Source organism: Podarcis raffonei, chromosome 13, assembly GCF_027172205.1.
Source record: "Podarcis raffonei isolate rPodRaf1 chromosome 13, rPodRaf1.pri, whole genome shotgun sequence".
NCBI classification, from domain to species: Eukaryota; Metazoa; Chordata; class Lepidosauria; order Squamata; family Lacertidae; genus Podarcis; species Podarcis raffonei.
In genome coordinates this window covers 21795490-21867578 of record NC_070614.1, presented here as the reverse complement: position 1 = coordinate 21867578, position 72089 = coordinate 21795490, and the positions used below count along the sequence as shown (strand labels likewise).

At 43.6% G+C, this 72089-nt stretch overlaps 1 protein-coding gene across 3 annotated transcripts; it reads right to left on the bottom strand.

Moving 5' to 3' along the window:
* Window positions 1-34268: 34268 nt before the first annotated feature.
* Window positions 34269-71276, bottom strand: TTLL6 (tubulin tyrosine ligase like 6). 3 transcript variants are annotated; one of them, XM_053360504.1, is made up of 17 exons: window positions 71158-71276; window positions 65672-65770; window positions 61646-61882; window positions 59674-59714; window positions 58510-58676; window positions 58260-58390; window positions 56059-56215; window positions 54190-54333; window positions 52815-52900; window positions 50731-50956; window positions 48438-48619; window positions 46359-46547; window positions 43151-43307; window positions 41243-41542; window positions 38475-38841; window positions 36147-36348; window positions 34269-34896 (listed from the first exon to the last, which is right to left on the bottom strand). In XM_053360504.1, exons 5-17 carry the CDS (start codon window positions 58612-58614, stop codon window positions 34890-34892), a joined length of 2253 nt encoding a protein of 750 aa, XP_053216479.1. In that variant the 5' UTR covers window positions 58615-58676; window positions 59674-59714; window positions 61646-61882; window positions 65672-65770; window positions 71158-71276; the 3' UTR covers window positions 34269-34889. The 3 variants fall into 3 exon arrangements, with proteins under 3 accessions (XP_053216479.1, XP_053216478.1, XP_053216480.1); XM_053360503.1 differs by having other exon boundaries at window positions 58510-58628; XM_053360505.1 differs by lacking the exon at window positions 59674-59714 and having other exon boundaries at window positions 58510-58628.
* Between the last annotated feature and the right edge of the window lie 813 nt (window positions 71277-72089).

Genomic DNA, 72089 nt, shown 5'->3' with positions numbered 1-72089 from the left:
ATTTCAATACCCAGTGCTGCCTCAATACAGCTGTGAGCTTCTGTTTCTGGGCTCCATTGAAAACGGCTTCTCCATGCAAACCAGGAAGTGACCTCTCTAGGCAATGGAGCAACTTTTCCGATCTCCATGGCTGCAATCAACTGGGTGACGCGGACGCTGTTAGGCTGTTGATTACACATGCATGCTCCCTCTGTCTCCCTCTTTCACCCCCACGTGGCCCTGGGCACTGGCAACCCACGCTATGCCACTGCACACCATGGGTGCCCTGAAAACAAATACTTCAGAGTGCAGCACATGGATGCCCCAAACCCAGGGCTTTTTTTCAGTCAAAACTTGCTGGAACTCAGTTCTGGCATCTCTCAGGTGGGCACCATTGCCATTATAAGAGAACAAGGGAGGCGTTCGTGGTGAGTCCCGGCACCGCTTTTTCTAGAAAAATAGTACTGGCCAAACCATTCCTACTGCATATAAGAATGCCTTTTATGACCATTAACTGCATTTCTTGTGGTCTCCCACCACAAAGCCAAAGAGGCCACAGTTGAGGCAACTGTACATAGGCACTAGGAAGTGGATAGCTTCTACAATAAGAGGTGTCAAGCATAGGCTGGTCAAGAGGAAGTCACACCCTCTGACCTGGAAATTCTTTGCTCTCAGTAAATAGGCTCTTAGTGATTATTTATTGCTGAAGAAAGGCACTCGCTCTGCACATAAGGAGGCCTGCTCCGACCTAAATTTTACTGGCCAGGCTGGAATTTTACCCTCTTGGCCTCTCGCCGAAAAAGGGAAATGTAAAGCATTCAGGGTGTGGTGGGATGCAGGTGATGGGAGTCCCCTCCCCCCTGTTAGCACACTTGTTGATGCACAAAAGGTTCCAGTATAATTTGCACATACACAGATGACAGCGCATGCATAGAAGACAGCTTCAGGAATTGGGGTGGGTGGGGCGGTGTGCAGGGCCAGAGGAACCAAAAGGGCCATGTGCCTTGGGTTAAGGCAGGGGTGAGCAAACTTTTTCCACTGTCCCTCAGACCTTGTGGGGGCCCAGACTATATTTTTTGGGGGGAAATGAACGAATTCCTATGCCCCACAAATAACCCAGAGATGCATTTTAAATAAAAGGACACATTCTACTCATGTAAAAACTCGCTGATCCCTGGACAGTCTGCGGGCCATATTTAGAAGGCGATTGGGCCAAATCCAGCCCCCGGGCCTTAGTTTGCCTACCCATGGGTTAAGGCATCCCTGCCCCCTCTCTGATGTGTACAGCACTGTGCAAAGGCAACTTGAAACGCTGTGGGAGAAATGACCTTGTTGCTTTTTAAGCCACTCATGTGTACATACCCAGCATTCCCCTGAGGACGGGAAAAGCAACGCAGAGTATGCACAGCACATAAGGAGGAAGACACGGTCAAGTGAGTCATGTACTGAGCCTTGGACTTTGGATTGTATATTTTTAAAGTCTCCAGTCTGGGCACGTCACATCACTGTGACCTTGTACAGCTCCCATTCATTTTGATGGGGCTTACATAAAAGAACACGCCACCACCAAAATGCGCTCCTAATTAAGGCAGGTGGACATTAGATAATTTAGGGATTACCTATTGGTATGTTTTGGGTGGTGCTGTGGGTTAAACCACAGAGCCTAGGACTTGCCGATCAGAAGATCGGCAGTTCAAATCCCCGCGACGTGGTGAGCTCCCGTTGCTCGGTCCCTGCTCCTGCCAACCTAGCAGTTCGAAAGCACGTCAAAGTGCAAGTAGATAAATAGGTACCACTCTGGCAGGAAGGCAAACGCCGTTTCCGTGTGCTGCTCTGGTTTGCCAGAAGCAGCTTAGTCATGCTGGCTACTTGACCCGGAAGCTGTACACTGGCTGCCTCGGCCAATAAAGCGAGATGAGCACCGCAACCCCAGAGTCGGCCACAACTGGACCTAATGCTCAGGGGTCCCTTTACCTTTACCTATTGGAATGTTTAGAGCTGCTTACATGGGGTTTTCTAGTTAATGTATGTTAAGGCACCGATTAAGCCCAAACTGCCTCAGCTTCACCAGTGCTCTAGGACTGGGGCTTCCAGTCCAGTTTCTGGGGCTAAACTGTGGCAAAGTCCCATTGCAGTCAAGTGTCCCTTTAGATTACCTGCAGGGCATTTTTGTACGCTTTCCTGTGCACAACAATTCTCTGCAAACAGAAAGCTAGCTCACCAGTAAGAATGGCACTATTACAAAAGTTTCCTATTTTCAGGAAGAGTTTGAGGGGGTTAGGGAACCAGAATGGTTCTCTTTTGCAGTATGAAGTGGTTCAGCCCATTCCACGTAGTCAGGATTCTACCCCTCATTCTACAGCAAATGAAGATCGACCTGTTTTACACACTGGTGGTGAACTGCAGCAGCAGAATTCTGTATTGTATGGCTTCAGGTTGTAAGTGTGCAAATTGTGGGGTGAGTCACTGAATGCTGCACCACCTATAAAACAAAAACAAAATCTTCTTGTAGGTAGAAAACTAATACAGCACGAAAAACTTCTGTGCTAAACCTTTCTCCTTGAAGAACTACTTTACTACATGCATGGAGTTGTTTTTTAATGGAAAAGCATTCCAAAATATGGCATCCCCTCCTGCAGTCTGAAGTCATGCAGCTCAGAATTCTGCCACCTCAATCTGCTACCTTGTTTTGTCTAATGAGTGAACCACCCCTCAGACTTTATATATGCAGAAGATAAAAGTGGTCAACTGAATAGTACCATTTAATACTTCAGATGTGAGGAATTACATACCCTCCAACATTTCTCTGATGAAAATAGGGGCATCCCATTCCATAATGATAATTTTACTATTTATACCCCACACATCTTACTGGGTCACCCCAGCCACTCTGGGCAGCTTCCAACATATATAAAAAACATAATAAGACATTAAACAAACTTCCCTATACAGGATTGCTTTCAGACAGCTTGGGGGTTGGGTAACTCCATACCCTCCAACATTTCTCCAGTGAAAATAGGGACATCCTAGGGAAAAGTGGGACATTCCGGGATCAAATCAGAAATGGGGACGGCTTCTCTAAATCAGGAAAATAGGGACACTTGGAGGGTCTGGAATTACATTTTGAGTGCTTTCATATGTAAGAAAACAAAAACTTCCTGCCAGAAAACCAACAACCTGGAACAAAGCAACTTAGTACTTTTGAAGAGAATATTTTAGACCCATCAACTTCCTGCTGCCCTAGCTTTCTACTTGCAGGGAATGTGGCGTGTTGTTTATTTTAGAAGAACATTCAAAATTATGATTCCTCTCCCCACACTATGAAACAGTGCAGTCCATTCGACCATCCCCTTTTGTTGCATGTGGAGATCAGGCTTCCCTCCACCTTCTTTATTGCCGTTCTTTTTCCACCTGAATTTATCCTCACCCTCCATTCAATATAGTTCACAGTTAATTAACCAAACTGCCCCAGTTGCACAAAATGATCATAACTTTGCCTGGACGCCTGGATGCCCTTTATGATGTGTGCACAAATCATGCTATTATAAAAGTGGCTTTATAAAAGTCTTCTTGACAGAGGAGACAGAAGAAGTGAACAGAAATGGTGTCGGCTGTTGTTTTTAATTAGTCGCCTCGCAAGCAGTTTTTTTTTTTAAGCAACAGCAGGTAATTTAAACCCCAATGACTTAAACCCCAATGCTCTGAAAGTGCCTTTTCAACAGCTTTAACAAGAGTTTCACCCTCATTGTACTTTGCTTCCTAGGTAAACGGATCCTTAAACCTTGTAGGGCAGATGTCATGTGCATTCTAATGAAGGAATCAAAAGGCTAGAGATGTAATCTATCCATTCTCCAGAACAGCATGTCCTTCAGGTGGGTGCAGATGCCCTTGAGGTGTCCACAGGTGGAGGCAGTGCCTTGGTGAGAAGCAGAAATTCAGCTAGTAGAGACTCTTCTGGTAGTGAGATAGAACAAAGAGGATTTTTGCTGTTAGATTTGTGTCTAACCTTGAATTCCATGAGACTGGTCTATTAGGGCAAGTGGGCCAGGGCCCCACCAAGTTCCATTATCAGTCAATCCCACTTGCCTGCCTCCTTACATACAACCACTCCAGGGGTTGGAACTGCCTGTCAGCTTCCTCCAGCTTAAGTCTCAGTGTTGCCTTTGTAGAACTCAGAAAGGAGAGGGTCAAAACCAGGATTAGTTGGCTCTAATCTCTCATTGGCTCTGGCTCCCCCTACTGTTGGGCTCCCTGCATTCCACCCTACCAGTAACAATGGGCAACAGTCAACAATCCTTAGTCCATCCATGTTAGTATTGTCTTCCTCAGCACCCCCCAGTTTGGTGCCTTCCAGATATTTTGGACCACAATTCTCAATAACCCCAGTCAGCATGGGAAAGATGGGAATGGTATACCTGAAGGAGTGTCTCCATCCCCGTCGTTCAGCCCAGACACTGAGGTCCAGCTCCGAGGGCCTTCTGGTGGTTTCCTCACTGTGAGAAGTGAGGTTATAGGGAACCAGGCAGAGGGCCTTCTTGGTAGTGGCCCCGACCTTGTGGAACGCCCTCCCATCAGATGTCAAGGAGATAAACATCCATCTGACTTTTAGAAAACATCTGAAGGCAGCCCTGTACAGAAAAGTTTTTCATGTTTATCATGTTTTTAATAATTTGTTGGGAGCCGCCCAGAGTGGGTGAGGCAACCCAGTCAGATGGGCAGCATATAAATAATAATATAATATTATTATTAGTCTAAGTAGGAAAAGCTGGTCTACAATGGCTGGCAGCAGCAGCTGCAGGATTTCAGACAGGAGTGCATCCTTCCCAGCCCTAACCTGGAGATTCCAGGTATTGAATGTAGGTCCTGAACCATGGCCTTTCCCCACATACAAGAGTGTAGGAAGGTGCTTTATACTGATTCTGGGCAGTGGTCTCTCTCGCTCAGTATTGGCTACACCATGTGTGGGGAACTTTTGACCCTCCAGAGCTTGCTGAACTATATCTCCCATCATCCCTGGCTGGTGGCCATGCTTTCTGGGGCTGATGGGAGTTGTTGTCCAGCAACATCTGGAGGCTGAATGGCTCCTCACACTTGATCTACACAGGCTGGTAGTGACTCTCCATCACCAGGAGGTCTTTACCAGCCTGGCCAGGAATTGAATCTGCCATTGAGCAGACACCCTGTTAACCCTTACAACACCCTATTTTTATTTCATTATAAGGATCGCTGATTGAGTGCCTCCATACTCCTACTACTACTAATGTTATTTTTTTATATACCACCCATCTGGGTGGGTTACCCCAGCCAGTCTGGGCGGCTTCAACAAATTAAAACACAGTACGACATCGAACATTTTTCAAAAAATAATAATTTCTACAGTGATACCTTGGGTCCGGCTGTAAACCAAAACAGGTTGTAACCCAAGGCGCGCTTTCGCCAATGGGGCCTCCAAGAAAAAAATGGGTTGTAATCCAAAAAAATTGGGTTGTAATCCAAAAAAAAATGGGCTGTAATCTAAAAAAAGGGACACACACTTCAGGGTTTGACGTGGTTGTAATCCAAAACAGTTGCAAACCAAGGTACCACTGTATTCGTTTTCTATTACAATCCAATAATAGCCTCATTATAACAATACCGATTTATAATACAATTATTAATACCAATCGTTCAAATACTGAATTATATAATTTAGATAAAGTGCCCGCCTCCCGCACGCTAGAATTGATTATTTGATTTTTTGCTTTATTTCTGTGTTCCAAAATCCTATTAATTTCCATTACATTCCAGTCATAATAATAATCCCTTATACAACATCTGCAGTATTAATAACTTCTATTGTGTTGACACATTAAACGATTTATAAAACTACAAGTGAGAAACTCAAACGATATCCTTGTTCTTCCTGTGTTGGCAATTATTCTGTCTGTGGTGTTTCTTCATGTCCTTGTAAGATGTTATGTCTTTCTTTCCCCCTGGTTGTTGCTGTTATCCATCATGCCTTGGGCAGAGCTGATATCCCATTGTTGTCAAACATTAAAAACTTCACTATACAGGGCTGCCTTCAGATTTCCTCTAAAGGTTGTATAGTTACTTATCTCCTTGACATCTGATGGGAGGGCGTTCCACAAGGCAGGCACCACTCAGCGGTGGAGCAAGCCGATTGGGCGCCTGGGACGGCACGCATTACCTGCGCCCAGGGGTGGGGCCAGCCAGGGCAGGACTCTCTGCAGGGCCTTCAAGGAGTCTGCCTGCCTCCTCCCACTCAGCTGCCCTACAGCTGAGGGGGGACTGTTTGGGGCAGCGTGGAGCCTGCGAACGCCAAAGCCACCACGTCACTCCCAGGAGAGACGCGTGGCTCGGATGCACTGCAGGCCCTGCAGTGAGTGGTGCCCGGCATTTTGTCACCCCCCTCTGTGGTGACACCCGGGGCGACCCACACCCACCTTACCCCTCTTCCTCCGCCCCGGCACCACTACTGAGAAGGTCCTCTGCCAGCTTCCCTGTAATCTCAGTGTGCCAGTGTGGTGTAGTGGTTAAGAGTGGTAGACTCGTAATCTGGTGAACCGGGTTCGCGTCTCTGCTCCTCCACATGCAGCTGCTGGGTGACCTTGGGCCAGTCACACTTCTCTGAAGTCTCTCAGCCCCACTCACCTCACAGAGTGTTTGTTGTGAGGGAGGAAGGGAAAGGAGAATGTTAGCCGCTTTGAGACTCTTTCGGGTAGTGATAAAGCGGGATATCAAATCCAAACTCTTCTTCTTCTTCTTCTCCTCGCAATGAGGGAACTGTCAGAAGGCCCTCAGAGCACCTACAGTACTTTTCCTGCTGTAGCCATTGACTTCGCAATAGTCCCTATTTTCTGGTACCTGTCAATGGTAAACAACTGTCTCTATTTTTTTTTCCTTTTAGGGATGCCTTTAAATTTTTTTGCTAGAGATACTCCAGGTATCATTCTCCAGGATGTTTCAGCTGCCTCCCCAGGTTCCTTAGAACCGCGTAGGTGGGGTGGACTCATCTGATCTCTAGGGCATAAATAATCTCAAGTAGCTGCACAATTAGGATGCTTCAGGTAGAAGGTTTTTTATTTATATAGAATTCCTGCTACTCATGGTCAAAGGCTTTTCACATCGTCCACATGATGTCATCATCAAAATGCCAGATTGCACTTTTTCTTCATTTAATTCAGATTTCCCCAGTCATCAGAAAATCCAAATGGCAAAAAATACCCACTATGCATCCTGTTGTTGGCACCTTCTATCATATGTGGTAGAAATGTAAGGTAGTAAAATAATTTTGGGAAATGAGATATAATGAGTTGGGAGGAAAATGTTTAAAATAACATTTTCTTTAAAAACCCTCGAAGCCTTCCTCTTAGGAATTCTAGATGTCAAAATCCCAAGGAAGCAGAAAAGACTGTTTATGTATGCAACGACGGCTTTGTAGATGTTATTGGATCAGAGATGGAAAGAAGATAAAATCCCTACCAGAGAAGAATGGCAGATCAAGTTGATGGATTATGCCGAAATGGCTAAAATGACCGGAAGAATCAGAAATCAGGAACACCAAAATTTTAATAAGGAATGGGGGAAATTCATAACTTATCTTAAAGACAGTTAAAATCGTTAGTAGGATTGGAATATCACTTGTAGTTTAATGGTGAATTTTGGACACAATGGAGAGGTAAAAGATTTGGATTATCATAAAAGATGCAGGAGGAAATGATTAACAATAGAACCCACAAAGGGGAGGAGAGAAGTCCAGGAGATTATTTGGAAACTTATTTTTATGTTGTGTGTTGGATACCTGACTGCATAATTTTAATCTGAAAATCCAAATAAATAAATTTTATAAAAAACATTGTGCATCCTGTTGCTACTGGCGAGGAGGCTCATCAGCATGGGGTGGGTTGTTGTTATGTGGCATTTTAGTGGATCACCTCTGATGCCACACCCCTAGCTCTCTATGCGCCTCACCTGAGCACCAGCTACATGTTTTCTTTCTGGCAGCCCAAACAATGCAAGCATGCCTACTCCCACCAGTTGCTGGATGCTGAAGGCACACCTGAATCTCAGTAACCTGGCTCAGAGGACCTGCTCTCTTGGCAGACAGTGTGGGATTGCCTTGGAAACTGTGGGGACTTCCAGAGTGTCTCAATATTTGGGTGGGATTCAAACACAAACCAACAAATTCAGGTGGCTTAATTATGGTTGATTGGGAGGTATTGTGCAATGGTACCACTTCCTCAAAATAGCAGACATTTTGCAATGAAGAAGAGTTTGGATTTGATATCCCGCTTTATCACTACCCTAAGGAGTCTCAAAGCGGCTAACATTCTCCTTTCCCTTCCTCCCCCACAACAAACACTCTGTGAGGTGAGTGAGGCTGAGAGACTTCAGAGAAGTGTGACTAGCCCAAGGTCACCCAGCAGCTGCATATGGAGGAGCGGGGAAGCGAACCCGGTTCACCAGATTACGAGTCTACTGCTCTTAACCACTACACCACACTGGCTCACTCAATGAGGAAAATGACCAGGGAAATGCACTGGAAACCATGGGATAAAAATTGCTTTGACACAACAGCATGTAACCTCCCTGCAAACAACTTAGGAGCAATGCTCAGGTCCTCTGGATACACCCTCTCTAGACTGCTCTTTCATTGTGGGTGTACTCTGCAACCAGTTCTTGACCCAAGAATATTGCATTTGTGGTGGCCTTATATTGCTTTAATTAGTTCCGTGATGCTACCCCAATGCTTCAACCCTATCGCTGCCCGGCAGCACAACAAAAGCGGAACAAAATAAACCAGAACATTTGCGGTATTAAAAGTTAAGCGGAATTTCAGCGGGAAGTTATGGAAATGAAGTCATGTGACCTCCCTAGAACTTTCGCAGGTACAAATAGTATTGAAAGCGGAATCATGCGTGATCACCGCAATAGCATTGTGAGTACAACTCATCGTGAACACACAATAAAGTATGATGTATGGAGGAGCACCCTGGAGAGAGAGAGAGAAAGAGAGAAGAGAGATTTTGCGCAAGACCTCTTGATCAAAATTCCAGTATATCATTGCATACCAGTATATCATTGCTGCTGCATTCTTTAGGGTAGGTGAAGGGAAGCAGCAGACTGGTATAGCTAAATATCACTCTTGTGCAAAACTCAGTTTTTAATAAAGAGAGAAATAAATGGCTATACCCCACCTGCAAAGCACAAGCCTCCATGTTGCCTATTGTGACACGTGATCTAAACAAAGGATGGTAGAACGTGCTATTTGTGCACTTCTGATAGCTCAGATGGTTGGAGCATGGTGCTTGCAGGTTCGATCGGCCACACATTTCTGCATTGCAGGAGTTGGACTGGGTAACTCTCAGGGTCCCTTCTGACTCTATGATTCTGTGATAGGGGAGGGAAAGTTTTGTGCAGAAATACCTGTGGGCATGTCCTGAACAGAAAAAGGCTAGTGGAAGATGGTGGTGGTACGGGGGAGTGATTGAGGGGCTGTGACAAAACACTGCAGCGCCGACGCATCATTCCATCAAGCTCTGTCTCCTGGTGTGGATGGCAAATGTCTGCACAGCAATGAATGTGGAATGCATGGAAGCTTGTGGGCCAGACTGGCATGCACAAAAAGCAGAACTAAGAGACCCATTTGCATTGCTGTATAAATAGCCCCCATCTGGAAGCACCCTAAGGTGCCATGATAACAACAACAACCACAATACCTACAGTACATTGTCTCCCAGTAGTTTCCGAGCACAATTCAAAGTGTTAGTGCTGACATTTAAAGCCCTAAATAGCCTCGGCCCAGTATACCTGAAGGAGTGTCTTCACTCCCATTGTTGAGCCCGGACACGGAGGTCCAGCTCTGAGGGCCTTCTGGCGGTTCCCTCACTGCAAGAAGTGAGGTTACAGGGAACCAGGCAGAGGGCCTTCTCGGTAGTGGCACCTGCCCTGTGGAACGCCCTCCCATCAGATGTCAAGGAAATAAACAACTATCTGACTTTTAGAAGACATCTGAAGGCAGCCCTGTATAGGGAAGTTCTTAATGTTTGATGTTTTACTGTTTCATTATTATTATCATCAATAATTATGCTGGGAGCCACCCAGAGTGGCTGGGGAAACCCAGCCAGATGGGCGGGGTATAAATAATACATTATTATTAGTAGTAGTAGTAGTAGTAGTACTCTGCCCATCTGACTGGGCTGTCCTTGCCACTCTGGGTGGCTTCCAACACACATAAAAACATGGTAGTGACAGCCTGCCACCCCTGTCTGCCTGGAGAGCTATGTTTCAGAGGTATACTGCACTCTGCAGAACACACTGAGAGCACGATGGCGCGTCCCCCGCCCCCAGGATCTCTTTAACCCAGACAGCAAACTCCATCTTGCCTTTTAAACCAGTGGGAAGGGCCACTGCAGAGTCACTCAGCCCTGGCCCAGCAGGGCCTTCAGCAAGCTGTATTAATAGGAAGGGAGTGGTGCGCGTCTCAGCTGCAGCGATGCTGGTCAGCGAAATCATATGGGTGCCACAAACGCCGCCCCCGCCCCTGTTTTCCCGGGTGAGGTGTGGGCGGACAGGCGATGCCTTTGGCCCGCACAAAGTTTGGGACTGGCAAGGAGCACCGATGGGCTTCAGAGCGCTTCCTGTTACTGTAGTTGTCGAAGGCTGACCCTGAAACAAGCTTAGCTTTTTGGACAGCCGTAATTCCCCCAGGACAGCATTCTTTTCATGAATTTATAGAGTTTTTCTAAGATTTTGAAACGGGTTGCTTTTTCCGGAGAGATCATTCTCATTCTCTCTCTCTTCCTCCTCCTTCCCCCCCTGTAGCAAATTTCCCAACCCGTGGAATTTTCTAGGCTGAGAAATAGGTGGCGGGGGGCATATTTTTCAGAACAGTTCCCAGGAATCTGTGCAAAAGGCACAGGGAAAGAGAGGGGGACGTTCTCCTGCGCAAGCAGTACACGAGCCCTGAGGTTACTGTTTAAAGAGCTCTTGCGCAGTTCCCATCAATTCTGCAATGGGGTTTGCGCAGGAGAATTCCCCTCTGGATTCCGAACACAGCTTGCTAATTATATCGATAAATGAGAAGGGAGAAAACAGTTATTATTTAGGCAAAATGCTGGGGAGGAGGAGAGTAATTAATTTTAATTTTCCCGAACAGAGAAAAGAACCTTCCCACTTACTACAGCAGAAAATCCCCAAAATAGCTGTTGAAAACATTTATTTTAAATAAAGAGAAAAACCAAAACCACACCTAGGAGCTTCCTCATAGATGCATTTAATTTAACGTCTATTATTTTCTTAAGTTGCAACATGGCTCTTCCTTTTCAGGGAGCAGAGGCAGGCTTTTCTTGGTGCAGAAAAAAAACCATTTTAGGGTGTTGGCGTGGTGTTCCGCTTAACCCAGCCAGATGACCAAGATAATGTCACAAAAAACTCACCTCTGCAAAATGAATCTTTAAAGTAAAGCGTTGGTTGTAAAGAGGATTAATGTAGGCGAGGGAGGTAACCCTGTTATATTTAAAGATGCTGACGTTCTTAGAAATCGTGTCAGTCTCTTATTGCAAGCTGCATATTATATAGCAAATAAATAAAGCTTCGGCCCTTCTTTTTTAAACAACAACAACGATCGTTGCTGTCTACTACAATGCATTCCCCTCGCTTCTCTAGACGAGCGTATTAAACAGCTTAGCAACAATTAACTTCATTTTGTACTAATCGCGACTTCAAATAACAGGAGCGGTCAATAAACAAATAAAAATCCACATTTTAAACTGCTGCTAATCTTGCAGTCAATACCTGCCACGGACGCTTCCAACCCACCGCGAAGGCTCTTTCTTTCTTTCTACCTTTAAACGAATTGTTAACCAAGAAAGCAAACTTCTTGATCTCCATTTTTGTTTCCTTTTATTAAATGAACGCGAGGTTCTCTTTTAAATGCCTGTCCGTCTCTCTGCGTTTTTACAATGCACAGTTTTCAGCCAGAGGGAGAGAGAAATGAAGAGAAGTCGAGCGGAATCTTTCCCTGCGACAGCATTGCTGACCTTTTTAAAAAGTTCGCATAAGATTTTCCTGATTTATTTTTGTTTAATGTAGCACAGGTCTGTCCTGGAGGTCCACATTTCCTTACAGAACACGGCCGGTACCTTTTCCTCCCATGACATAAGGTGTTTTATTTATTAAAGAAACACCCCCCAAAAAAACACCCCTGGTTACAACTATTTCATCGCAACTGAAATGATTGCTACTGAGTTGCAATCATTTAATTCTAACTGGCCTTAATTATGGGCTGCATATCTCCCATAATAATATCCTCTAACATGGTATTCCCCCCCAACACATCTTAATTCTTACGCTTTGAGTTACTGTGTTGTCGGTTTAAACGTCCCTTATGTCGCTTGCTACGCACTAGCGACTATTACTTATTAAAACTTTTAGCACTCTCTGTTTTCCGTTCTTGGGGCAAGTTATTTTCCTACGTCCCAAAAGATGATGATGATGATGATGATGATAATGATCATGATGTTGATAATGATAATAACCATCTCGAAGATCTATTAGGTAAGCCACCTTGAAATGAACCAGATGCGGAAGAACAGGAACCTCTTGCAAAAGCTTTATATTAAACACGTGATTGCCTCTCTTTTATGTTTAATCCAGTTTTTTAAATTCCGCTTCCACCTCTCTCTCCCACCAAAACCAAGTATTTTCTTTTACACTTGCCTGTATTGTCTGCAATTTTTTTCAGGCCGGTACAGAAACAACCCGACCTGGAACTTACTTCAGTAAACTTACTTAACTGCAAGCGATTCTTAGAAATGAATAAGGGAGCTATTTTCTTTCTAATGCCGCGTTATGCAACCGCATCTACCTATAACTAATTTGTATCTATACCCACAGCTACTGTATCATTTTGTTTACAGGCGTTTATTCCTTGTATACTGTGTCACCCGGACCTGCTGTGGTGCCAAGTCCCATTTCCACTGTATCTCCGTGGGGTGTTCAGGATCAGGGCTTAACACTCATAATTATTGACTCAGCCCAGCTTGGCCTCAGTAGAGGTGCATAATTTTTTGAATGGAAAGTCGTGTGTTAATTAAATTGTTGATTTTGAAACGCAGGCATGCAAAACTCGCAATGGGAAGCGATGAGTGGCGTGTTTCATTCAGAAACAACTACGGACTGATTGTGTCCATTGTGTGCACTCGGCTTTATTTATTCATTCGTTTTTGAAACTGCCGTAAGCCGCCTCGACCGCTGCTTCTAGGGCGGAATACAGTAATCCTCTGAAATAAAGACATAAATAAAATCGGCGTTGTAAATGGCAGTCGTTCCGCAGCTCTTTCAAAACCTTCGATCATCAAAGGCGAGGTGCGAGTTGTGGCCCTTGCAGTCTGGGTCCTTCTCGCTTAAAATATCCCCCAGATATTTTATAACAGGGCAGGCATCAGAAGGACGCCAACTCTTGCACGCGTTTATTTAACAAAAAACATAGAAGTAAAATACAAATACCTGGGAATTCAGGCTGCTGTTCTGTGCGCACTTACTTGGGACTGAGGAAGCCCAATTGAATTCAGTGGAGCGTCTCCACCCCCATCGTTCTGCCCGGACACTGAGGTCCAGCTCCGAAGGCCTTCTGGCGGTTCCCTTGCTGCAAGAAGCCAAGTTACAGGGAACCAGGCAGAGGGCCTTCTCGGTAGTGGCGCCCGCCCTGTGGAACGCCCTCCCACCAGATGTCAAAGAGAAAAATAACTACCAAACTTTTAGAAGACATCTAAAGGCAGCCCTGTTTAGGGAAGCTTTTAATGTTTAATAGGTTATTGTATTTTAGTGTTTTGTTGGAAGCCGCCCAGAGTGGCTGGGGGGACCCAGCCAGATGGGTGGGGTATAAATAATAATAATAATAATAATAATAATAATAATAATAATAATAGTAATATTCAATGGGCTTCTTTCCAAGGAAACATGGGATCAAAGTGGCCTGGTGTTGCAAGATCTCATCCTTGTTCCTTTATTTGACCTGAGACATTATCCGACCTTGGACTGTGTAAAAACCAAGAACGATCAACAGGAGTCCTATCGAAAAAGAGCGAGATAGGTGCTGGGGCTCAGAGTTGCCATTCCACGCATGGAAACTGTCCACACACACCCCACCTGATCCCAGATGTGTGAAAAGGAACTAAGTGTATGTAGCTAACTCCGCGGGGAAAGAAAAGCACTCTGCACATGCTTAGTCATTTCTTCCTTTTGATAAGAGTTTCTTACATTCTCAGTGGTGCCCTCAGGGCAGGACTTAGGGGGCAGAGGTCCAGGGTCCCCAACTCGGTAGAATGAACAGGAGGAGCCCCCCAAAAAAAACACACACCCGGCAGGGCTAGCTTAATTCATTTTGATGGAAGTGAGCACATTCCCATCTAAACGGAGCATGTGGGAGAGATCCCTTACCTAACTAAGCCGCTGTACAATCGGGGGCAAAACTTCAGCTCTGAAAGCCGCTTCCAGGGCTAACAGCTGATCTTCTACAGGTCCCTCCATGGTCCCGAAATAAATATTAAAAGGAGATCCTAGTTTTAATATTTTAAATATTAAAAGGAGATACTCCTTTTTACCTCCTGTGCCGCCTCCACTTCTAACAAGAGAATCCACCCTTTTCCATGTAAACTGCTGCCACCAATACAGTAATTCAAAATAATTTCAAGACTCGGTAAATAAAGCATCCGGTGGGAGTTTTTTTTTGGGGGGGGGGGATTTGGCCGATATTTTGTTTTGTCTTGGCTGCTTGCTGTAAGCAAACCTGCCTTTCGACGTGTAAACACTTGCACACGTTTTTCAAACGTATACAAAGCGCGTTGCTCTCTCCCGATGCTGAATTTCTGTTGCTGTTGTGGAGAGATCCAGGCACGCCTGGGCCCATAGTGGCCTATCTATCTTCATATCCCTGTTGTACATTTCATTTTCTCTCTCCCGCAATTGCCCTCTTCCGCTTTCGACCAGGGATTAAAGGGGGTGGGGTGATTGACACGCGTCGCTCAAAGGGCTACGTGCGAACGTTCCGGAGATGGAAGAGAAGCCAGTGTACATTGGAGACAAGGTAGGTTTGTAGACTCACATGGTAGGTTTTAGGCTAAACAGACCCAACTCCCAAGTGATGCATTGCAGGGGGTCTTAGGGTGCGGGGAATAAAACAAGAACCTGCTAAGGCGAGCAATAAACATTTGCACCTCTCTTTTCCTTCCTTTCTTTGCTCTACCGAATGCCATAATGAGGATCGCTCTTACAAATTCCTACCAATGGCCTCCTTTCTATAGGAACTAATAGTGCACCACTGTGCATGTTTACTCAGAAGGAAATCGCGTTGCTTTTAAGGTGCTTGCTCCCATGTATGCATGCAATATTATTATTATTATCATTATTATTATTATTATTATTATTATTATTATTATTAATTTATTTATCTCCCGCCCATCTGGCTGGGTTTCCCCAGCCATGTATGCATGCATTTATCTGGTGTTGTAAATAAAAATATGCCCTTTTCCCTTATGGGGTATCCAAGAGCCCATTTAGAGTCCTTACATAGGTTCCCTATTGGTAGGAGAAAATAACAGAGGTCAACCAGAGAATATTGAGAAGCAAAGCAGCTAGTAAGCTTGATCTTTATTGATCTGTTGCAACAGGGTGCTCCCCTCACACGCAGGAGAGGAAGAGGACCCCCAAAAATGCTGTGCAAGGGCTTATAAAGACTTTTGAAATTCCCATCCTCTAGATCCAGACCACCCCCAGAAACATTATGCATTCATCGCAGAAGGGGTGTAACCAAAGACCACCCCCCCAGATAAGGCGGTCTAAAACAGAACATTTGCATGTTGTTTTCTCCTGTCGCTTTGTTTATTTCCTGTCTGGCAGGTTACTTGATTGGATTTCTTGGGGAGCCTGGGCAGTCTTTTGTAATGATAAGGCTCACACCCTTATTCAAACACAGATTAAGACAGGATTTGTGAAGGAAGAGACAATGGGGAGGCTTTTCCATTTTGACCATGCAGAGAAACATTTGCTCAGTTTAGGAATCAAAATGGTTCCAGGTTGGCTTTCCTGTGCTGTTCTATGTACGTGTGGTTATGAACATTGCCATATATCTAAGACCATAAAATTCCTATCACACTGGATAATTTAAAAAACCAGCCCTTTCTCAATAGGGACAAGTGGGTATAGGGCTGCAGCCTGTGAAAGACCACGTTATTCATAGGTCACCGAGGGTGGGCTGTGTTCTGCATCGTGGAGCCAGAAGCTCGCCTAAGTCAACTATCGATATTTATGCCAGACTGTATCCTCGCCTGCTGGGGAACCTCTCCCATTTTCTTGCAGTGGAGCTTTCCTCCGGGTAAACAGGCATCCGGGTCGAGTCTTAAGCAGCCCGCATTTGAAAGCATATTCTCCCCTCCCTTTCCTCTCCAAATAATTCTGGGCACTATGGTTTATGAAGGGTTGCTGTGAACTGTAACTCCGCAAGGAGTAAACTACAATGCCCAGAATTCTTTGAGCGTGAAAATGCGCTTCGAATGTGCTCTATAATTCTATTAGTTGGGATTCCAGCACCGCAGGGGGTTGGACTAGATGGGGGGGGGTGTCCCCTGGGTTTTTGTTGTTGTTAATGGTATAGTGTGTAAGTAAACTAAGTTGGCTTCTTGCAACTGAAAGCAAGCTTCACTAAATTGAATGGGACTGATTTCAAAGTAATTACGTCTGATAATGCAGCCAGAGGAAATATTTAAACCGGGTGGTCTCTCCCCCCCCTATATATTTTTCCTTTGAACTCACCCACAAAGGCTGTGATAGGAGGTGAGCAATCCTATTCGTGTCTACTCAGAACTAAGGCCCACATCGTTGAATGGGACTTACTCCCAGGTAAGTGTGCATTAGGCTGTATGAACATTTTAAAAAAATGTTTTTATTTAAAGATTTTAATGTATAACCATCTCTGTTTTCAGTTCTCAGAGTCCTTTCTACAGGTCAGTTAGCATGAAGGAGGACTTCGCTGTGATGGCATGGGAACTACCCAATTAGCCCCTCACATTCCACACCCCACTGCAAGAGACTGTTTTATCTGCCACCTTTTCCAGTGACACTCTTATTGTGAAAACAGAGGAAAATGTTACAGGCTGCGAGAGAGGTGCTTGTCTTAAAGATGCTTGGATGCTCTGTGATGAATAAGGCAATTCTACGTAAATACGGTAACAGTAGTGGCATTCTTTTTGCACCTGGCTCTGGTTGGCTTCAAGCAAAAAACAAATACAGTGGTACCTTGGCTCTCAAACTTAATCCGTTCCGGAAGTCCGTTCCAAAACCAAAGCGTTCCAAAAGCAAGGTGTACTTTCCCATAATGCAAAACAGATTAATCCATTCCAGACTCTTAAAAACAACCCCTAAAACAGCAATTTAACATGAATTTTACTATCTGACAAGCGCATTGATCCATAAAATGAAAGCAATAATCAATGTTCTGTACTATAAAATAAATGAGACAGTATTGTAGATGATAAAAATTAAATTAATTTTTTTCCCTTACCTGCACTGATGATAGTGCAGTGGTACCTTGGGTTAAGAACTTAATTCGTTCTGGAGGTCCGTTCTTAACCTGAAACTGTTCTTAACCTCAGGTACCACTTTAGCCAATGGGGCCTCTCGCTGCCGCCGCGCCGCTGCCACATGATTTCTGTTCTCATCCTGAAGCAAAGTTCTTAACCTGAGGTACTATTTCTGGGTTTGTGGAGTCTGTAACCTGAAGCGTCTGTAACCCGAGGTACCACTGTAATTGTTTGGATGGGGGGCTTTTATTCATTTCTGCAGTCACACAATCAATCAATCAATCAATCAATAATCAATCAATCAATCATACAATGAAAAACAAGCCAGGCAGCCACAGAAATTAAAAAGCCACACAAACAAAAATGCAAAAAAATATATAGCAAAAACAAAAGCACCAAATATCACCTCAGAACGCTGCAATCAGAAATAGAAGGCCTTAATTACGATGGGGGGGGGACTTAAATGAGCTCTGCAAGGGTAAAAGTGGAAGGAAGGAAGCCTTAATTACTATGCGGGGGACTCAAATTAACTGTGCAACAGTGAAAACGGAAGCTCAGGAGCACGTTCGGCTTCCAAGGCAAAGTTCAAAAATCGGAACATGTACTGTAATTCTGGGTTTGCAGCGTTCAAGTTCTGAGTTGTTCAGGAACTAAGCTCTTCAAAAACTGAGGTACCACTGTAATGTAAATCCTACAAGCCTACTGACTGCTGCATGACATCATTAGGTGAGATGTTGTCTTGCCTATGGCCCATGGAAATGAATGGAAACTTGTAAGAGGACAATTGCAACCAAAAGACAATATTCCAGTGGTGGGGTTGGTCAGTTTCCACTTTGGCCTACCTACTCGATGTCAAGGAACCACCACCAACCAAGAGTTGCTTCTTATAAGTGGCTCCATTTGAGGCCACCTTCTTTGATGGCTCCATCAGATAATACACTTCCAAGGGCAACATCTAACGCATTGAAAGTTCAGATGCTATGCAGTGTGCCCAACAATGAGACCAATAACAGCACATTCCTGACCAAACCATCATTTTTATCACTTTGGAAATAGACACGAGAAGATTGTGCAGAAGAGGAAGCTGAAAATTGCTGGGGAAACTCCTGTGTCTTTTCAGGGCCGGGTTGCAGCCATTCAAGCTTCTCCTGGAACTGTGGTTTAGGGTGGTTTACTGTGGGGCACAGCTCCAGGGACCAGGACACCTGCTGATTAATTGTCCCAGATCTCAACTCCGAGGCAGATTGGGCCAACCTGAGGGCCTTCTCTGTAGTGGCACCCACCCTCCCATCAGATGTCAAAGAAATAAACAACTATCTGGCGTTAAGAAGACATCTGAAGGCAGCCCTCTTTAGGGAAGTTTCTAATGTGTGGTTTTTAATGTATTTTTAATCTCTTGTTGGAAGCCGCCCAGGGTGGCTAGGGAAACCCAGCCAGATGGGCAGGGTATAAGTAATAAATTGTTGTTGTTGTCACTGCAGATTGGCACAGGACTGCACTAAAGGAGTGTTAAATGCAAACCCCAAAGTCTGATATACCCTCAAAACCCCACCCAAAGGTATTTTTTCCTACAATAAATTTTTAATCATTTTATTTAACAAAAAACAAGTTGCAATCAAAGAAAGGATAATGCAAACTTATTAATCATATATCACGAAAGAGGGGGGAAAAACCTAACTCACAAACTTAAAGAGTAGTCTATCTTCTTTGTTAAATTACTTGTATCAGGAGGAGATAAAAACCACCCATTTTTCTATACATTTGTTTTTGAAAAGAAAAGCACATTTTCTCTTAGCTGGACATAATATGTAAGTGTCTCTATTGTGGATACATCCTATATTCCATAAAGCAACTCAGAGAAGGAATCTTCTCTGATAGGCCAAAGTTTGGGGCTAGTTTTGAATTGCTTTGTGCAACAAATTCTGAGTCTTGTGCTGCCATCGAAAAAAGTATGCCCCCCCATGACCAGTCCCAAGCCCCCACCTTGCTGAAACAAGTCTGGGTCAGGTCAGTGCCTGGATGAACAACTACCTGGGAACCACATGGATCCTGCCTTGGCGTCTATGATGGAAGAAAGTTGGAATACAAATGTAGGGAAATTAAAAAATAAAACCTTGGTCAAAGTTTTGTGCTGCTTTGTGCCTCAAACCCTGAGGTCTGTGTTGCCATCCACACATGAGTTTCTGAGGTATCCAGTCAACGGTCTCATGCAATACCTCAAAGCAACATGGGCTATGTACACATTAGCCAGTGGCGGATTTATGTATAAGCTAAACAAGCTATAGCTTAGGGCCAAACTCTCTTGGGGCCCCCAAAAAAAATTAAAGGAAAAAACAACCTGGATGTACATTTCCAAAATATAAAATAAAAAACAAATAAAATAAAACCTACATACAGCAACAGTGTTTTGTGTTGTGTAGGCTCCTATGATGTAAGTAATGGGCCCCACCTGCTCCCTAAAATATCACTGGTTTGCTCCTTTCTATATATAGGGTGCCTACATTCTGCATGGACTGGCTGAATGGCAACATGTGCAAATGGCTTTAGATACCTATTAGGTCCATAAATTACCATATAGCATATATTCAACACAAAAAAACAGCGACAATATGTTGTTGGCAAAAGGACAGCTGGACATATAAAGGGCCCCATTACCTTCAGTAGCTTAGGGCCTCATCAAACCTAAATCCGGACCTGACATTAGCAGCTTAAAATAGAGCAAGGCTGTTCCTCACCTGCTGTGTTTCCAGTCACATCCTTATGTTGCTGTACACCCCAGAGAAGGGTGGGTGGGTTTATCTTCACCCAATGCCCATTAACTGATTTGTTTTCCCACGCCAAACCCCAAATTCACTAAAGCTGTTTGTCCACACATGTGCAATGGCTGGCTGAACTGTACACACATCAGCTTAGCTGTGGCTTCTGTTTTCTAATCAGCTGGTAACTGATTTGCAGGAAAGTGCATCAAGCAGGAGTCTATCTCAAGAAACTACAGGAGAGGTGTGGATTGTGGTTCATGCCATGTATACACATCTTCAGACTCCAGCTGTGCAAATGATAATGCGTACACAGCCTGCCTGTGTGGAGACTTTGATGGAATATCTTCTCTGAATCAGGATGCAGAAGTTCAGGCATGCCTTCAGCATGTAGCAAATGGCAGAAATTGGTGTTGTTCTTCTCGTATTGGGATCCGCTGGAAGCAGAATGAATAGGCTGTGCTCAGAGGAGGAGCAAATTGAAGGAAGGGTGTGGCGATAGAGATCACCCACCCAAAAATCACTACACACGATAAACCACCCATTTTAAAAATGCACTAATGAGCTTCCACTCCAACAGTGAATGTATGTGGATGCATAATGGGTTGTTTTTACTTACTGAAATTTTCTGGGAAAGGGGAAATTCAGATCAAACATAAAATTAAAAAGAAAAAGAAGAGCTGGCTGGCATTTTGATGAAAACAACGTCATGAGGATGCTGCGAAAATTTGTGTGCATGAGCTCTGATTCCACAATAAACTCCTGCCTGGAAGCACCCCAGGGTAGTAAACTATCCCAAAACAAATCCATGTGTATCCTGTCAAAAGAAGGGCATTCATGTCTCCTCTGCATGATCAATTTTTGTTTGAAAAATCCCGTAAGACTTTTTTATTTTTGATTTTTACCCTATTCCTTCCATTGGCTGAAATATAAAAATGTCATGTTCGATTTGGCCTCAGTGGCATGTGCCTCAGTTGCATCCAGTTTGGATTACTGTAACACGCACTACGTGGGGCTGGCTTTGGAAAGTGCTCAGAAACTTCGGCTGGCTCAAAAGGTAAAGGTAAAGGGACCCCTGACCATTAGGTCCAGTCGTGGCAGACTCTGGGGTTGCAGCGCTCATCTCGCTTTACTGGCCAAGGGAGCCGGCGTACAGCTTCCGGGTCATGTGGCCAGCATGACTAAGCCGCTTCTGGCGAACCAGAGCAGCGCACGGAAACGCCGTTTACCTTCCCGCTGGAGCGCTACCTATTTATCTACTTGCACTTTGACATGCTTTCGAACTGCTAGGTTGGCAGGAGCAGGGACCAGAAGCTACTGTAGACTGGCTCCCTCTGGCAGGTGATGACCTTCTTGTTGCAAAAGGCTTAGGGAACCGACTGCTTTTTATTAAAGGGCTAGTGCTGTGCTGTTTATATTGTAATTATTTGTATGTTTTAAACAGTTTTTATATATGTACAGTGGTACCTCGGGTTAAGTACTTAATTCGTTCCGGAGGTCCGTTCTTAACCTGAAACTGTTCTTAACCTGAAGCACCACTTTAGCTAATGGGGCCTCCTGCTGCTGCTGCGTGGCTGGAGCATGATTTCTGTTCTCATCCTGAAGCAAAGTTCTTAACCCGAGGTACTATTTCTCGGTTAGCGGAGTCTGTAACCTGAAGCCTATGTAACCCAAGGTACCACTGTATACCGTTTTAATGCTATCACTGTTTATTTTTAATTAACGTTTTCCCTATGTTTTTAGCAATTCTTTTTATCCATAAGCCACCTTGGGTCCTGTCAGGGGGAAAAGGCAGGGTATAAAGAAACAACAACAACACCACCACCACACCAAAGGCAACCCCCCCAAATATATTTCTTGGAATATATTATGTTCCAGGCTTTTTTGGATCTGCTTTTGTCTGAAAAATGTCATGTTACATCCCCTTGCCCTCATAGCCACTGGACATTTTTTTCCATTGGCTAGGGGAAAAAACCTGCTGGAGAGCTCATTGTGGTGTTGTTGTTGTTGTTATATTTTATTTGTACCCCGCCCATTTACTGGGGTGCCTCAGCCACTCTGGGCAGCTGACAACATATATAAAAGTGCAATAAAACATTACAAATTAAAAGGCACCCCTATACAGGGCTGCCTTCAGACAGTGGCGGAGCTTCATTGCTCCGGCACTGGGGGTGGGGGGGCGGAGAGCAGGTGGGGGCGGGGCTGGTGTGCTTCCTGGGGGCGGGGCATGCCGCCTGCAGGGGCGTGGCACCCAGAGTGGCCAGGGAGCAGCAGCAATGGCATCCTACTGGGATTGTGCTGCCAGGGGCGGTGCACTCCTCCCGCACTCCTCTTCCTTCACCAGTGCCTTCAGATATCTCCTAAAGATTATATAGTTACTCATCTCCTTCGGATCTGGTGGGAAGGCTTTCCACAGGGCGGGTGCCACTACTGAGAAGGCCCTGTGCCTGGTTCCCTGTAGCTTCACTTCTCAGAGTGAGGGTACTGCCAGAAGGCTTTCAGAGCTGGATCTCATCCCATTGATCCTTTTCAGGGAGTGGCTTCATCCTTGGTCGAGATGGGGAACTTCAGACCCTTAGGAGTTGTTGGACTTCAACTTCCATCAGCCCCAACTGGCATGGCCAATGAACAGAGACGATGGAAGCTGTACTCCCAACATCTGAAATGCCACAAGTTTCCCAACCTTGCTCTGAGTTAGGCTCATAAAACAGATAACAAAATAAGATACACACGAAGTCTAACTTTTGTGATTTGACCACCATTATGCAATTTATAATTTGTGTGCAAAGAGGATTCAGGCTCCTCATGGTTTGTGAGGCTCTTCAGGAAAAGTGTGTGTAAGGGTGAACAAGGAAAGACCTGCAGAGGTTTCTATAAAAAGCACACTGATCAATCCATTTGCTCTTCATAGCACCACACCCTCTGGATTGCTGTTCCTTCTCTCAGAACACCCACCATCTTGGTTGCAGCAAGGCAGAGGGACAAAAAGAGACAGTTCAGATTGCATTGCATCAGTCTTTGGTTGTGTACACACTGCCAGCTTAAAAAACAGGTGAGGTTGTGTAAGCACTATACCTTTAAAGTACACTCCAAGCACATTTCCCCCTCAAAGAATTCTGGGCACTGTAGTTTGTTAAGGGTTGCCAGCAATTGTAACTCTGTGAGGGGTAAACTACGGCACCCGGAATTCTTGCAGGGAAAGAATGTACCTTAAATGTATAGTGTGTACACAGCCTAGTTCATTTTCTTCTTCCATTCAGATTGAAGCTGGTTGTGGGTGGGTGGGGGGGAGAACAGCAAAATACAGCATTTCCTAAGAAATGACAGGATACAGTACAGTGGTACCTTGGGTTACATACGCTTCAGGTTACAGACTCCACTAACCCAGAAATAGTACCTCGGGTTAAGAACTTTGCTTCAGGATGAGAACAGAAATCATGCTCCGGCAGCGCGGCAGCAGCAGCAGGAGGCCCCATTAGCTAAAGTGGTGCTTCAGATTAAGAACAGTTACAGGTTAAGAACGGACCTCTGGAATGAATTAAGTACTTAACCCGAGATACCACTGTATAGATACGGATTGTGGCTAACACAGAATGTGTATGTTTGCTTCCTAAATCAGCAGTGGAAGGGCACTGGGTGTAAAGAAAACAGGTGTGTAGAGAGATAATATCCAGCCAGTTGTTACTGTAGCAACTAAACCAGGTAGGAGTGTTGGTTTGGAAGGTTCTCTGGCTGGATCAGAAGCATCCAAGGCTTACAGTTCTGTGATGGATTACAGGGAGAAACATTCAGATGGCTCTATTCCCTCCTTCGGCATACAGCTGATTTGCCCCAGGTAAAAAAAAATCCTACCAATGTGTTTGAAACAACGCCGCCGAGCCCAAACGACAAAAATAATGGGAATAAAGCCCAATAAAACCTTTATCTATAGGCAGGATGAGGCTGTGGTCATATGAGGTAAGCCTTCAGGGCAGAGAACTTTATAGGAAAGGTTTCTAAAATACACACATCAAAGACGGACGGACAATGGTTGTTCGGTTTATCTCAGCAGGGAGTCTTTTATACAAGGAGGAGGAGGAGAAAAGCCCAAGACAATAATAATGCCTTCACAACATGGGAAGGTAGGCCCACCCTGGCCATTCAGCGCTGCCTCCATCTTGTGGCTCAGTGGCGCCAGAGGAAGAACACAGAAGTCTCTGGCCTTTAAAAGATGCAACAGCAGCCTTCTTTTTCCTGGAACACACTCTTCCTCGGCGCGTCGCTTGTTATTGGTCTCCCAGCCCCCACCATCTTTGCTGACTCAGAGCTTGCTGGAGATTATTCAGACTGGAAGTCGCATCATTTTTCTCCCGGCTCCGTCATTAAACGTTAATCACTGGAAAGGGGAATTAACTCTTTTGTTCGCCCTTCGGGATGCATAGGAAGCAAGCGGCCCGACAGTCTGGCCCTCCAACAGGGTTGCTGTTGCGGCAGCCGATAAAACTATCAAGATAGGTCACGGCGTGACAGCATGGGTTGTGCTGCAATCATGAGATGGCCCAGAAAAATTAGAATGCTATGGAGCCAGGGGCCCATTTCATACCTTCCAGCATTTCTCCAATGAAAATAGGGACATCCTATTCCACATTAGGAAACTTCTCCCGTCCTATAAACATCTACATGGTCACACAGAGCCAATTGCAGCCTCTCCGCCTAACCTACCTCACAGGATCGTTGTAAAGAAAAAAATGTGCAAGGGAAGGGATTGTGTACAACAGCTTCCACAGACAAATGGAATGAAATAGAATTTTAGCTGTAAGCTGCTTTGAGTCCCTGTCAGGGGAAAAGGTCGAAAAATAATAGTAATAGAAACCGTGAGAAAGATCAGGAACATACTAGAGTAAATCCTATTGAACTCAGTGGGGCTTAATTCTGAATAAAATTGTTTAGCATTGCAATGTCTTTACCCGGGAGTAAGCACCATTGAATACAGTGTGACTTACTTTTGAAAAGACAGTGTAAGGCTCCATTTACAATAAAGGAATCGACGCTCCATGCATTTCCTTAAAAATTGCTGGCTGCTGATGCATTGCAATTAAATAATTTAAAGTGGATTGGTGACATTTTCCTTCAAAATTATAGGAAGGGCTTTGTATGTCAGATTCACCATTTCCCTCATGTGGTGCAGGAATTTTACTGTCAGTAGAAACAGGACTCTGTTTTTGCACCTACACACACTTAATTGTTCTCCGAGACGTTGAGGGGAAGAAAAAGGAAAACCCGGGACATTCTGGGATGAAATCAGAAACTGTGACAGCTTCTTTAATTCCAGGACTGTCCCTGTAAAATCAGGACACTTGGAGGGTATGCCATTTATACAACATGTTAACCTAACTGCTCTTGACGAACTCATTCCAGTCTCTTAACTAGAGGGCATTAAAAGACAGAGCCACAATTTCCTACACCTTTGGATATGCCCACCTCACCCTGTCTTCACTCTGGGATTGGGGATTAAGTAAATTACAGTGGTGGACATCTCCGCTATGCACAGTAACATTCCCTAGCATGTTGCACGACTTGTGATTCCACAGAGCCAAGTGCAGCCCACGTATTGTGGCTTGCCAGCTGCTTGAAAATCCCCTCCTTCCATTTTGCAATCCCAGAGACGTAGCAGGAACAGCAGTGATATTTTTCTACAAAAAAGAGGTGCCGGAGCTTACCGTGAACTTCTTCCTTGTTCTCTTAGAACGGCAATGGCACCTACCTGAGATCCTGATCTTTTATCAGGATCAACTAAAATGTCACAACCATTGCAGTACAGTCGAACCTTGGAAGTCGAACTGAATCCGTTCCGGAAGTCCGTTCGACTTCCAAAGCATTTGACTTCCAAATCATGGCTTCCAACTGGCTGCAGGAGCTTCCAAAAGAACTTGTTGGACATTCAGCTTCCAAAAGAACATTTGGAAACGAGAACAGTCACGTCCGGGTTTTGATCATTCAGGAGCCAAAACGTCCGAGTTCCACAGCGTTCAACAACCAAGTTACGAATGTAGTCCTTTCAACAATCTATAGAGCAATGGAGGCAAATTGTGCCCTTGACATTGGGTGGGTGACCTTGACTAAGGAAGATTTGCTCTGCCTGTAGGAACACCTTTTTAGTCACACATCACCCCATCAAGGTCACGATGATGGGTATTTTGCTAGTTAATAATAACAGAGGAGAAAGGGGACAAAGTCTTTTTATTTGCAAACATGGGGGTACAAACTTGCTTTTAAGATGAGGTTTTCAGGGTGCTACATCCAACAAGGATGTTCTGCATTTGGGTAGCTACCTCACAGATGCTTGGTGAACTTGCATTAGCACAGATATGGCCTAATGGAAAATATGGTCTGCCTCATTATGATTGCCAGGCTGGTAATTCCAGTGCCCCCTATTCTGTCTGCTGTTGGTAGAGCACCCGTACGATTTATGATATATTTTATTTTACCATATTCTGCCGAAGCAAATGCCAATGTATGATCCACAGAAGCCCAGAAGGCAAATTCTGCAACCAGAATAAACAATGTCTGTCAAGCAGAAAGTGCAAATTTTGTTCCCACTCTGGTACTGGATTATTTATTATTTTTTATTCGGTAGGGCCTGGTCTGATAGAGCGAGCACTATGGGGCACAGGACAAGTGCTAATAATAATCATCATACAGATGGTGGTTAGAGGTCAAATACTGTGGAACTGAACAGAATGCAGAAATCTCACATTCTGCATACAGAAAGTTAGTTGTCACTTTCTCCTGAGAATACACACATCCAACAGGTGATATTTAGCTTACGTTTTTGTAAGCTTCACTGTAAGTGAAGCGGTTGCTACACTTGACGTGTAGTAGATACAGGCCGTCATTATTATATTATAAATACATTAGTATATTCGAAGTGCCCCGTCGACTTTGATATGGTTGGCAGCAGTGAGCACAAGATAAAGAGGTGGAATGTCCTGATTACTTCATGGAAAAGCACACATTCATTATTGCCATGTTTTCTTCTGCTCTGGGTGTTAATAGGTTTTATCACACTTTCTGCTACTACCAGGAAGTCTCAGTCCTGCCAGGAAGCCCCAGCCCCTCGCCTCCCAGTAATCATGACTATAAACTTTCATTTAAAGTAAGATAAAGATGCAACTGCAGGGACTTTGTCCCAAAGAACGAAGTCTGTGCTGTGCAGTCACCGCACTTCTTTTCCGAGAAGGCCCATATTTCATGCCAAGAATATGGCAGCCCAATTTGCGCCTTGCAAGTCATTTGGGGCCTGTGGAGAGTTTAAGTGCAACTTCACTATCCCTTCCTCCCGCCAAACAGCGCTGAGAGCATGGCTATGCAGCAGGGAAGCGAGGAAAGTAAATTAAATTGGGAGCAAAGATATACGACCCACAGCAAGGAAAACTGTGAGAAAAGCACAGGAGCCGTAGCAAATAATTTACAACTACAGACGTTGCAGACACCATCCAGAGGTGTACAGGACTCAGTTTTATTCCAGTGGGGGAAGCCAAACCCCTTTGCATGCAAATCTTTGCCATTTTTAAGCCTTTATTGAGATTGGTGAACAGTCTGTTCTTTGCAACTTTTCTCTAGGTTTACTAATGTAACACTGCTTTGGAAAATGCGAGGAATTTAGAGTTAAACTAGACAGGACATGTATATCTCCCTGAATTAATTTTTTAAAAATAATACGTCTTTGGGAGCTGCAATAGGGAACAGAAGAAAGCAGGGGGAAGGACTGCTTAGACCTGTTCCCCTCTGCTGTTTTTCTACTCAAAACTGTCCTTTCCAAGCAGCCTTTTCCCCATAAGGAGAAAACATAGGATTTTGCAGATGCAAAATCAGCTGAAAGAAGATTTTTTTTTTTTTTTTTCAGGTAAATAATATTTTTTTTTTTTTTTTATAAATTTTTTTATTGCTTTTTTCCAGAATCTAAATCCATCATCAATAACACAACAAAAGCAGTTTTACAGAAAGAAAAAGAAATTAAACAAGAAAAAATTCATTTTTCGAAGTCTTTTTTTTTTTTTTTCATCATCCACTGGACTTCCCCATCTCCTCCATCCCTGCATTCTTTATAATAAATATAAACAGCAAATTAATACCTTGTTTCCTGTGTTTTTGTATTTTCATCTAATTATTCACTCTGAGATTAAAACTTTTCTCAATCATTAACTTTGTTTCTATCAACTCCGAATTTCAATACTGAAGCATATTTACCTCAAACCTTAGCAAATTTTTAACATTCATATATCTTATAATGTTTTTGTAAATAGTCCTTAAATTTTTTCCAATCCTCTTCCGCAGCCTCTTCTCCCAGGTCTCGGATTCTGCCAGTCATTTCGGCTAGTTGCATATAGTCCATCAGTTGTGTGTGCCATTCTTCCAGTGTGGGTAGCTCCTGTGCCTTCCAGTATTTAGCTATGAGAATTCTTGCTGCAGTCGTTGCATATAAAAAGAAGGTTCTGTCTTTCTTAGGTATCCTCTGGCCCACAATGCCCAAGAGGAAGGCCTCTGGTTTCTTCTGAAAGGTATACTTAAATACCTTTTTCAACTCGTTATAAATCATTTCCCAGAAGGCCTTCACCCTCGGGCATGTCCACCAGAGGTGGTAAAAAGTTCCTTCAGCCTCCTTACATTTCCAACATTTATTATCAGACAAATGGTATATCTTTGCAAGTTTGACTGGGGTCATGTACCACCTGTACATCATTTTCATAATATTTTCCTTTAAGGCACTACATGCCGTAAATTTCATACCGGTGGTCCATAACCTTTCCCAGTCCTCAAACATAATGTTGTATCCAATATCTTGTGCCCATTTTATCATGGCTGATTTGACTGTCTCATCTTGAGTATTCCATTTAAGCAGCAAGTTGTACATTCTTGAAAGCACTTTCGTCTTAGGTTCAAGTAATTCTAGTTCTAATTTTGATTTTTCCACCTGGAAACCAATTTTTTTATCTTTTTTAAAGATCTCTAAAATTTGGGCATAGTGAAACCAGTCTCGCACCTTCCCTTTCAATTTTTCAAAGCTCTGCAACCTCCAAGTGTCACCCACTCTTTCTATTATTTCACAGTATTTTGCCCAGCCACCCCCCATATTAAGTATTTTTGTGGCTTTAGCCTCCATCGGTGATAACCACCTCGGAGTCTTGTTTTCAAATAAGTCCTTGTATTTAGTCCAGACAGAAAACAGAGATTTCCTTACAATATGGTTTTTAAACAACTTATGAGACTTTACCTTGTCGTACCACAAATATGCATGCCACCCAAAAGCATTGTTGAACCCTTCCAGATCTAGGACATCAGTGTTTTCTAGCAAAAACCAATCTTTCAGCCAGCAGAGGGATGCAGCTTCATAATACAACCTTAAGTCCGGCAGGGCAAAACCCCCTCTTTCCTTTGCATCTGTTAATATTTTAAATTTTATTCGGGGCTTTTTGCCCTGCCAGACAAACTTCATAATGTCCCTCTGCCACTTTCCAAAACATTCCACTCTGTCCACGATCTGTAGGGTCTGGAACAGAAACAGCATTTTTGGCAATACATTCATCTTTACTGCTACAATTCTTCCCAACAAGGAAAGTTTCAATCTTGACCAGATTTCTAGATCCTTTTTAATTTCAGACCAACATTTTTCATAATTATCTTTAAACAGATTCAAATTTTTCCCAGTCAAGTTGACCCCCAGGTATTTCACTTTATTAACAACGTTTAGTTCTGTTTCCTTCTGAAACCCATCTATTTCTAAAGGTGTCAAGTTTTTTGCCAAAACCTTAGTTTTTTGTTTGTTTAACTTGAATCCCGCCACCCGACCAAACTCAGAAATTAATTCCAATACTCTTTTTGTGCTGGACACCGGCTCCTGTAATGTCAAAACCAAGTCATCTGCAAAGGCCTTCAGTTTATATTGTTTTCCTCCGACCTGTATTCCTTCCACCTGCTGATCCTTCCTGATCAAATTTAGCAAAACCTCAAGGACAGAAATAAATAGCAAGGGTGATAGGGGGCACCCCTGTCGTGTTCCTTTTTCAATTTTAAACTCTTCTGTCACCACATTGTTTACTATCAATTTAGCCTTTTGTTCTGAATATATTGCATCTATGCCATTTTGGAACGCCCTTCCCACTCCCATCCCTTCCAAATTCTTCTTCATAAATTTCCAAGATATATTGTCAAAGGCCTTCTCCGCGTCTATAAATATCAAAACTGCTTTTGTATTCAAATTTGTCTGTAGAAGTTCCAGAACGTCAACAATGTTCCTAGTATTATCTGACAAATGCCTGCCAGGGAGAAAGCCTGCTTGGTCTTTATGAATAACTCCATTTAAGACTTTTTTCAATCTATTTGCCAAAATGTCAGCAAAAATCTTGTAATCCACGTTTAGGAGTGAGATGGGACGGTAGTTCTTAAGTTGAGTCTTTTCAGATTCCAATTTTGGTATCAAAGTGATGAATGCCTCTTTCCACGATTCTGGTGCCCCCTTCCCTTCCATAATTTGATTACATACCTCCATCAATGGCTGAGTCAGGTATTCCTTCAATATCTTATAGTATTTGGAGGTAAGTCCATCTGGGCCCGGGGATTTGCCTAGTTGCATGTTCTGAATGGCATTTTCGATTTCCTGTTGGGTTATTTTATAATTCAGGTCAGTTTGTTTGTCTTGTGTTAGTTTTTGTAGGCCATAGCTTTTTAAAAATTTATTTATTTCAGTCTCCACTTGGGGTCCTTGGGAAAACAATTTTTTAAAATATCTCTGGAAACACTTTCTAATTTCCTCTGGTTTCTGAATACATTCTCCTTCAACCTCTAGATTGGTAACAAAGTTCAGTTTTTGTCTCTTTTTCAGCTGCCATGATAGCAGCTTCCCACATTTATTTGCCGATTCAAATGATCTTTGTTTCATCTGTTTGATTTTCCATTCAACTTCTTGATTTATCAGTTTTGCATATTGTGCTTGATGGAATTTTATTTCTCTCAAAACTTCTTTTGATTTTGGATTTAGTCTCAACTTTTTCTCTCCGTCTTTTATCCTTTCCAAGATCTTGTCCTTTTTACCGTTCCAGAGTTTTTTCTTAATAGAATTCTGCTGTATCAGAAACCCTCTCATAACAGCTTTGCTTGCGTCCCAGATTGTTTTTTTTTCCACCGAAGTGTTCAAATTTAGTTCAAAGTAGTCTTTCATCGTCTTTTGGGCCTTCTTCACTATCTCCTGGTCTCTAAACAATGCATCATTCATTCTCCATCTGAAGGATCCAGCTGGTGTAAGTCTCAAGTCCATTTTCAAGGGGTTATGGTCGGAGCAAGTTTTAGGGCAGATCTCTACTTTTTTGGTCTTGGGTGCCAGTCCTCTAGATATCCAGATTTGGTCGATTCTTGTCCAGGATAGGTGGGCCTCAGAAAAGAATGTTCCCTCTCTACCTAGGGGGTTCTTTGTCCTCCAGATATCAATCAAGTCCATATTGTCTGTGAGTTCAAAAAAAGTCTTTGGTAGTCTGCCATCTTTAGTCACATTTTGATTTTGTGACTTATCCATGTGTGTGGAGACAACCCCATTCATATCTCCCATCAGAATGATGTTATTATAGTCCATATGGTCCAGCATTGTCTCATGCAGCTTCCCATAAAATTCAGATTTCCCCTCATTTGGTGCATAAATTCCAATTATCAAAAATTTTTCTCCTTGTGATTGTATTTCGATCGCCAAAATTCTTCCTTGTTCATCTTTGAACACAAATTTTGGTGCTAGGCTCTCCTTTGCATATATCACGACTCCCCTTTTCTTTTCTTTAGCTGATGAAATAAATTCTTGGCCTAGTCGCTTGTTTATTAGCACTCTTCTGTGGAGCCTAGTCACATGGGTTTCCTGGAGACAAATGACGTCTAGTTGTTCTTTCCTCAAAATGTGAAAAATCCTTTTCCTTTTTTCAGGGGAATTTGCCCCATGGATATTCCAACTAAAAAGCTGCAGAGACATCCTGGATCAGCTTGTTAGCCGATGGGGTTGTCTCCCTTCTCGTCTATGTCTGGAGGTGGATCTTTTGTACCAGGCGTGGGGGGTGGCCAGGTACCTGCTGTCCCTTTTCGAAGGTCCTCCCCGTGATCGTTTAGGAATTTTTCTTGCTCTTCTGCTGTTCTGATTCTCACCTTCTTCCCTTTCAAATTAAAAGATAATCCTTGGGGGAATTCCCACCTGTAAGGGATTGTGTTGTTTCTTAATAATCTTGCCAGATCCTTGTATGTAGTTCTTAAGTCCAACAATTGTTTTGGTATGTCTCTGAAGATTTCTGCTGTCTTTCCCTGTATCACCAATGGGTTTTTAAAATGTAGGCCAAGTATGTTGTCTTTTTCTTGCTTGTATCTCAATATGATCAAGCAATCCCTTGGTTTATCTTTCTTGGCCACTCTTCCCAATCTAAAAGCGGTGACGATTTTGAAATCTTTCTCTTCTGCCAAACCCCAGAACTTGGATATTTCTGCAGTCAAAAAGCCAGCCAAATCTTCCTTTTCTAGTTCTGGAATATTTCTAATCCTAAGATTACTTTCCCGGTTTTTCAGCTCCGCCATAGACAGATAGGCCTGTTGTTCAGTGACCTGTCTACTCAGTGGTCTTACTTCCCCTCTTAATTCCTCAATCCTTTTTTTGTTTTGGTCTGCTTTCGTGTTTGCGTCCTCAGCTAATTTTCGGTTCTCTGATATAGTCTTTTCAAAATTTCCTATCGCCTGTGTGTTTTGAGCAACTTGGTCTGTCAACTTATTAATCGTTGCTGTAACCTGGTCAAATTTAGCCGCTTGTTCATCAGCTTTCTTATTTAATGCTGCCAGTTGATCCAATATTTCTTTAGAAATAGGGTCTAATCCTCCTGCAGCCATATCCTCCAAAACTGGCTGTTTAAATTGTCCTTCTTGCAGACCTGTCACAATTGGAACAGATGATCTACGTGGCTGCACAGGCAAAGTTGATTGCAATAGTTCAGTTTGTTTTGCTTTCTTGGCAGCCCTTGTTTTTCCTGCCACACTCATTCCACAACTGTCTAGGTTTCAAGGTCAAATTGTAAATCCCATGGGAAAAGCAATCATCCAGGCAAAAAGATTTCCAAAACAACCAGCAGTTCTCAGAGGTTTATATTTCCACAATCCAGCAGGGGGAGCTCCCCAAAAGTTTCCACCATTTAATTCCCAAATATGGTAAAATCCAAAATAAGGGGGGGAAACCCTCTAAATTCACTTTAAACTGCAGATGATAAAGGTTCTTTGCGAAGGTGTGAACAACAGTTCCTTTTTTGTAACTGCAAAGTAGCCCAATGTAACTTTATGTCTCTATACACAGTTGCCACAGTCTGATGTTACTTTGTATCCAGGCAGCCCGTGAGCTGGGGCTTATAACTTTATAATCCACAAAATATAGAGAGGTATAGCACAGTCTCACAATCAAATCCAAACTTGCAGGGTAAGTTCCAACTTCTTTTAAACTCCTTTCAACGCTTCCGCTTTAAAAAAACTTTGCTCAGTACTTTAAACAGGGACGGAAGACTGACTTCCTTTTTAGCGTCTCCCGCTTTCAGCCGAAATTCACCAATTTGATGTCCAAATAAAGCCTCAAATTTCTTACTCACGAGTTTGTTGTTTCCAATCAAATGTTCAAAGAAGAAAGGTCAGCGCTCATCAGCAGCAGCCGCGCGGCTTCGCTTCCGCGGAAAGAGCGATGGATTCACAGCACCGCTACCCCCTCCACGTTCCGGGGCCCCTTACGGGGTCCCTTCTGCGTATCCGAGGTCGCTCCTGGTGCCCGCCGAATCCCACGGCCACGGGCTCACTCTACCCGTGGTTTTCCTAAACGGGTCGTCGCTGTGCCGCAGCGCACGACCCTTTTCCGCGGAGCCCCTCTTCAACAACTGAAGAGGACCGCCATTGCTGTTTCGCGCCGCCTCCGGAAGTGAAAGAAGATTTTTTTAAAGTGGGGGAAACAACTGGAATGAGAAGAATTAGGTATCTACTTTCCTCCTGTGTTTCTGCTTCCAGTTGTAGCCTCTGAAGCAGATGCTCATTACAAAAAAAACCCCACAAAACATCAAGGGAAACAGACACAACGCCATGTGCCACCTCAAGCTCAGTCCTTAAGATTCAATCTGCAAAATGCACTGCAGGAGATACCATCCTTCTCTGCAGGACTCCACACACCTCTGTAAGATCAAGATGAGGGTATGATTGGGAGCCATGCTAACCCTGTAGACACTTAACATAGCTCTCGTTTTAAAATAAATTTTTGGAAGAGAATTTTCCAGTTGGCAAACAACCATCCACATACTTCCACAGGGAGCAGAAAGTCAGAAAGTCAGGAGCTTCCACTATTTCAGAGCCACTTTTTTTTTAAAAAAGACCCAATTATCTTTACAAGTCAAACTTCACAGGCTGCATGGAAGCTCTTGGAAAGGCTGGCTGCATAGGAATTCACTTGGAAAGGATATAGCTGAACAGTTTAAATGGTTCCGTATGCCCCCCAATAGAAAATAGCATCTTTCGGGCTCCAGGAACTATCCCATGTTCTCTGTGAAAGATCCACTCAGACCCTGGAATGAAGAATACAATGATATGCTGAGGAAACAGAACTGGAAAATAAAGTCAACAGCACCAAGTATTTTGCCCCAAAGACCACCAACAGCCTATTATAACAACTACCACAGTTGCAAATGCCCACTTCTCGGCCATTTGAATTAGTTACTTCCTGAAATGGTCCTGAAAGAGTCTATTTGGAGAGCTTTAGATTGCTGCCATCTTTTTGTTGTTGTTGTTGGAAAAAACAAATGCTCATTGTTATTATTTTTGTTCTAGAGAAAAATAAAAGAAACCAATAAATGAGCAACAGAACAAAAATGGACTGATAAAGGCTCATTTCAGGATTGAATATTAAAGTGGCAGAGTTTGAGAGGCCTTTTTTTAAAAAGAAAGGGGCAAGGAGGAAAATTAAGGGGAGAATTGTTCTGGGTACTTTCAATAGCCCTTTGCCCGCAGTCATTGAATGGCACTATAATTGCATTTTAATTCAAAAATATCACCATAGATCAGGTCTCAGAAAAAAATGGGAGGACAATATGTAAACCACTGCAATGCAACAGGCTGGCAGAAATGCCTGGATTACATGTAAAATTGCACATATGAATTATGTGCATTTTGTATGAAATAGCTACTATAGTAACAGTTTTCAACATTTACACCCCTGGCTTTATACAAGGTTCTGATGGACTTTATACTTCCCCTGAAGTGCAAGATTTGGACCTGGGTGCAGAAATTTAAACATTATGAGAACCTCAATGTCATTTTCAGAAACAGTATGTTTTGAGCCCTAAAAATGCAAAAGCTTAGAAGTGCAAAGGCCTGTTGAAACCCCTGAAATGAAAATTCAGAGCTGAGCAGAATTTTCAGGAAGAGGTTTAAAGGCCAAAACCCAATCCTTGCCTCTCTCCAAAGAAAGCAGTAACAAATGAAGAAGTGTACATACATTTGCCTAACGTGCATGGTTTGCAAATAGTTTATATATCAGAAAGCAGTTTTTCTTGTATTAGTGAAGAAGCTTGAATTCTACCCTCCGCCACCCACTCCAAGTACAGTATATGCACAGTCTTGGAAGATGATTGGAGTGCATTGACTGCATGGATGATTCATTCATTCATTGAATTTATATACCACCCTATACCCGGAGGTCTCAGAGCGGTTCAAAAAAAAATGAGCTACTTGCCTTAAAAGTTATGGTTCTCCCCAGCACCTTCAGAAATGTTAAACTTCTGCTAACAAAAACCTGGCAGCCACACTCGCCGGTTACCTGTTTACAGAACTCTCTTCTAACATTGGGTCGCTGTTTTTTTGGGACTGGTTGTTCATCCGCGAGATCACCAGCAGGTCTTGCAAGCTGTGCTGCTGAACCATCGGCCTTTGCGTGACAAGGTGTGGGTTGTAGTATTTTGTTGGCTTCTTGTACGAAGCGCTCCTGCAGCTCAGGATTTCTCTTGGGAGTGAGGCACTTTCTGTGTAGCACAAAACCCAAGATTTATGTGCTGTGATTGAATACGCACAGCAGTATCGCCAGACCATTATTGTTATTTTTTTTACTGGATCTGACAGCAGGTAAGAAAATAAGATGGAACGTGTAAGCGCTAGAACACCACACTGAAGCACAATGGGGCTCCTAACCTGGGTGTTTCCTCAGTCAACATCAGGCATATTCTCCAGCAAGTACAGGCAAAACCACATAACCTACCTGGCACCTGCCTATTACTTTTGTCTCACAATCATCTACCAGGTTTGTTCAGAGCTGGCACCCATTTTGTGGGTCACAGGTAAGAGATCACCTGCACTCACCCCCACCCATCTCATCATCACTACAAAGAAAAAAAGGGTATCTATCTGCACAGACAGCAGACCTAATACAGTATAAGTCTCCATAAGAGCAAAGATTCAGAGTCAGAATTGATCTTACAGCCTCAATTGCCAGTTGCAGGTGGAGAGAAAAGTTACACAGATATTGCAGTGCCAATGTAAGGGAGTCATTGCAGTGCTGCTGAACTCCTTCTATTTCTGGGAGAAGAATGATGTAAGAAGGCATCCATTTTCTATGCCGCCCTGTATCTGTCACAAGCAGCGTCTGGGCTGAATTTCTGAAAATCGTTTAAAATGTCTGGGCAACCCAGGTTGGAAATATGGCAATCCTAAATTATAGAACTTACACAAGATACATAACGAATTATGTAAATTGTGTTGTCATTATGTTATTCCACCCCATTCATGCAAAGGGATCAATGCAAAATATATAAGCAATTATGTATCATTCATGGACCGAAAGCAACAACAGTGAATTGCCCATTGCTATTTTCCTAGAAAAAGAGGTGCTGGAATTCACCACAATCGCCTCCCTTGTTCTCTTATAATGGTGATGATGCCCACCTGAGAGGTGCTGGAACTGAGTTCCAGTAAGTTCTGGCTGAAAAAAGCCGTGGATTTGACGGCCTGATTTCCATTCCAGACATGGGACAAATAAGCAAACACTGTCAATTTCTGTTCCCGTTTCTGTTTCCATTGGAATTCTCTCACATCCCTAGCTCCTGCGGCCAAGACCTGATTGCTCAATGCACTAGCTGTGTATGAACCACAGCTTGGCATTACAAAGAATGAGCTGCGGTGAGACTTGGGTTTGTCCTCCCCATCTGCCACAACCTACGCAGATCTTGTACCAGCTCTTCTCTGACATGTGGCCAGGGGGATAACACTATGGACACTGCGGTCCAGCTCCGAGGGCCTTCTGGCAGTTCCCTCACTGCAAGAAGCGAAGTTACAGGGAACCAGGCAGAGGGCCTTCTCAGTAGTGGCGCCCACCCTGTGGAACACCCTCCCATCAGATGTCAAGGCAATAAGCAACTCTTACTTTTAAAAGACATCTGAATGCAGCCCTGTTTAGGGAAGTTTATAACGTTTGATGGTGTATTGTGTTTTTATTATTTGGTTGGGAGCTTCCCAGAGTGGCTAGGGAAACCCAGCCAGATGGGTGGGGTATAAATAATAAATTATTATAATATTATTATTACTGAACCACTCTACACACCTGGAAGATGTGAACTGGAAGTAGTGAATAAGCAACACCTATCCCCTCCCCCCATGCAAAACTTCTTGGATGCACCCCAAACCCAAGAAATCAAAATCCTAAACATTTTAAAACAACCAGGCACTTCTGTACAACATCTCGCATTCTGTTGGATGAATATATCTATGCATGTTCTGCAGACGGGGCTGGCCCGAGACATACTGCTGCTGTAGGCAAATCACCCCAATGCCACCAACTCCCCAATTGCGACACTCCCACTATTGTGCCCACTCTGCTGCCAGCCCTGCCCCTGCCTGTGGCTGCACCTGAGCTTGCTGCTATGAACACAGTGGCAGTGGTAAGGGCACAGAGGCAGCAGTGAAGGCAATGGCGCCATGATGATGGCGCAGGGACTGGCAGCAGTGCAACGGTGGTGGAGGGGGGGTGGAGGGCTGGGGGGGGAAATCTGCTGCCTGAGGGCAAATGGTTTCGCCTGGAGCCCCATGGATGGGCTGCCCCTTATGACAGAGGTACAATGCGCTCAAAGTGACAGCATGCCAAGAAAACGGCTCTCACGTGCTCGGCTGACCAAGTGATGAGAGTGCTGCTGTAAGGGAAGTCTGATTTTTCTTTCCTTTGGTGCAAAAGTCAGCTTGCTGAAGAATTCGGAGGTCAAGAGGGTTCCTTTTTCAGTGTTGTTCCCATAGAACGTTCTCATCCTCGGGGTGACTGAGTTTGGGGAGGCTGTGTTTTCTCTGACATGAAACCGGAAGGAGTGTTCTTCAAACGGACGGAAGTTCTTAATAGGCGGACTTCTGCAGCAAGGCATTTTGGTCACTGTCGAACTCTTCGCACGAGGAAGGGCCATTGCTGGAAAATATTTGGAAGCACATGGGCTCTCCTTACCACACGACGCTTTTGCAAACTCATCTGTTGGCTGGACCTGGCAAGGGAAAGAAGGAAGGGCTATTACAGAGTCCCAGTTGCACATGCCTGACGGACCTAAGGTGCTTTGGGATTCATCTGAATGGAAAGTAGCATAGAAACACAACCAAAGCATCAGATCAACCTCGCTGATAACGCAGCTGTTAGAGACCCAGGAAATAATACAGTTGCCACACATTGGCCTAGACTTTTTCCACTTAAGAGTGAGTAACCAAGTTTCTTGTTGGTGGCTAGGTAAAGGTAAAGGGACCCCTGACCATTAGGTCCAGTTGTGGCTGACTCTGGGGTTGCGGTGCTCATCTCGCTTTATTGGCCAAGGGAGCCGGCGTACAGCTTCCGGGTCATGTGGCCAGCATGACTAAGCCGCTTCTTGCGAACCAGAGCAGCACACGGAAATGCCGTTTACCTTCCCGCCAGAGTGGTACCTATTTATCTACTTGCACTTTGATGTACTTTCGAACTGCTAGGTTGGCAGGAGCAGGGACCGAGCAACAGGAGCTCACCCCGTTGCGGGGATTCGAAGTGCCGACCTTCTGATCGGCAAGTCCTAGGCTCTGTGGTTTAACCCACAGTGCCGCCTGCATCCCTCAAGTTGGTGGCTACCAGCCTGATAAAAATACCTGGCAGAAGCAAAAATGGAACCAATGCCTGGAACCAATGTAGTTTCTCAACCCTCCCTCCCTCTGAATACAAGAGCAGCCTGGGGCCAGCCAAAGAAGCTGAATGTTAGATCAGGAAAGGGAAAAAAAAAAAAAGGAGTATTTGACACAGCACAAAGTTAAACTATGGAATTCACTCCTAATCGGCCAGGATTGCTCAGTTGGTTAGAGTGTGATGCTGATAACACCAAGGTTGCAGGTTCAATTCCCATATGGAACAGCTGCAAATTCCTGCCTTGCAGGGGGTTGAACAAGATGATCCCCAACTCTACAATTCTATGATTCTACGATAAGATAACTTGGGAGGATTTGACATATTCCTGGAGGACAAGGCTATCAGCAGCTACTAGGCATGATGCCTATGTTCTACAGCATGCATCCCCAAACTCGGCCCTCCAGATGTATTGGGAGTACAACTCCCATCATCCCAGTGGTCAGGGCTGATGGGAACTGTAGTCCCAAAACATCTGGAGGGCCGAGTTTGGGGATGCCTGTTCTACAGCCACTGTTGGACACAGTGTGTCTCATTATAGCATTCATTAGGAATTGCGATAAATTGTCAGGATGATGTCAGCGGCTCCCGGATGGTTGCCCAGGAAAGTATAAAGACAAGGGAAAGTTTCTTGCCGTCCTTTTTTATTTCAATATTTACACAGAGAGTCAATAGAACCCAGCCTCTTGGATAATGGCATTGTCCCAAGTGAATCTCCACCCCCCCATCTCTTCCATTTCCTCATTCGTCCCCTCTACGGGTGCTGCAACATGCCCTCTGTCTTTGAGCTCTTTGCTCTCCTACTTTTAAGGCTCGTCGGGTTCTTGGAGATGTAGGGTCTGGAAGGCTTTCTCATGACAACGTGTCAGCTGGGTGTTGTTCCGGCTCTCTATGATTTCCCTGTTTTCCCCTTCATCTGCCTCTGAGGTGCTACCTCCATCAAACCCCTGTTGTAAATCTATACTGACTTCCTCCTCCCCGTCCCTGGAAGGGTCCACCATTCCTCCTCTGCCCCCAGTCCCTGACAGAAATGAGGAGAGTGCTGCTGCCAGGGTGGATAAAATTCAATGATTAAAAAAAAATAAAAATCAGATTTTTAAATTTTAAATTGGATTTTTAAAAATAAAATGCTTTTGGAGGATTTTTTTTTCTAAAGATAATTTTCTATTTAAGATACATTATAGTCCAAAGGGTATTCAGAAGGAAATAAGGATTTGTTTAAGTTTTTCATGTGTGCTAAAACTCAGTCTAAGGTTTTTTTATATTGTTTAACCACATCAGTTAAAAAGCATGGATACATATGCTATAATGTTATTGTTTGAGTTAAATAAATTGTTTAAATTGTTGTTAAGGAAATTATTGTTTTTCTCCTTCCAGTAAAGCACAGCAGAAAAGTTGTCCAAATATAAACAGTTAGCTTATTAAACCTCCCAATTATTCCATAATTATTGGTCTATGTATTTCTAATAGTATAACCAAATCAGTAATTTTTTATATAACTGTAAAAACTACTCTGAAAATTTATTATTCCAAAACATATAGCATCTAGAAATGCATCATTTCAAAATGCAACAAAGAAAAGCCATTTTGTTCAGATATATTATATTAAAGTTGCCCCGTAATAATCTGAGAAAGCCCGCTTGAAGGGAAAATCAGGGCAAAAGGCCTGTTCTGTGTTTGTTGTGTGGTGAGGCACGAGATCCAATTCAGCAGTAATTTTACAACAGAAACACAACTTTATTACTTACTCCAGATGTAAAGTTCACATCTGTTGCAGAATGGTGGCTGTTAATGGTATTCCTCAATTCTGGATTGGAATTATATTGCTCTCGGATGCGGGGGGCAGTCTGTCTGGTAAGGTCAGGCACAGAACTGTAAGGTCTCACGGGTCGGTTTTCAGAGGTCTTTGGGCTGCTGTCTGTCTCATGGTTCTGAAGCTGAGAGGTGCTTGAAGAATCACAAGTCACTTCTTTCTTGGGTTCTTTCTCATCTGCAAAATGTTCAAGCAGGAGGGTAGTCCCAGGCCCAGCCTCTGAACAATCCTCAGGCTGAAGAAGAGGAAAAATAAAGACCAAGGAAGGTCAAATTCAGGCATGACATGAAATGTGTGTTCATGTGTATGCCCTACAAGTCCACAAACTCTAAATTACCGTAGTTCAGAATTTATTGATCGCTAGTCATCTGTTTAGACACGCAAGTACATATTTCTATTTTATTTTTTTTAAATCACATGATGGTTTGGGAAGCAAGGAATACAGAGAAAGAAATATAGAAGCAGAGCGATTGGAAGGTAAAAGCAAACCATTGGCTTTGGGAATCATCGAATTCTAGAGGATCTCTAGTCTACCCCACCCCCTGCAAAGCAGGGATATGCAGCTGTCCCATAAAGGGATCAAACCTGCAATCCTGGCATTATCAGCATCATGCTCTAGCCAACTGAGCCAACATCCCATCTTATTCTAAACTAGGGTTAGAGGAGAGAGTTTGCATTTGAATGCGAACCTACTAATTTCCAGTTTCCAAAAAAAAAACACCTGTGAACTGAAACACAGCCACTCTTCAAAATGCAAACTTATCTGAATTTTGGAAGGCAGTTCTCCAACCAAATGATATTTACAAAAAATCATTATATTTGGGGGGAGTGTGCAAAAAAATTGAATTTATTCATGAAAATAACAGAAAAATGCATCCTATTAGGGGAAATTGCTTACCAAAAACGTGCACATTAATTAAAACTGCATATAGGCATGTGTTTATTCAGAGTTCACACTAGTGAATGAATTTTCATTCGAGGTTTTGTTTTAAATCAAATTTATGCAGAAATGTAGAAAACTGAATATAACTTAGAAAATGAGAAATTGAGAAAATGAAAACTGAGAGATCCATTTGTCCCTAGCCTGAACTACCTCACAAAGCTGAGAGAATAAAATGATATATCTCCATGCACACCATCCTGTGAATTTTATAAACATCATCTGGAACCCCTTGTAGGAAAAATGGAATGGTGATACAGTAAGTAAATAAAACAAACTGGAAGCACAGCAATAAGCTACACTCAGGACACAATACGACAATAGCGGAAGAGGGATAGAAAGTCAAATTTAGCAGGAAATTTCCAATTGGCCAGACAGAAAAGATGCAACGGAAGGGGAGGCTTGCAAGGAAGAAGCTACAAGGGTCTAGACAGGAGACTAGAGCTCTGGGAAGGGTCTTTAGCAGCAGGTAGAGAGAGAGGAAAGGGTAGATTCTGCAGATGTTGAAAAAGTGACAATGCGAGAGCTACCCCAAACCACCAACATGGCAAGCAAGTTGGTTATCATCTGGGCCATTTGAACTACATAAGGGCAAATCTTAAGTTCCATGGAATTCCATCTGGCTTAAGATGAATTTCCTGCAGGATACTAATCTAAGTTAGTCTGAATATGGCATTTGGTGGCGGGGAGTCGTTAAAATTAGTTTACAGAAGCAGAGAATTGAGAGGGCATTTCAATTTACTTTTCCAAGTTAGTCTGAATATGGCATTTAGTGGCGGGGAGTTGTTAAATTAGTTTACAGAAGCAGAGAATTGAGAAGGCATTTCAATTTACTTTTCCAGAGATAGTAGTGTGTGTTTGTGTGATAATTCATTAGCCAATACGTTTCTGTGTTAGTCCTACCTGGGCAGAGACTGGCACCACACTTGATCTGTTCACCATCTTTTGCCTGGGAAGCTTTATCTTTTCTCCACCCGACTCTCCCTGCAGCTCGGCCTTTTTCTCTCTCAGCAGAGCTGCTTTCTGTTCTTTCTTGAGACGCAGCCCTTGGAGCTGCTGCCTGTTGACGACATTGCAGAGAATCGTTCGTAACAGACTCAAGACGGGGAGAAGGCTGCCTACCAGGCGCTGCTTACTATCAATATTGCTACACCGAGTTTGCAAACCCTTGAAGCCTCCCAAAAAAATTCCCCCCGAAAGTGCATGGGATCAAGGCCAGGCAGAGTGGCCTTGCCTCTTAAGCCAAGCCCAAATGGTTGCCTATTGTATGAGGGCGGCATAGCAAGACATGGGGCATGTCTTTCCCCAAATTAATCAAGAGAAGTGGAGGCAATGAGAGTGTAAGTGGCCAGACAATATGGGCCAATTTAGCAGTCCCAGCCATAAGCATGGGAAGGTAGGTAAAAACGGAAATGTCCAAGGCCTAACTATAGGGCCAGAATGTGATGCAATAATAATGAAGAGCAGAGCAGGGCCAGCTAAAGTGATGACCGCCAAGTGTTGCTGGACTGCAACTGCCATGATCCGTAACCATTTGCGATGCTGGCTGGGGCGGATGGGAGTTGGACTGATAATGCTACAACACTTCCAGGCGGATTGCAAGAGATAAAAATGGTAGGTGCATGCAGTCATGTCACCCCGTGGCTGTGTACTGATCTTTGTGAAATGTCTACACCGGAACTCTTTGATCTTTGAAAATGTTTGCGCATTCAAACACCTGTTGGAATTTTATTTTTTATAAGAAGCATAAGGGTGAGTGGTAAGATTGCACTGTATTTTGGTTTCCAAAGGAATGTTTTGCTCGTCCAAGGTTCTGACCATCATGATTTGTACAGTATTTATTTTAGTCTTAGATAATAATCATTGGGCACTAAAGATAACAGAACATTGAAACACATCTGGCCATTATGCCTTATGGAGCACTTATTTTTAATTGGCAGTGGTCTATAAGTGAGATAAAGAAGGGCTTTCCTTCTGTCTGTATTCATTATACTGTGCATTTTATCGTAAGGAATACCAAATATGTATGTCTTTGGCTAGGCAGTATATCAATACATTGTCCAAAACCAGTTTGAAGTCCATATCAAGATATCAGTTTCATAATTTTTGACCTGACAATATATCGCAAATCACAATGAGTGTGTGTGCTATGCAAAAATCACAATGTGGGGAAAACTGTGAAGTTAGTCAATGCCTCAACATAGCTCCATCCTTATTTCAGGCATTGTGATATATCGCTATATCACGATGTTTGTATGGTGATATATTGTGATGTTGAAGACCAGATATAGACCAGCTCTACTGTTCATCTCTACATATTTCCATCCTTATTTCAGACATCGTGATATAGCGATACATCACAATGTTTAGCTTTGATATATTGCAATGATGAAAACCAGGTATCACTCAGCTCTAATGTCTATACTGTCTATAAGTAAATAATTGACCTTAACTCTATCCTTTTTCAATTGCCTTTTTTTAAGGGCAGTGAAACTCCTTTCCTTTGGCAGCTGGAGTCTAGCAACACATTGGGGGTACCACGTTGGCTACCCTGAAGCAAAGTATGCTTCCTTTCACAACCAGGGCCACACAATCTGGTAGTGGGGACTTCTAGGACATGGAATGTCAGCGTCTGAAGGGTATAGTTTATTTCATCTCTTTTATTATATTTCCATGCTTCTTTTCACCCGCATGAGTCACAAAGCGGCTTACATGCAATAAATAATAACACAGTTGAACACCACAACTGCAACATAAATAATATAAAATAATCATCAGTAAAACAAGCACCTTCTATAAAACACCATTAACAGAACAACTTTTTAAAATAGGGTAAACTACACAGCCAATTTAGCAAGAGGGTTCTAGAGTTAATTGGTCAAGACCAAGGAGTGTTTGGGCATATGTAGTTTGGCATCCTCTAACACACCCGTTTTCAAATTTATGGCTCTCAGAGAAGCATTGAAAATAGAGGGTTTTGGGGTGACTCAATGAAGCTAACTGGCGCTAAGTAAAGCACTGAAAGCTCACTTTCACACAGCACCCAGTTCGCTCCTGGAATTCATTACCCCAAGATATGGCTTATTATACTTTTGGTTGCTTGCATGGGTTGTGCCTGCTCCCGAGCTCAGCTTGATATGAGTGCTCTTCCTTCCCTCTCCAGAGTTGTGGGGAGGAAAAAGAGGGTTTCTAGGGTTTTAATGAGCAAAAAACTGGGAGCACTTACCCTGCCAAGTGAATTTGGGGAGGCCTGATCCACCACAATATCGGTACTCCTGGGGATCACTTGGTGTGGCAGCAAGAATGGGATATTTAAAGTGGAGTTAAACCAATAATTCATGTTTTGCTAGATAGGCACATGATAGGAATATAAAAAGCTCCTCAGAGGGAGCCTTGGATATGATAGAGCCAAGGCCTGTTGAAGGCTTTGCCTTCCCTTCTCCTACCTGGCTGGGGAAGATTGTCTTGGTGCATATCTTATGGGTATTATCTATTATCTAATATTTAGTCCATTAGATAAGTGGTGGACATTATTGAAACTCCTAGTTTTTGAAGAGACAATGACACTTGATCAATGTGAATACAGATGTCTGTTGCGTAATTTGCAACAAGACCATCTGAATGTGTGTGGATGGAACATCACCTGGAAGCTACATAAACATAAAAACACAAGACACAAAAGCCTTTGTCAGGAAAAACAACAACACATTAGGGATTACCATGAAGAAAATTGGGGGGGGGGGAGAGACTAGAACTACTAAGTTCAGGGCTGGATGACAATTTAGCAGGTTGTGCTGTGAGACAAGAACATCTGCTGTACTCTTCAAATAGTTGATCAACCTATACATTTAGTAAAAAAAGAAGAAAAGATAGCAGCAAAGTTTTCCAAAGTTTTAAGCCCTGCCTTAAAAAGTAAACAGAAAGAAGGCTACCCTGAAATGAAGAAATGGAAAGATTTAATTGTTACCTAGCTCTATACTAATGGCCCATGGATAAGACAAAAAACTGATCCTAGCAGTTTCTCCCCCCTCCCCCAAAAAACCCCCAGCAACCTCAAGTCCTACACCTCCCTTTTATTTAAGACAAAACAAAGAAAAACGACATTTCTTACCTGGCAAACTCTTCACGTGCTCTGGAAGCTACTGTTTCCTGGTAGATTGAATTATTGTGTTGGAAAAACTTGTCGTATTTGTCTGAATCTGAACTGGGGTAAATTCGGCGATAGCCTCCTATATTTTTTTCCTCATACATCTCCGCTTGCTGGAGCCAAGCGGCCTGGGAGTTCTTGTATTCCTCAGCCCTGATAAAATCACCCAAGAAAAACGGTTAACAGACAAAACGTCCACAGTGGGAGACCTCTCCATTTAGTGTTAATGTTGCCATTTCAGCTTTTAAATTATATCTGTTTAACTCAACCCACTAGGACAAAGCTTGTTTATACAGCTTTTAAACAAAGTGCAGAGATATACACCATTCACAATTGTTTCATATCCCCTTTTTTATTAAAAAAATGCTAATTAACTAGGTGCAAAGAGCTCTGAAGGAAACCAGTGTGTGTGCAGTTTTGGCAGGCCCCCTTCTGTCTCCCTTCCCAGCCCAATACACTAGTATAATAATGGCTTTTGTGTGGTTTTCTAGGCAATGTTGCATTCTCCAGACTGGGAAGGAAGAAAGGCCCAACCTTGCAGTCTTTCTGCAACATAAGAACTCAGTTTTATTGCTCCTTATTTTCTTCACAGGAAAAGATAAGGAGGGTAGAAAAGAAACAGGACGCTGCCCAAAACCCTGGCGGGATCTTGCAATCCAGCTCTATTTTTGTTCAGTCCAAGCCCTATCCATATATGAGAGGGGACCTAGGCACACTAATGGCTTTTAGAAAACTGTAAGAGTGGGAGCCACCGCTGGGCTCACTTACACTTTCTGTGTATGTAATCCATGCTTACTCTTTCTTGAACTACTTATACACAGACTGCAGAGGAAACTCAGTTTGAATGATGGCTGAAAGAAGAGGCACACTTCAAAAATAAATAAAGTTCTGTTCTTTTAAAATTTACGTTGCGGTATGAGGATTCACAAGTTACACTTTTCTGCACCAACTAGTTCTGTTCTGGGCACATAATGCTGACAGAAATAGCGAGTTTCCTCTTGCTTTACGCCCTATCTTTGCTGAAGGCTGTGAGGCTCTTCTAATATTTCTTAGAAAATTTGCATAGCAGAGACAATAAGGATGATCTAGCCCTGAAGTTATGCCCCAAGTGTAAATGAGCCCTACAGCACAAATATTCACACTGTTGACTAACACACTCTGGACTGTTGCTTGATTTTCCAGCACTAAACACTTTCTGCTGTACGGTAATGTGCAATTTCTTTTATCAGAAGCAAAACCTCAATATTTTACCACCTCATCTCAAGCCTACACACACACAAACATTCCCCCAGCATATTCCATCCAGTTTATCAGGATGGCAGGAATGATGTGGCACAATTGCCCAATTTTAGCTTTATTTTAGGAGTGAATAAAATAATACTACAAAACTTGAGTCTTGCTTTCCTGTGATGAGATGGCATATATGCACGAAACCTGGCCCTATCACAGCCAAAGCCTGCGAGCTGTATACTCTCCGCAATAGATATATGGATTCATTTTTACGTGTTCCCCTTTGAGAAATGTTCTTAGTTGTTTTGAGTGAGGTGCCGTGTGCTTGCTTATAGGTTAGCTACGTTGTTATACAGGTAAAAACTAGATGCTAAAATACAGATGTATCTAAAAACAACAGTCAAGAAGCAGAGAAATGCACAATGTTGTGACACCACCAGGATATGGGTAAGTTGTATCAGACATTAGGAGCGGCGGGTGAAACTAGGCACACGGCTCCATTTTCAGCTGCGGCAATGCATATATTTTAGTTGCAGCCTAAATTGCCGGATAATGTGTTGGCTTCATCAACACTTTGCTAATTTCGCTCTGCAAATTTCTATTTTAATAACATCTGAGTAATCCTGATTTAAAGAGGACTACTAAATGGACTGAAAGTTATATTAAATATATGCTTATTTGTTTGTTTTTCATACAGCTCATGGAAGAGCCAAAAGATTAAAATCCATTGCATTTAAACGCGTTTCGCAGATGATTTACAAATTCTTATCTGCGTAATCCCAAGAAGCAGAAGAAGAACTGAAAAGGTCCCACCTGGATTCCCGATTGGGGCACTGCTTAAGACGCCTCTGCTTTCCTCGCCGTTTCTCTTCCTCCAATACTTTCCGTTTATCGCATGCACCCAAATTGATAAGAACCAGAGTATCATATAGGAGCTGATCTTTTACTTCTTTGTCCAGCCACGAATCAGTACTGAAGCTTGGAGAGTGATTCACCTGGGCAGGAATTAAACCTATATTTGAATTTGCTACAATTTGAAATATATTACACAAAAATTACTGGGAGAAAAACAGCGTTGGAAGATCAAAGACCTATTTACTGGGGAAGTAAGCTGAAACCAACATTTAAAACTTTCAGCGTTGAAGACTGTGTACTGCAATAGCCTTAGGGGCACATCTGAGTTATCTAATTATTAATCACATGCAATTAGCTACCTTGAGAGAGACCCTTGGTGACTGCCCCTTAATTATGGCACTCCTAGAGATTTATCGGAATTCTAGTTTAAGCATCTCTCTACAACTTTGAATTTGCTTGCTTACCACATTTTCACCCCCATTTTCCCTCCTAGTTGCTTAGGAAAGGCTGCAGAATCTTCTTATTTGGTTTCTGGCTTTTTAAGGTTGGGAATAATTAGATTTTGAAGGGCAAAGCTAGGGAGGAGTGAGACAGTTCAATACAGAAGACTGGGGCCTAGAACTGTATTTGGATAAAATACGGTACTCATCAGGGGCATACCCTCCAACACGCCAAGGTGAAAAACCGGGACGCAGAGGCAGACTATTACAACATTAGGCTTATACAGAAAATAAATTGTATAACAAGTTGTCATTTCTGAATGCTTGATGGCTTAGCATGCCATGTAAATTTAATCGCACTGAAAACCATAAATGCTAGTTATGAATTTCTTCTTAATTTACTGAAAGGAGATGTGGTCGTTTCCAAAGGTAACCGAAAGAAACTTTTAGTCATCTAAAGAAAAAGAAAAAGTACTGTACATTGAACGATACACTGTACTGAACAACTGCTGCTTAATGATAATAAATCAGAAGATTCCTCTCAGGAATAAGAAATTTGTAATCACGGTTAGAAGAGCAGGAGGTGTTTCGCAACTCCTTTTTGTTTAAATATTGGAGCGTGTATAATCGTACAGACATAATTGGAACATATAACTGTACACATGATTTTATGGTTACATTTGAATTTGCATTTCTAATGGAAGTATTTTTCATTTTTCTTTTATGTAGTCCAATGTACATTTAAATACATTAAGGTCATTAATAAATTCGGTTTACGATGATATATTTTAATGGATGCCTTGCTTTGTTGGCTTTCTTTCTAAAATTAACAACACCATGAGTCCTTAAAATGGGAAGTTTAGAAATCTAAATAAACAAGAAGACAAAAAAATGTAAATCAGAGGCTTCTGCTACAACAGACAGACAACTGGCTTAAGATAAAGATAGGGAAATACTATGGAGTGCAATGTGTAACTACTAGACTATGAAACTGACCATCACGGGACATCATGAGGACAGCTAGCTTAAGCAGCTTGAGTTTAGTATAAAGCCTAAATCCATTAGTGACTATTAGATATGTGACAGCAAAAAGTGCAACCTGCTTGCCTTGGTGAACTTCTCTGTGGAAGTTGGCTGGCTGCTGCCAGAAGACAGAAAAATTAGTTGGATAACCTTTTGCTATGACCCAATTTGGCAGATCCAATTTGTTTTGGATCCTCTTAGAGGATTTTTTATGGAACCAACTGACTGTCTTCCCAGCTGGGAACGCCAACATCCAAGGGCAAGTGTGATTTTTTTTTTTTAAACAACTCCAAATACATTTCCTGTAGCCAAACGCCCTCTGCTGGGCATCCTGATGCTTGGAAGAATTGCCACGGGGCACACGAGCAGCAAACTGACAGAAGGTGGGGGAAAGATCAAAGTGGGTTTTACCAGTGCATTTTGGGAATAATAGCAGCTTCTTTAACCCCCCAAAGTAGTCAAAACAAAAAAAATTTTTTCCTTCCAGTAGCACCTTAAAGACCAACTAAGTTAGTTCTTGGTATGAGCTTTCGTGTGCATGCACACTTCTTCAGATACACATGCACACACTTCTTCAGATACACATGCACAGTGTGCATGCACACGAAAGCTCATACCAAGAACTAACTTAGTTGGTCTTTAAGGTGCTACTGGAAGGAAATTTTTTTTTTTGTTTTGACTATGGCAGACCAACACGGCTACCTACCCCCAAAGTAGGAGAGAGACAGAAAGAGAGCTCAGACGTTTCTGAGTCTAAGCTCAGGGCCATTTGCTTTGTTGGGACCTACCTCGAGCAGCCACGGTTTGAGTTTTCGATCCAGCAAAATGTCAAATCCCAAGATCTCAAAGCAGGCACTCCACATGGTGTGGTTGGGGAAGCAAGTGAGATAGTTATGCTTGATGATAGGATGGGCTGATATCAGTGTTTTAATGACAACATCTTCAATGTCCTTCCATATCTGTTCCGTTTCATAGCCATTCTGCTCCATGTGCTCATTAAAGGTGGACAACTTCCTTGAAAAAATTGGGGAGGGGGGCAGAGAGAGAGAGAGAACATACCTGAAGGACTTGCATTCTGTTTTTCATCCGCTGCAAGTTGGGCTGCTGCAGCCGTAAGCTAAGACCATATGCACAACTTTCCCCTTCACATTAATTAATCCGGATAGCTACCAGTTAATACTTCTAAAACAAAGGGAAAGGCTAGAAAGCCCATCCTTCTGACAGTTTTGACCCATCCAGACTGAAGACTGGGTGATTATACTGGGAGAGGGGCTCTCCCAAAGGGTACCTAGAACTCATATACATTGCTCATAAGTAAAGGTAAAGGGACCCCTGACCATTAGGTCCAGTCGTGGCAGACTCTGGGGTTGCGGCGCTCATCTCGCTTTATTGGCTGAGGGAGCCGGTGTACAGCTTCCGGGTCATGTGGCCAGCATGACTAAGCTGCTTCTGGCCAACCAGAGCAGCACACGGAAACGCTGTTTACCTTCCCGCCGGAGCGGTACCTATTTATCTACTTGCACTTTGACATGCTTTCGAACTGCTAGGTTGGCAGGAGCAGGGACCGAGCAACGGGAGCTCACACTGTTGCGGGGATTCGAACCACTGACCTTCTGATCGGCAAGTCCTAGGCTCTGTGGTTTAACCCACAGCGCCACCCGCGTCCCTTTGCTCATAGAATAACATAATTGTAGAGCTGGAAGGGACTGCAGAGGTCATTTGGTCCAACCCCCTGCAATGTTGGATTACCTAAGGAAAACATTTCACGTTGTTAGTCAGACCAACAGAGAGATAAATAAAAGCCAGGCCCAAAGCCTGAAGATAGTCTGGATAGAGCTACAGGGGACACTCTGGAGGATGCTTAATCCACAGGGGAAATTGGGACCAACATAGAGTCATCTAGGCCATAGAACCACTTCCCATCTTTCACTAACCATGGCACAGGGGAGTGGCGAGAGCCATTGGGAATGAACTCCTGTTTCTAAGACCACATCTTAAAGCAACATGGAACTCTTATGCCTACCTCAGAAATAGATTACTGTAAATGCTTTCCCCCACTTGGACACGAGTTTCCTAAAAGCTTTGAAAAGTTGAGTTTTAAAGCTATCTTTCTGCCAGGTTAGGAGCCGCTAGCCAAACACTTGAAAACTAGAAGGACAGAGAGTGAGCAGATATGATGGAAAAACAAATCAGGGCACTGACAGTGATCCCTTGGCACTGGAGTTATAGGGACATCTGTTCTAGTAACTCCTCCCACTTGTCTCTTGATCTGCCACATTGCAGACCCCGTTTTTTGGACAGCAGCACAGCATAACACTGCAGAAGTCAGGCTGCACTGCTGATATTTCAGCCGCTTACCGGGAAAGCACAATAATACTCAGGAAAAATACCAAAAGCATATCAAGCCTTTGCCGCAGTGGGCAGAGCACTGCAGAAGAGCCTCAGCCAGCAGACTAACACAGCGCTAGTGATCAACAGAAAAGCCAAGAAATTCTAGAGGGGGAAATATTGAGGCAACAATAATTAGATCGAACTGACCGTTCTGCGCAAGATTTAGAGAGGAGGCTAATTACACCCACCGAAAACAATAAAACAGAGGGCGGCAATCCAGCAATTCCATTTGCAACAAATTCATTTGTATTTCCTTTAGGGGGGGATAAATCCAGGCTCCTCTCGCCTGCTCCAGGCACCCTGCTGTTACTCATCTGAGCTTTTTAAATGATTTATTTCACCTAATGATGGAGAATGCGCCACGTTGCAGCTGAATTTGGAGAAATGTTTCCTAAACACGTATGAAATGGCCATAAAGATTCATGAGAGCAGGCCCCGTAGCGTCCCCCCAGCTGTGATTATTTTAGAAAACATTCTGTACCTCTTGCTACCAGAGTCTGCGTCTCGTACAAAATTAGCGCTGTGCTTGTTAATTGAATAATTAGTCAGGTGCATACAGACGTCGTCCTGTAAATAATTAAACAAACAAGCAGGTTATGAGGCTAGAGAGATTTCTGCTTCCCTTATGCTGTTTCTTCAGGATGTGGGGGGGGGGGCAGAGAGGAAGCACCTTTACCTTTACCAGGCTGTGTACAGTATACTGAATGGCCTTTACATCCCTTTTGGACCTACGAAGCTGACATCACTTTCCTTAATCCCAATTGGAATTTTGAGCACATACCTCTTAGATGGTGGTGGTTGGGGGGGGGGCTATTTTCAATATTTCTGGACTCCAAACTCCTCCATCAGAATAGATCACATAAGGAAAGTGATGTCACGTTCATAGAATCATAAAAATGAAATACATAACAATATGTACCCAGACGTTCTTCATAAAATACAGTTCAGAATGAAACCAAGGCAAATGACAAAATTATTATCCCCTCCTGCGTCTCAGTAAGGTGGCTGTTGTTCTATTCGGACAATAAAGAAAGCAGACTATTTTAATCAAACCACAGACAACCAGGCTCTGCCTGAGAATTGGTTGTGGCCTCAGACTTCCTTATTGCCTTTAGGGCATGAGTATATCTTCCACGCAAACCTATGTCACAGAACACAGGCAAGCATGCATTTTTGGAACTCCGCAGGCTGGAGGGATGATTTAGAGTGGAGAAGTAGTGGGCACTAAAAGGCTTAAGCAACATCTTCCTTCTATTACTTCTCTATTCCAAATTCCCCCTCGCCCCCCCCCAAGCTGTTTAGTTGCTGTTTTTTTTTTTAAAGGCCCCTTCAAAACTAACATTAACAAATAACTTCAGGGTTAGCTCTGTAGACAAAGGTTGCTGTGCAGGCTTCAAAGGGATAGAAGGTACAAAATATGTTAAAGGCCCAACTTAAATCGGTGCAGGAGTTCTGAGCTTCACAAAATGCATCCCTTAGTGCCCCCTGGCCCCATGCATTTCCTCATAGTGATGCTTATTTCACAGGACAAAGAAAGAAACAGTGGGATCTGCAAAGCAGCTCCATCATTCCAGCTGGAGGAATGCTGCAAAGAACTCTTCTGCTTGCAGGTTTCCCACACTTTTGATTTCATCAAACCAGCTGCGTGAGATGCTTCCTTATGAATGCACACCCCTCAATGATTTATGGCTGTTGTTTACGACATTGCTGCATTCCTTTCGATACCACAAGGCTTGGGTATTAATTCTTGGAAAATACAGAGGAAGCACCTGATGAATTATGTGGTTTGAACCAAAAGCCGTCAATATTTCTTACAAGCGTGCTTGGTCATGTCAACAGGAGCCTCCCTTGCTTACCAAGTTGCTGTGTGATGGGTCCGAGTAGGCAGACGTCGCAAAGCGCGCTAGGCCCTCTTTATAAAGAAAAACCCGTAGCGGTTCACATGATGTTACCAGCACATAAATCCGAAGGTCAAATTTGAAGCCATCAATGATGAAAGGCTGTGGCAGGGTGGGGGCAGGGAGAGAGATAAAATTCATAAATCAGATATCTAAAGGGGCAGGAGTAGTTTGATAAATCTGGAGAATGCAACATTGCCTAGAAAACCACATAAAAGCCACTATTATACTAGTGTATTGGGCTGTGGGAGGGTAGGTTCACTGGCTTCCTAAAGCCTTCTGAGTACTAATTCACATGTTGCATTTAACCCGTGGAGGCCAAAATGGCTTGAGTTTCTCTCTTTCACAGAGATTCCAACTGTGTGCATTGACTGATTCAACCCCACCCTTGTTCCATGTTCACACCAGAATGTTACAAATAGAGGCACAGCTTTAGTCAAACTCTAGAACTCCCTTCTCTGGAGGTTCACATCTGACCTTTTTCTGGGAACCATTAGGAAATGTCTGTGCTAATAAGCAGAGTTGGAGGGGGCCTTGTAGGCAATCTAGTCCAACCCCCTACTTCTTGATGAAGAAAACCTACAATAACCTCAGCTGATGGCTGTCCAGCCTCTGCTTGAAGAGACTAATTACCCCCAGGTAACTGGCTCCATTATTAAACTGCTCTGACTGTTTTAAAGGTCTAACACAGGCTTCCTCAACCTCGGCCCTCCAGATGTTTTGGGCCTACAACTCCCATGATCCCTAGCTAGCAGGACCAGTGGTCAGGGATGATGGGAATTGTAGTCTCAAAACATCTGGAGGGCCAAGGTTGAGGAAGCCTGGTCTAATATCCTGTATTTCCACACTTTACTTTGCTATATATTTTAAACCTCTGCTGGGGTTCTCTCACCAAAGAGTACTTGTCCCAAATCTTCATCTTGCCATCCACAAAATTCTCTTTTTAGTTACCTGTTTTCTCCCCAAACCAAAACTTACTGTTAAGGGGTTCCCCCCCCCCAATGGTTAACTCCAATGATCATGCCCCCTGCAACTTCAGCCGATTAGACCTAATCCTGCTATCGGGAGCCATAGAGAAAAGGAATCATGCCCTGGCTGAATGAAAAAGGAGGTAGTGATTGCGACTTGCTATATATGCACCCACAACATCATTGGGCAGGTGTGGATGCACCCACCATTGCTGGGACTACTTACATCCATTTTCATCTGCTTTCAACTGGACACACTTCTGGGTAAAGCAGAACCAATCTACAATAAACACTTTTCAGGGGCAAAAATATGCACTAGATCTGGATAGTGTGGGGACTATATAGAAAAATCAAGTATTCCATTGATTCTAGAAAAAAAGTCATCCCATCACAGTCTCTTTGCCTTATCCCACTTTCGCCAAGACTCCTGCTTTAGAGTGTTCTGCCTACGTATTCCCCTTCCTTTAGCTCCCTTCTTTTTTGAGCATTCCCATTCCCAAATCTCCCCCCAGGCTCAGTCCCCCTCTTAGCGTCTTTCACCCTGATAGCCTGCAGCTGCTCTCTCTTGGTGCTGGATGTTAGGACCCTTTCAAAACAACTCCTTCTCTCAGAGTTGGTTCACTGATCAACATTATTTTCGATGGATTGGCACTTCCCTGAAATAGTACACTATGAACATCTTCAGTATTGCAGCAACCAATGACTAGGGCTGGGATGAGGAGCCTGTTTCCTTCTGATGTTGCTGGACTCCCGTCAGCCAGTATGCTGAATGGTCAGGGATGATGAGAGTTGTGCCTGAGCTAAAGGGACTCACAGGCAACACAGGCAGCCCATTTCAAAGACTAATAAAAGGGGTTACCTTTGAGATATAGAGCTGGCAGATCATATCCTCTCCAGGTTTGATATCTTTCACAGATCTTGTGATAAAAATGCCTCTGCCTTGACAACCAGAGTCTGGCTTACAGATGTAGGTTTTGTGTTTTTTTGACCTGCCAAATGCTTGCAGTTCTCCATAGCTGAGAGCAGTGAGGAGGAAAGCAAAATATACATTCTCATTTGATGTAGTACCAGACAGTGGCATAATAATAGCTCAAGCTAAAGTAGCGATAGTAATGGGAAATAGGCCTGATAGCATCACAAGCCACCCCAGATCTAAGGTTGTTTGTTTTCTCTCTCAAGACATTCAGAAGAAACTTTTGCTACCACTTCCCTTCAGGCCCCTCATCCTTCCGTTTCTCACCAACCCCAGTGATGACCAGATAGTTAAAGGGAAAACAAGATGGTGTCAATAGCTCTGGCAATATCTTGCAGCAACCACATTTAATGAGTGAGCTATGGGAAAGTTCACACTTCTCACATACACTGTCAGTTCAGAGATACTCATGCAGGCTAAAGCTAAAGGGCATCCTTTCAGCAGGTCAAACCAAGGATCTTTTAAATAATCATTCACCTGCTCATCTATGGCAAGAGATACTCTTCCAGCGAGAAAGAAACCTTTGACAAAATTTGGACCTCTTTTACTTTTGCAATATAGATATTGATGAGGGGAGGAAGAACAGAGTCATGAACAAATTGCTGTGGATTAGGCACTTGTTTTTATTGTTTTTGCAAGGCTGCATTAAAGGATTGGGGTGGACTTTGGTAATATGGCTCCCTGAGCAACGATGAAGTTTACTCCCCCGCCCATATTTATTAGTTTCACAATGATTCATTTTGGTACTATTGCTTTTTTATGGATCTTCTCAGTAGGTACCTCTATGAATATAGGCAGTAGTGGTAGGGATCACAGAATTGCAGAGTTGAGAAGGACCCTGAGGATCATCTGGTCCAATTCTCTGCAATGTGGGAATATGCAGCTGTCTCTTTTGGGGATCGAACCTGCAACCTTGTTATTATCAGCACCATGCTTTAGTAGTAGTAGTAGTAATTGTTGTTGTTGTTACCGTACTAAATATGACACTGAAAGGATGTTGCATTTTTCAGAACTGAGTCTGGCAACTAGGCTTTCTCTCCATATCCTGAGTTGACGAGGACTGAAAACAATGTTGGTAACATTGGGCAGCAGTTAAAATAAGGGGTTTAAGTCCCATCTTTTGGTATCCCTCTTTTTGAAGGGCATTTGCCCTCTCCTGCTGCCTCATTCTTTCATTACAACCCTTTAATTGTATTGGTTCCCAGGCCTAAGTCCACATAGATAATGATGCCTGCATCTGAAAATGGATAATGTAGAGATGAAAAAAGATGCAGAAAAGACCAATCAAAATGGCTAGGGGGCTGCGGCATCTCTCCTTATAAGCAGTGCTATTTTTCTAGGAAAAGCGGTGCTGGAGTTCATTATGAACGCCTCCCTCGCTCTCTTATAATGCCAATGGTGCCCACCTGAGAGGTGCCAGAACTAAGTTCCGGCAAGTTCCAACTGAAAAAAGCCCTGCCTGTAGGAAAAGATCACAACCCTACAAGAGTGTCTGTATGAAGGTTTGAGGAACGCTCAGATGCATTCATTTGGTTCATTCCACCTCTACAAGTTACAGAGAAGATGTGCCATTTTTCTCACCAGTTGATCTGGCGGGCAGGGAGATAGTGGCCCATGGACAAGACACACAGCCCACTCAGGAAAGTGTCCAGAAGAGCTTTTCCACAGGACAGAATCATTTATGATAAGCTACATAGGGCTTATCCGCACTTCCTCTTGTTCCACTGCTTCCCCACCACCCGGGGGAATCTGCTCTTTGGCGCTCAGTCGGAGCAAATGGCAATTTAGGTTTTCTTCAGATTTCCATTTCTTCCGATCAATAGCTAAAGAGCGGGTTTTCCCTTGGAATGGAGTGAGGTAAGGGGAAAACCACCTTCTAGGCATGGCACAAGCGGAAATGTGCCCTTAGTGGGGTGGTGGCATTTTACCAGACAAGACCAGATAAAACGGTTTTAAAAAACCATTTGTACAAAAGTTCCCCCCCTTCCGACTTTGCTTCTCCACTCTGTGTCCACACGGATTCCTCAATCTCTGTGATGATGAGGGGAAGCGAGCCAAGATGGAAAATGATTTAAGGAAAGACTCACTCAGCAGGAAGACACCAGGTCCTGGGAAAGAAGTTAAATTCCTTCGGAAAAAGCTTTAGCATCCTGCCCATGTTCCTGGCCAGAAGATCCTTCCTACAGATTTCCAACATCCCAGGGAAATGGTTTATTTTCTAGAAAAGGAGTCCAAGACAAAAGCCTGATTGTTGTCTAGGCCTTCGGATCTTTCTCATGAATGAAAAAATGAAGGTGGACGTTTTAGCTCCACCACTTCAGAAGGAACACCAAGTACCTGGTAAGTTTTCATTTCTAGCACCCGTTCCAGTGAGACAGAAAAATCTGTCCAATACAGAGTCCAATCATCAACTTCAGTTGCCTCCCGGAGGCCACACATCATAGCAGCCCGTCGCACTGCATCATAGAAGAGAGAATGGTGTCATCAGCATTTAATAGATACATCTGCAAGAGGAAACATCAGGTGGGGAGGCTTGTTCAACTCAGAGGGTCACATCAAATACACATCTAAATCTAAAATGCTGCCGCTAAGTTGTACATATTTTAATTGCATGGAATGAATGTAAGAGACGATAATTTGCTTGAGCCTCGAAGATGCCAAGATACAGTTGGTAGATACGTAATATTTATTCTGTATCATAACATTTTCCCCTGCAAATTCCTACCCTAGCCTTTATTTATTTAGATAATATATATTCCACTTCATAAGGGACGCGGGTGGCGCTGTGGTTAAACCACAGAGCCTAGGACTTGCCGATCAGAAGGTCGGCGGTTCGAATCCCCGCGACGGGGTGAGCTCCTGTTGCTCGGTTCCTGCTCCTGCCAACCTAGCAGTTCAAAAGCACGTCAAAGTGTAAGTAGATAAATAAGTACCGCCCCAGCGGGAAGGTAAATGGCATTTCCATGCGCTGCTCTGGTTCGCCAGAAGCGGCTTAGTCATGCTGGCCACATGACCCGGAAGCTGTACGCTGGCTCCCTCGGCCAATAAAGCGAGATGAGAGCCACAACCCCAGAGTCGGCCACGACTGGACCTAATGGTCAGGGGGTCCCTTTACCTTTACCTTATTCCACTTCATATGCCAAAGAAAAGCTCTTTTGACAAACATTAGGCTGCCCTAAGTAATGATTATTCCAAAAATGCAATGTATGTGACTGTGTTTTAACTTATATGTTTGTTACCAAAGTATATTTTCAACTACAGTTGTGACCCTATCTCTCTCTCTCTCTCTCTCTCTCTCTCTATATATATATATATATATATATATATTGGTAAAAAGATCTGGTCTTAACAAAATTCCAATTTAAGTATAGCACCATAGCTGGAGACTAAAAATGATGCAGTGACCTAGTGCAAATGGTGCTTTTCTCACTATTTAGAACGGTGACTGAGAAATAAAGCCATTCTATTATTTCACAACTGGGGACAAAGAAGGGCACTCACCACTCTCGTACTTGCAGTTGGTCAGATTTATCACTGGTCATCTGGAAAACAGAAGAAGAAGAAGAAAGACAGAGGCAGACAGGCAAAACCAATTCATGGTCTTATTGCAAAGCACCTGAGTACCTTCTGGGACCTCTTTTAAGATTTAAGCCTTTGTCTCCAGGTGTAGATGGTTCAAGTACCACATTGCCTATGAACTCACGGAACGCCATAGGGGGCGCCATAACGATGATGTGAACTGGAAGGTGAGAGGCGGTGAGGGGGGGCATTGAAGTTTGGCATTGCACAGGGTGCAGCTGAAATTTGAGACCCCGAGGTCTGCCACTGGGGTTGTGGGTGTGTTGCTGCGAGTCTAATGAGTTTAATAAATAAAAAATATACAAAATAATTGGCTTCTAAGCAGTCTGAGTAAGTCACCAAATGTCATGTCAGCAAGAAATATAATGCCAGGTCAGGACAATTGCTGCTATACAGAAATCTTCACCTTTTCCTGCATATGAGCCCAGGAATGGCTGCACAGAGCTGTGACCCTTTCCTTCAGAAGCCTGTCAGTATATCCATAACAATATGATATTGACAATTTTTTAAAAAGTCTTGCAAATAAGCTGCAAAGCTTTATTATTATTATTATTATTATTATTATTATTATTATTATTAGTCTGCTGAGCTCCATTTCTCCTGTAGCAACCTACTACATTTCAATACTGGGCACAGAGGAACAATGGAGTGCTCCATCATTCCCCCACAAGCCCCCTTTCTCATCTAAATGCAATTCCTTATATCTTACGGCTATCAGGAAAACGCTTAACTACAGGGCTGTTTTAGAATTAAAACCAGAAATGAGCTAAATCTTTTCAGACAATGACAGATGCTGGTGGAAGTTTAGTAAAGTGTACAAGCTTCCTGCTCTCAGATGGGGTGCAGAGCTTTCCCCCTTGGCCCTACATGATTGCACCAGGGTATAGCACCATAGCTGGAGACTAAAAACGATGCAGTGATCAAGATTTACTTCAAATGTGCTTGCTCGCCGATCTCTGCAGTCTCAGAGTAAGTGAGTACATGACTCCCAGGGCCTTGGGTTGAAGTATCAGATGAACCACAAACAGTACGGTTCGTTTGGCAGAGAAGCTGCCTTGCTCTAAGGCCAATCGGGCATGCAGCTAGATTGCCAACAGCCAAACCTCAAACAGATTGCTATAGAGAGCAGAATGTTTTTTGTTTTGTATAAAAAAAGTGAGGAAAGCCTGTTGAATTTGAATGATACACCTGCGTTCAGCTCATCACTCACAGGAAGGCCCCAGACAAGTCCCTGTTATTCAGCCTAGTCTACCTCAGAGGATAAACACGTAAATGAAAAACTAAGTTAAGGATATATCAATATGCATGCTGAGCATTTGGAATGGACTGGCATGATTGATTAGGAGGCAGTGGCGAACCTACATTTGGGGGGCTTGAACTGTTATGGGGCCCCCTTTGCAACCAGCAACAAGGTCTGGGTAACCACTGTTATCTTCTTCAATGGGGCTGTTTACAGCAACCTTTACAACACCTGTGCTATTGACTTTCAAACTCTGAAATATATACACACACAAAATTAATCAATTTGAGTATGCGACTCATTTGGGTCTACTAGACCCAATTCTTTTAAGCAATGTGGACTAAAGTAAGTTCTGGGGCCTCTCCAGGTTTAGGAGCCCTGAAATTTAAATTTCAATAGTTTCATAGAAGATTCACCCCTGGTGGGAGGTATATTAATATATGCTCTTTCATTCACTAATTTCCTCTTAGCACATTACTGTTCACCTGGTTTTCTCCCACTGCATTTGTATTGCACCCCTCCCCTTTCTCATTATTACCACAAAAGTTTGCAATGCCTCCTTGGTTAGTGCCTCGTATATTTTTATGACTTTCAGAATTACATTTCCTTGTCCCCATCCAGATGCCCCAAGTGCTTTCAATACTTATTTCTAACCTCCTTTTCTTCTTTCTCTTCTTCACAGCGGTGTTGGACCCGGAGCACAAAATTTTTCTGCTCTCTTCTTCACACACCGCTGTTTCCTGATCCGTGGCGTCCAATGCACTTTCCTCTCTTTCCAGGCCACTTGAAAGGAACTCTAAGTCGGACACATCCTTCTCACCCAGCTCTTCCAGCTCTTGCCTCTCTGTGTGAAATGAACCATACCTTCGTGCTGAATCCGATACCCTCATCCTGTTAGTAAAAAGAAAAAAGGCAAAGAAGTAAATTGGATCCACATTCCTATCCACTTTGTCTGCAGGTCCAAGGAGTTCCTTGTTAAGCAAATAAAAAGACATATTAATACGTCTTTGTTTATCTCTCCTTAATTGCCTGGACCTATATGAATTTCTCTGTATTTTGATAAGATCGCCTCCATCAGAAGGCAAGTCATGCAACATCTCTCTTTCCATTAATAACTATATCCATGTGAATGGACAAAGAAATGTACTATGACTCTCAGTCCTTTTACTGTCATGTTCACCATAAAGTGAATTCACCCTAACACAGGCATTAGAGCTATAAGTATCCTCCTTATGACAGCCAGTGCTTTTTAAATAGCTTACCCCTGCTCATCTCTATGGGTTCAGTCCTCCTTAAGAGTCTAGTGTGCAATGTTATAGGCCAAAAGAACATGCACTTCACTTGAATGCCACCTCAGTACTGACATCTGATAAGTTGAATGAGAGAACCCTATCGAATCTACAGGATGAAACTTGAATCTAACAGTTCAAGTTCTCCTGCAAGCAAGCAGTTCAAAGGGAAGTTAAGATACAGTAAATGTTTTATCTGGGATCTGTGCATTTCATGGGTGGGGTTGATATTAATCGTACCCCATCAAACATGCTTTTCTCCTAGGAAACTAGACCCTGTATGATAGAAAAGTTAGTCTAGCTTGTTCATCCACATGAACTTTGTAGCAGGACCCTCGAAATGCCTGGATAAACAAGAGTGACACACTGACATGTAGCTATTCACACAGCTATTCCTTCAACAGAGAGACCTTGTGGAGAAAAAAATGGAGTTCTACTTTAGGTCAGAAACCAACCAACTCTTAAAAAAATTTTTAAATCCCCACACTTCAAAAACATTCCTAAAATATTTGGATGATCAGAGGTTTAAAGAAAGGGAAGAACATACCGCTGATTTGGAGGCAAATTACTGAATTTGTAAAACAAGGCGTTTCAGAAATCTTGTGTAAATGAGATCCTCTGTGTTGTAAGGCTTGGTCTGGCAAATAAAACCCAACTGTTTTGCCTAAAGCAGAGGTTGTGCTAACATGTGATGGTGTGAAGGATTTCACAGATCATATTAAGGGCATATTAATTTTAATAAGCAGAAGCAGAAAGCCCTGAAACAAATCAAAGTGAAGTGTAAATGTTAAGTTGTGGGTGAACATATCAGACGACACAGCGATTCTTCAAACAGCTCTTGTTTATTCACAGCCAGAACAGAACTAACCTGAAGGGTTTAGCCAGCCTGCTTATGTAGAGCTCCACTAGAACGACACAGTAACCATTACCCGTAACTATCCAATCACCGAACGTCACTTTCAATCCCTTATTTGCATATGTGGACCTGAGTGAAAACTATCTACAGTATCCCCCTGCTGGCCCAGGATGAGAACTTCAGTACATAACACTAAATATTTTAGCTTCTCTCTCCCCCCCACCCCCGCCCTGCCCTTCAGGAGAAGGGAACAAAACTCACGCCTCCTTCTCCTGCCCCACACAGAAAAAGACAAGTCCTGCACAGGACAAAGCAAGGTTGGAGCTCTGCCTCCTTCCAGTTTCTTCCAAAGAAGCATAGGACAGGGAGGTCACTTCTGGACAACCTGCTTATTTAGGATTCATCCTGCATGGAGATTAGGCTGCTGGCCATTTAATAAGCATTCCTTCTCATTTATTTGTGGGGAGGTCAGATGGTGCTGCATAAAAGCAAGGATTTTCCTACACTTTCCAGTGCACCTTCCTGCCATTTTCCTTATCACAAAAGTCCGATCTTTGGGGAAAAGCAGGTTTGTTGCACAATGTTGTAAATAAAAAATATGCCCTTTTCCCTTATGGGGTATCCAAGAGCCCATATAGAGTTCCTTACATAGGTTCCCTATTGGTAGGAGAAAATAACAGAGGCCAACCAGAGAATATTGAGAAGCAAAGCAGCTAGTAAGCTTGATCTTTATTGATCTGTTGCAACAGGGTGAATCTGCTGAGGCGGGACTGAACCCAACCCGACAACAGTGACAGCCTGGAAGTGCCTGGAGTGAGGAAGCTAGATTTCTGCCCAAGTCCCCCAAAGGACTGCACATCCTGGTTCTGATTCATTCATTCATTTAGAACAGAGGCTTTCAACCTTTTTGAGTCCATGGCTCCCTTGACCAACAACATCCTTTCTGCGGCAACCCTGTGGGGCTCTGGAGCCCAGTTATGTCACCCCTCGCTTGCAAAGTTGGCAGCCTCTCACCCTTTTTTAACACCTTCCCCTGTGGAGGGTTCCCTCAGCCTCCTCTCCCCTCTCCTTGGGAGTCCTCTGGACAGCCGCTGCTGCCACCCCTGGTCTCTGAGCTGCCCCCCCCCCACCGCCCCAAAGAGAGGTGCCTCCTCACACTGTTCCACAGGGGCCTGGGACTTGTGTCTCCATTCCTAAGAGCAAGGGCTGGTGGATGGGCTGGTTGGGCTCCCTCACCCGCTTGCTTGCTTGCTTGCTTATTCCGAGGCCGCCTCAGCTCCTGGCAACCAGCACCCCCTGGCCAGCCCCAGAGGCACCATTCACCTGCAGAGCTTGTAGCCAGGGCTGGTGCCTTTGGGAATCAGAGACATGAGAAGGCATCAGAGGAGGGAAGGAAAGAGGGACAGAAGCTTGTGTTGCCCATGGCACCCCGGACCACCATTTAAGGCACGCCAGGATGCCACAGCATACTGGTTCAAAACCATTGATTTATAATATTTCTATAACACCCCTCATTAAAAATTTCAGTGCAACCCACAACAATATAAATGCATTCTTAATAAACACCTGCAGTAAGCCAAACAATTACTACAAGCTTGGTAATAAAAACCAGCAAATTGGTTTGCCCCAAGTCCTATTCATTCATGGTCAGAGGTTTGTGCTCACAAACACTGTCTGCAAAGCTCTAAATTGCAATTAGAACATGTTAAAAGCTCACTGACTCTTACTGAGCAGTTTGTTCCTATCTTTGTGTGATGGTTTAGTAGTACAGTAGTATTTCATCCTTAACAAGGAGATTTTGAAATATACAAAAAAATATATTAGGGAACCGATCCTTTAAATAATATCATCATGCTGCACATTGTGCTAACATCTATTACAAAGGTTAAAAAGTATAGACATTGGCCTGAGTTGCAATAATCTATGCCAGAATTATTAATTGTTAATTTCTCTAGGGAATTTCTTATAGTAAGTATATTAAATAGTAGTGAAGTTGCAAAGAGTTGAAAAGGCATAGTTCTTTCGTTCTTAAAAGTTGTCGCAACTACTCTCAAACTTGACACAGCTTTGAATACCAAACAAACACTCTGAATAAATGCAATTGACATTTTATTTCATGCAACTATAGCACTGCAGAGCAAAAACAATAATAAACAGAAGCAAGCACCATTGCTTTCAACAGGACTTCTGACATGTACGTATAAGACTGCACCGTTAGGCTGCAATCCTGAACAAAGTTATTTGGTAGTAACTGCTACTTAAATAAACAGTAATTATATCTGATTAAACACTGTTAGGGGACATGGGGGGAAATGCTAACATCTGGCAAAGGAGTCTATTTTTGGTGTTTAAGGTAGTCACCTGAAGTGGTACTGTATATGACTTTGGACTCCCAATATGTTGAAAAACCATCAGAAAAAAACCCACATAGCATGTTAGACAAGTGAGCAAATAGATGTTAATCTAAACATAATGCAGTTTACAACTGTGAGGCTCTCTCTCATATGCGTAACTCTCGCATTTGCTAAAACGAACCTGATCGTCTGCCTCCATTCCTCTCCATGGACTTTAGGGTCTTCCCAGATCTGTTCATAAGGCAAAGAATATCTTGTTGCAGTTGCCATCTTGAGGTCTCTAAGCAAGATAAAAAAACCAAACACAAGTACAAGTCTCAGCCAGTGAGATAACAAAGAGCTCTGAATACAGGACTGGAGTAGTGACAGACTCTGGCACAAATCAGGAGTCATTACAAAATAATAGTGGACACACTATGAAGGAAAGCCAGCAGAATCTGTCACACTGTCACCAGGGAAATGTGTGTTTGTTTCATTAATGGTTGTCAGGACTTGTCTTTCCATTATTGACCATTGTTGATACTAGACTGCCAACAGTGTATCACGTGTTCACAATTTTCAAATGATAAAAGTTTGTTTTTTAAAAAAAGACTGAAAGTGTATCTTACCAATATTACTTTCGGAAACTCAGTAAAACATGCTTTTAAAAAACATTCTAACTGCTCGGATGAAGAAAGGTTTTCCTGGTGTGCGATGTGCAAATCCTGCAGCTTTATATTAGAATAAACGAGCTGAACAGTTAAATTGATAACAAAGTATTAAGGTAAAGGTAAAGGTACCCCTGCCCGTACGGGCCAGTCGTGTCCGACTCTAGGGTTGTGCGCCCATCTCACTTAAGAGGCCGGGGGCCAGCGCTGTCCGCAGACACTTCCAGCGCAGCACATGGAAACGCCGTTTACCTTCCCGCTATAAAGCAGTACCTATTTATCTACTTGCACTTAGGGGTGCTTTCAAACTGCTAGGTGGGCAGGAGCTGGGACCGAACGAAGGGAGCTCACCCCGCCGCAGGGATTCGAACCACCGACCATACGATTGGCAAGTCCTAGTTACTGAGGTTTTACCCACAGTATTAAAGGTAAAGGTACCCCTGCCCGTACGAGCCAGTCTTGCCAGACTCTAGGGTTGTGCACCCATCTCACTCAAGAGGCCGGGGGCCAGCGCTGTCCGGAGGCACTTCTGGGTCACGTGGCCAGCGTGACATCGCTGCTCTGGCGAGCCAGAGCCGCACACGAAAACGCCGTTTACCTTCCCGCTTGTAAGCGGTCCCTATTTATCTACTTGCACCCGGGGGTGCTTTCGAACTGCTAGGTTGGCAGGCGCTGGGACCGAACGACGGGAGCGCACCCCGCCGCGGGGATTCGAACCGCCGACCTTTCGATCGGCAAGCCCTAGGCGCTGAGGCTTTTACCCACAGCGCCACCCGCGTCCCACAGTATTACTTCACCACTAATAGCTAAGCAAGCAAATGGGTAAAAAACTACACACATCATACAAATCCAATAGTATTACTGCATGACAATATAAAAATTAAATACAAATTGAGTGTACTATGCAGCCCATAATTTCCTGAGCTCCGCGCACGCGCACACACACACACAATTTTTTTTTGATTAAGCAGATTGTTTGTGTTCGGTTTCCCATGTTCTTAGCTTCGCTCTATAGCGCAGAACCATATGTGATGCATACCCTCCAACATTTCTATGAAAATAGGGACGTCCCATTCCATAATGATAATTTTACTGTTTATGCCCCGCACGTCTTTATTTGGGAGGGTATGAAGTTATTCAATTCTGAGGCTGTCTGAAGGCAATCCTGTATAGAAGTGGTTTTCAACCAGTGTGCCATGGCACCCTCTTTCCTTCCCTGGCTCCCTCCTCTGATGTCCTCTCGTGCCCCTGCCTCCCAAAGGCTTGTGTGACTGTTTGTTGCAGCAGCCCTGGTTACAAGCTCTGCAGGCGAATGGTGCCTCTGTGGCTGGCCAAGAGGCGCTGGTTTGCCAGTAAGCAAGCAAACAAGCAAGCGGGCGAGGGACGGAGCCCAGCCAGCCTGTCCACCAGCCCTTGCTGTTGGAAATGGACAGACAAGTCCCAGGTCCCTGTGGGGCAATCTGAGGAGACACTTCTCTTTGGGGGGCAGCTCAGAGACCAGGGGTGGCAGCAGTGGCTGCCCAGAGGACTCCCAAGGAGAGGGGAGAAGGAGAGGAGGCTGAGGGAACACTCCACAGGGGAAGGTGTTCCAAAAAGGGTGAGAGGTGGCCAGCTCTGCAGGCGAGGGGTGACATAACTGGGCTCCTGAGCCCCGCCGGAGTGCCACAGAAAGAATGTAGTGGTACCTTGGGTTACATACGCTTCAGGTTACGGACTCCGCTAACCCAGAAATAGTACCTCGGGTTAAGAACTTTGCTTCAGGATGAGAACAGAAATCGTGCAGCGGCGACGCAGCGGCAGCAAGAGGCCCCATTAGCTAAAGAGGTGCTTCAGGTTAAGAACAGTTTCAGGTTAGGAACAGACCTTCAGAACGAATTAAGTTCTTAACCCGAGGTACCACTGTAGTTGGTCAAGGAAGCCATGGACTCAAAAGAGTTGAAAACCTCCGCTGTATAGGAGTTTTTTTTTAAAAAATGTTTAATGTTTTTATATATGTTGGAAGCTGCCCAGAGTGGCTGGGGAAACCCCCTTGCTTCTTGTGCTCCATTCTATTTTATTTATTTCTTTATACTTTTCAAGTTTATACATTTCACTAATTTGACAACAATTTACAATCGTTTTGACATTTCAAAGCTTGACTTCCTTCCCCCTCTTTCTGTGGTTCCTTAAATTTACTTTTAATATCTTCTGCATATCCAAATTAACTTAGTTTACTCATTTATTCATCTTCTTTAAAATATAAACTCTTATGAAACTGCAGGTTGTTACAACAATCCTGCCAGTGTTTTATCTGTTTACAATTTATCTGTAAATATTCAATAAACCATTTCCATTCTAAATCATAGTTGCGGTGCCCAGTTCGCGCCCAAACTGGTCGAGCTCCCCTAAATCCACCTCTGCTAAGTTATATTGTGTCACACTGAGATGGGAGGGGAAATACTGTACCAATATTAGCTGTGATGTCTGTAGTGCTTTTTAAACGTTGGGAGGCTTGGGAAATACCGTATATAATGGGATCTGTAAGGGCTTGCTGTTATGACTTCCTCTGGTGAAAGTGGGGCTGGAGACAAGAGTTAGGGGACATAAATTAGCAGGCGCTATCAGATCTGAGTAACTAAGGGCCGGGTGAGGCAATAACTGGGAAACTGTCATGGCTTCACTCTGGTTAAAAGAAGGAAATATATGAAGGGGAGCAATAAAAACATAGTGAGTATATATTAAGAGGAAAGCAATTGCTTTGGGAAAGGCTGTCAACTTGCTAAGTGTAAGGGTGGGAGGCAGGGCCAGATTTAGGTTTGATGAGGCCCTAAGCTACTGAAGGTAATGGGGCCCTTTATATGTTAGCTGTCCTTTGTCAACAACAAATTGTTGCTGTTTTCTGTGTAGAATTTATGGACCTAATAGGTATCTAAAGCCTTTTGCACATAACTGAAATACAATTGTTGTTGTTGTTTAGTCGTTTAGTTGCGTCCAACTCTTTGTGACCCCATGGACCAGAGCACGCCAGGCACTCCTGTCTTTCACTGCCTCCCGCAGTTTGGCCAAACTCATGCTGGTAGCTTCGAGAACACTATCCAACCATCTCCCCCTCTGTCGTCCCCTTCTTCCTTGTGCCCTCAGTCTTTCCCAGCATCAGGGTCTTTTCCAGGGAGTCTTCTCTTCTCATGAGGTGGCCAAAGTACTGGAGCCTCAGCTTCAGGATCTGTCCTTCCAGTGAGTACTCAGGGCTGATTTCCTTAAGAATGAAGAGGTTTGATCTTCTTGCAGTCCATGGGACTCTCAAGAGTCTCCTCCTGTTATGTACTGAAGTTCTCACCCTGGGCCAGCAGGGGGATACTGTAGATAGTTTTCACTCAGGTCCACGAGTTATTTTAGGCGGGAAACCCTGGGTTGTTGTTGCTACAATGTTGATAGCTGGCTGCCTATAAAAGCAGGCCGGCTGAGCTGTTTGCTGTTCAGTTTTCTGTTCCAGCTTACAAAATAAAGAGCTGCTTTGGAGAAATGTGTCGTCTGCCATGTCTACCCATTATTCAACACCTCCAGCACCATAATTCAAAAGCATCAATTCTCCGGCGATCAGAAGTACAGTGGTACCTCAGGTTAAGTACTTAATTCATTCCGGAGGTCCGTTCTTAACCTGAAACTGTTCTTAACATGAAGCACCACTTTAGCTAATGGGCCTCCTGCTGCCGCCACGCTGCTGGAGCATGATTTCTGTTCTCATCCTGAAGCAAAGTTCTTAACCCGAAGCACTATTTCTGGGTTAGCAGAGTCTGTAACCTGAAGTGTATGTAACCTGAAGCATATGTAACCCGAGGTACCACTGTATATTAATAGTGAAATGGGGGGGGGGCAAGAGAGTGGGGCCCTCAGCTATAGCTTGTTTAGCTTATACAGTACGTAAATCCTGTGTCCAGGGAACAAAGGCTGCATACACACCACGGATTTAAAGCAGTCACAGAGATACGACAGAATCTTGGGAATTGTAGTCTACCCCCAAAGCGACATTTCCCACCACCCTAAACAAACTATAATTCCCTTGATTATTTGAGCTGGGGGCGGGGGATATGTGCTTTTAAACGGACGGTGTGCACTCAGCAAAATATAAAGGGGTGGGTGGAGAGCCTAGGAGCCAACACTGCATTTTCGTCTTTTAACAACTATTGCAATCTGCTCACGATCAGGCAGGCTAAAAGACTTGGAGAGTCGTGACAAGGCAGCAAACTGTTGCTTGGTTTTATTTTTGCCGTTGTAATTTTGCTACCAAGAAGTGGGGAAGGCGGGAGAGGTGCTTGTGGGATTCTCTGCCCTCAGGAGCCAGAGTTAACTGTATATGCCTTTCGTGCTAATGCGCCTCAACTGGTGAGAGAAAAGGCGCCATTTGCTGCTCCGCCAAAGGCAGCAAAATGTCTTTCAGTCAGCCATAGCTGAGGAGGGTTTCTACAGAGCACAGGACAGCCACACGCGCAAAGAAACTACAGCCTCCATTGCAGAAGCCAAGCGCCTCTCGCTTTTTTGCCATGGAGAAGGCGGGGCTTGGTTTCGGGGGGCGTGGCCTCCAACCCTATTGCTACCTTTGCTCTTCATTCCCCCGCCCAACCGCCCTTCGCCCTCCCTTTCCCCCCCCCTTTGCTCTCAACCAACCTGCGCCGACCCCGCCTAAGACAAACCTCGCTCTTCCTTTGCTCCGCCTCATCGTGCGTAATTGGCTGGAACTGGATCCGAAACTGGATTCCATTTGGCCACACAAAAAAAAGCCCACCCCCCAATGCGTGCTGCTTTTCCATTGGCCTAAACTACATCCTTGTGGGGTGACAACAAATCGGAAATGGCGATGTGGGATGGAAAAAAAACCAGGGCGGAAACGTAGTTGTCATGGGGACGGCTTGGCGGCTGCGGCCTAGGCGCCCTCCCTAGTGTAAGGGCGCCTGCGCGCGGGATTCCATCGTCCCCTCCCCCCTCCCCTCCTGGCCAGGCGTCCTCTTTAATGCAGCGATTCCCCAATCTCGCACATGCGTACTTTCGGTTCCAACGGAATACGCTCCGAGAACTTTTCCTACGGTTCATCCACGCTGCATAAACATTAACCTCGAGGACGAACTGCCGCTGCCTCTCTGTCTCCCCTTCGCTTCCCTCGCTGGTCACAGTTGGAAGGCGTGGCCAATCAGAGATCCTGAAGGACCGGCTAATTTGAATAAAGTTGAATTCTTTGCATTTCCTCCTTCTTGAATGGATCGCAGATAGAAAAGAAGAGAGAATAGGGGAGAGATGTGTAGTTTTGCTAGAGAATTGCCTCTCTTTTTCCACTCCCAAACCCCACCTGCAAATACCGGCACTGAATCGAGGGTTTAGCCCCATTGCTGATAATTTCCTGGCAGCAGTACAGTACAGTGGTACCTTGGTTCTCAAACTTAATCCGTTCCAGAAGTCTGTTCCAAAACCAAAGCGTTCCAAAACCAAGGCGTTCTTTCCCATAGAAAGTAATGCAAAACGAATTAATCAGTTCCAGACTTTTAAAAGCAACCCCTAAAAACAGCAATTTAACATGAATTTTACTTTCTAACGATACCATTGATCCATAAAATGAAAGCAATAATCAATGTACTGCAGTATAAAATAAATAAGACAGTATTGTTGATGATAAAAATTAAAAATTTTCTTTCCTACACTGATGATAGTCATTGTTTGGATGGGGGGCTTTTATCCATTTCCACAGTTACACAATCAATAAATCAGTCAGTAGCTGAACTGGGTTCCACACAGTCACAAGAATAAATTAACCGAAAAAGCCTCAAAAACAAAAATGCAAAATAAATATTAAAAACAAAAGGGCCAAACTTAATCCATTCTGGAAATCTGTTTGACTTCCAAAATGTTCAAAAGCCAAAGTGCAGCTTCTGATTGGTGCAAGCACCCCGAAAACAATAGCCGACAACTGCATCAGACCGAGTT

What these genes read in the sequence shown, in the direction of transcription:
- TTLL6 (XM_053360504.1), bottom strand. Translation starts at nt 58,614, where the DNA reads ATGATGTGTGGCCTCCGGGAGGCAACTGAAGTTGATGATTGGACTCTG. An exon ending in ACCCATCACACAGCAACTTG is followed by an intron (nt 52,901 to 54,189) that starts GTAAGCAAGGGA and finishes AATTATTTACAG; the next exon opens with GACGACGTCTGTATGCACCT. An exon ending in TCAAACCGTGGCTGCTCGAG is followed by an intron (nt 48,620 to 50,730) that starts GTAGGTCCCAAC and finishes ATTCCTGCCCAG; the next exon opens with GTGAATCACTCTCCAAGCTT.